Source organism: Benincasa hispida, chromosome 2 (assembly GCF_027475165.1).
Source record: "Benincasa hispida cultivar pf3 chromosome 2, pf3_genome.v1.1, whole genome shotgun sequence".
In the NCBI taxonomy this organism is placed as follows: domain Eukaryota; kingdom Viridiplantae; phylum Streptophyta; class Magnoliopsida; order Cucurbitales; family Cucurbitaceae; genus Benincasa; species Benincasa hispida.
This window is the reverse complement of record NC_143479.1, coordinates 32265076-32337164: the sequence shown is the minus strand read 5'-3', so window position 1 is coordinate 32337164 and position 72089 is coordinate 32265076. Positions and strand designations below refer to the sequence as shown.

Genomic DNA, 72089 nt, shown 5'->3' with positions numbered 1-72089 from the left:
TCATTGGAATAAAAATAAAATGAATAAAATAACAATTAAACCACACCAATCAAGTTTAATCAACCAAGTAAGACCAAATTAGTTTATATATAATTGAAAAAAAAAAGATTTTGATATACACTTGAACCATACCAAGCAAGACTACCAACCAAGTATATATCCTTCAACTTATTTAATTCCAACATTTCAAAATTTCAAGAAGCTTAATCATTAGAATAAAAATAAAATAAATGAAATAACTTTAAATTACTAAATTGAAAATACATATGAAAAGAAAATTGGAACAACGACGTGCGTCGAACCTTGCAAACAGAGTTGAAACGGTAGATCTGGCGAAGGTACAACACCGACGACTGGATCGGAAGACTCACGAGTAAATCAAGAAAATAGACGACTAGATTAGAAAAGCCCACAACTAAATCTATAGATCCAACGACGGCGACCCACCTCCACGAATGGAACAAGTTGGACGGACAGTGAGCTAACCCACTGGAATCTACAGATCCAAGTAGAAGAGAGAACTCCACCACTTACGGAAGCTATGGATGGTGAAATCCACCATGTCAGTGACGACCCACTGGAATCTATGGATGGGGAACTCCACCACTAACTTCCACAGAAAGAACTCAACTAAATCTACAGATCCAAGGAGAAGAGAAAGACCCAAACAATTTGACGATGACCCAAATCTACAGATCCAACGAACAATGACCCAAATCTACAAATCCAACCACCGAAGACCCAATCAACATTGTCGAAGAATGCTGACGATGATGACCAACCACCAAAAAAAATGCCCACGACGATGACCAACCAACGAAAGAACGCCCACGACAACAAAGACCCAAACAACATCGGTGACGACAACGATTGGAACTGAAGGAACTCATTTACTGATGCTTGGTTTTATGAAGTGGAAATGTGGATGCTATGCATTGATGAAATTGCGTTGTACACTCAAGTTTCTCCAGTGAAATTCAAGTGTAAATTCCTCTGAGTTTCCTGGTAAATCCAGGGTCGAACACAGGGACTTGTGAAAACAGATTGCGTTGTTAATTTTTATGAAGACTTTGCAGTAACCGGATAAATAAATAAATAGTTGGGTTTGTTGTTTATGTTGATGAAAAATAAATAAATGCGGAGCAGTTTGAAAAGAGTTGGTAAACGGGAAATGCGATGAATATGCAGTGAACGGGTTGAGAAGGGTTTCGGCTAACATTTCCTAGAATGTATTTCATGCTTTGTGATTATGCAACATGCATACAACAGTAAACCATCTCTCGATGCGAATGCTACGGCTTCTAATATTAGAACGCATGCGATATATGCGATAAGTCTATAGGACCTACACATAAGCCTCTATTCTTATTTATGCGATGACAGGATAGCACTCACACAAATAAGGCAACCACACAATATCATTCCTATCTCTCGGATGCATGCGATGCAAGTTGACAAACAGAGCTTATCTCTAAGTCCCTATCTCTTGTTTATGCAAGTCTAATCTTGCTATTTCGAGTCTAGATTCTAACCTAGCTCTCTCGAGTCATTAGGTTCTTTCTTTAGACTCTCTCTCGAGTAACTCTAAAGGGTATTTTGCACAGCATAAAACAAGACAATCGCAAGCAATGAACTTCCTAGGTCATGTTAGCTTAGTTCTTCTCAACCCATTCAACTAGTTTAGCTACTCATGCATATTAAGAGAGTGAACAAATGTAGAAATAGAACACCCATTGTATAAATATGAAGATGGAGTACAAAATAACAATTCAAGTATAGAATAAAGAGCCAGGTAGCAATCTCTTGCTTCCAGGCATTTACACTGTTTTTCTACTCGTGCTCAAAAGATAATCTCGCTCTCGCGAGAGTCGGCCCACTCTCTTCTTCTACACCTTAAGGTTCTCTCTTGAGGTTCCCTGAGCGATCTTCGGCGCCACCACTCTTCTCTTGCTGTGCCTTAAAATGGAAAGGAAAACTATGGACAGAGACGTGAACTTGTGGAACAAAAGATCGTTAAAACGGTGAACCCCTTTTCTGAAGAATGCCCTTTGTATTTATAAAGCATCCATGGTGAAAGGCGGCTTCTCTCTCATGGTTGTACAGATGGGATGGCTTTAATTCCTGACTGATACACAGAGTAATTGTCACCGAAAAGATGAATGTACGTTGTAACCGTTATCGGCTGTCAACTTAATTTGGATTAGACTGTCATCAGTTTTCTGTCCCATCGCGCTTAATTGACCTTTCATCCAGATGCGCCCACCATGTTGCATTGACCAAGTTGTGGCGATCCTTCTCCGGTGAATGTTTGTGAACACAATCATCGCAAAGCCTTGCGATGAAGTTGTGCTCGACCAATGATTTTCTATGATCGCAATTCTTGCATTGCATCAACGCATATTCTGCACAAAAATACAAAAATCAATTGTTCTAATGCGATAAACGCATGTAACCGCAATATTATGATATTGATGCTTAATGGACACAGATTAACATATTTCATCAATGCAATCCAAAATTGTTTAAGAACTTAGCACTACGATAATGTGCATTTCTGCCTGTTATCACACCCCCAAATTTAAACAATGCTTGTCTTCAAGCATAAGCTAAAGATTCCTTTAGCAAGTCAACCGCAATGTTCTTCTCCTAGATTTCTCAAGAATACTTCATTCAAATCCTATATACCAGAATTTCCTTAAGTCTTATTCAAGTCTCTTCTTAAAATATTTCTAAGACCTAGGGACTGCAAGCTTACCTTTCAAAAGGACTTTACTAAATTCCAGAACATCACATGATTTGATTCAAAAAGAAAATTTTTTCCGGGGTGTCAAATGATTTTATCCTTGCATAAAAATTTTCTTCATTGCTATTTTTTTCTGACCTTGTGTTGATCCAAGTGCCTTGCCTTCATTTTGGCTTGCCCCCACGGGTGTCATGCGGACATCCAACTACGAGCATGTACTTTTTCTCATACTAAACTCATGCCTATTTAGCAGTGGAGTTGCGGTCATTTATTTATGCGTTGATCCTGGTGACTTACTTTCGTTTTGGCTTGCCCCCACATGTGTCATGTGAACATCCAACTACGGGTAAGTGTCTTTCACAACTTAACTCTTATTAACATGGGTTTCCCATTGCGTTGACAATGAAGTTGTTATTCTTAATTTTTGTTTTCAAAATAGCAAGGTCGAAAATAAATACCTCACCCCCAAATTTAAAATACGGCAATGTTCTTATTGCCAAAAGATTAAAATAAGTCATGCGATGTTCTTAGAATGCGTTGTAAAGAGAGTTTGAAAGAGAGCTAGCAAACTCCTAACTTTTAGAAATATTTTACAAGGTGACTATCTTCAGATTAAGTTGCCTCTAGTATATATGAAAGACATAGAAGCATATTTTTCATCATTGAAATCATACTTGGCAAAGAGACATTATGCGGTAACCTACTAAATTTATCTATGTCAAATGATTACGGTGATCAAAGAGGATGCGGTGATAAAACTTTGAAAGCTAAAATGCAATGTGATAGCGCAAAATTTGAAATAAAGGTAAGGAATAATACACCCCCAAATTTTTGCGTTGTCACCCACATTGTGTATTGACGCATCCATCTTTGCGGCGATCTATCTTCTATGGATTGCGGTGATGGAGTAAGATAAGTAGCTTCTTCACGTAACATCTCTGCAATCCAGTGCCTCGATTATTGCAAGAAAAACAAAGAAAGGATCAAATTATTTTAAACAAAACAAAACTCATTATCCCAATCTCCTTTTTTTTTTTGTAGAAATAGAAATCAAGATAGTAATAGTAAAATAAGGATAGATCAAGATTGAAAAGATATAGTGAAAATTCCGATTAGTGGAGAAGAATTGAAGAGTTGATGCTTCCCAAAACTTGCGTCCCCGATAGATTGCAATCATTTGATAACGCAGGGACCACCTACTTCCTTCTTTATTCAAAGTTCTTTAGTTCCACGGAGTCGACTTGGCGATGCCAGCCTTCTCCATGATATGCCTTTACTCGCTGCCTATTGACTTTGAATATATTGGTTCCGTCATCATTTGATAACTCAACCATGCCATGTGGAATACTTGTCCAATTATGAATGGTCCGGACCAACGTGACTTTAGTTTTCCCGGGAAGAGTCACAGACGTGAGTTGAAGAGTAAGACCTTTTGCCCGACTTGGAGGTTCTTACCGCATATGCGTTGGTCGTGCCAGCGCTTGGTGCGCTCTTTATAAATCTTCACATTTTCATATGTGTTATTCTTCCATTCTTTTAGCTCGACCAATTGCGTTTTTCGTGCTTCGCCTGCCTTCTTCAAATCAAAGTTCAGCTTCTTTACTGCCCACAGTGCCTTATATTCCAGCTCCAAAGGCAAATGACACGCCTTACCAAATACCAACGCATATGGGGATATGCCTATTGGTGTTTTAAATACGATCTGGTATGCCCATAACGCATCGTCAAGCTTCGTTGCCCAATCTTTCCGCGAAGGCTTTACTACCTTTTCAAGTTTCAGCTTAATTTCTCGATTGGACACCTCGGCCTGACCATTCATTTGCGGATGGTATGCGGTGGCCAATTTGTGGAGAATGTTGTACTTACGCAATAGCTCCTTGATATTGTGATTGACAAAGTGGGATCCTTCATCACTTATGATGGCACGAGGATTGCCAAAATGAGTAAAAATATTTTTCTTCAAGAACTGGGAGACTACCATCGCATCACTTGCGGCGCATGTTATGGCCTCTACCCACTTGGAGACATAATCTACGGCTAGTAAAATATAATGTTTCCAATTTGAAGGAGGGAATGCTCCCATGAAATCAATCCCCCATACGTCGAATAATTCAAGCTCTAAGATAGTGTTCATTGGTATTGCATTTTTCCATGAAATGTTACCTGTGCGTTGGCACCGATCACATTTCATTACGTAGTTAGCCACATCCTTGAACAATGTAGGCCAGAAGGATCCACTTTATAAAACTTTGGCTGCGGTGCGCTACCCTCCAAAATGCCCACCATATGGTGAGTCGTGGCATTGTGACAATATGCATTGTTGAGTAGCATTTAGTACGCATAATCGAAGAATCTGGTCTGCACCTCTTTTATACAGATTTAACTCATCCCAATAATAGTGGCTGCATTCATTCTTGAGCTTCTGTTGGTGGTAGGTGTAATCTTCAGAAAATTGCTCACAAACCAAATAATTGACTATGTCTGCATACCAAGGCCATTCTTCTATATGGAATAGCTGCTCATCTGGGAATATGACACTCACCTCAGACTCATTACGGTCAACTTCAGGATTTTCCAGTCTAGATAAGTGATCCGTAACTTGATTCTCTATCCTCTTTCGGTCAATTATTTCTATATCAAATCCTTGAAGGAGGAGAACCCATCAGATCAACCTCGGTTTTTTGTCCTTCTTTGTCATTAAGTATTTGATCGTCGAGTAATCAGTGTGGATGAGTACCTTGTTCCCAAAAGATATGCCCGAAATTTTTCGAACGCAAAAATTACAGTCAGGAGTTCTTTCTCTGTGGTGGTATAATTTGTTTAAGCAGGGTTTAATGTTTTACTCGCATATGCGATGAGATGCAAAATTGTTTTTCTCTTTTGCGCTAAAGCTGCTCCTATCGCATACCCGCTTGCGTCGTACATTATTTCAAAAGAAAGTGTCCAATCCGGCGCAATCAATATGGGTGCGGTAATCAGCGCATTCTTCAAAACTTGAAATGCGTTGAGGCAGTTGTTGTCAAACTCAAATTTCCTATCAACCTCTAACAATGCACTCAGTGGTCGTGATATCTTAGAAAAGTCTTTGACAAATCGTCTGTAGAATTCAACGTGCCCCAAGAAGCTTCGCACAGTCTTTACACTGGTTGGAGGTGAAAGTTTTTCAATTGCTTCAATTTTTGCTTTGTCCACCTCCAACCCATCCCAGGAGACCTTATGTCCCAACACTATGCCCTTCTTAACCATGAAATGCCATTTTCCCAGTTGAGCACCAGATTCGTCTCTTCACATCTCTTCAGAATCTTCTCTAAATTGGCTAGGCAGACTTCATAAGTATTCCCATAAACGGAGAAGTCGTCCATAAATATTTCCACGGAGTCCTCGAGATAATCTGAAAAGATGGCCACCATGCACTGTTCGTTGCTATCGTGATTCGAGCTAGGAGTGTATTGTATAAAATAAATTAGAAGAATAAGTTCTAAGTATGAATGATGCGTTGATGCTATGATACGTTTATGTATTTGTAACGTGTTGATGCATTAGAGATGTGCAACAGAACGCACGACACTCCTTCTATTAACGTTCAAGTTTTCCTAAATTAGACCCAAGTATAAATCCAATTTAGGTTCCTAGTAAGTCCAGTATCGAACTCAAGGATTCAGGTTAAGTTAACGCAGACCTTGCGTTGTAGCTGTTGTAGGAGTTTCCTAAAATATATGAAGAAATGTGTTATTTACACTAAGGTGTTGTGCTTGTGCAAGAAGATACAAAAGAGTTAGAGTAGTGACCGATGGATCATGTGAAAACAGATTTTAATGTAAGTGGTATGCGTCGATCTAAGATGAATGTACACGAACCAGAATGTGATGTGGATGAGGTGGCTTGCTTATCTTTGTTTATGCATTAGACTCTTATTTGACACTTCTCAATGTGAATAACATAAAAAACCTATCTCTAGGATGCATGCGTCGAACACAGAATGCAATAAACACCAATAAGTCTATCTCTAGATGTATTAGGCATTTTACTTGATGCTGGCTTATTTACTCTTTCGAATAATCTAAGCTAAGGATGCTTTTACCAATTGATCAAGTTGGCTTAGGCGTTTGAAATGAAGTTTTACATAAAGTATAGATGCATTCAACATAAACAAGAAATAAACAATGGCAAAGTGTGATGGATCAAATATATGGATTTATAAAGAAGGAGATTATCTTTTCAAAAGCAACATTTAATCAGATGAAATGAAAGCGATAAATGAGATGAAAGGAACTGAGTCAAGCCGCAAAGTACAATCTTTTGTATCTCTTTGGCTCAATTCTAGTTGTGTACAATCAGTTGTATAGGAATTGGATGAAGTGTCTTTCTCAAGCTCGGCTTCCTCCGCTCCTTGACCGGTGGTGATGGTGGTTATCTTCCCTTTTGATCTTCTTGGCACCACAACACAACTTCTAAAGATCTAACACTACGACTACACTAATTATGAGATTGAGAACTTGAAATTTCTGTGTATATTTCGAACTCTAGAGGGATTTCATCTATTTATAGTCGTTGGTCATCTCCAGCTTGGTGATGGGCATCATTAAAGTCCATGCCCTGGTCAGCCGCCTGACACTCAGAAGCTTTTCAGACACCGCCAGTTGCAGGTGCCCATGCTTGCAAGTGGTGATTTGACACAAACAGCCTGAATCAATGAATCTTCTTTGCGTTGAATCCCTCCGACGCATGACCCATGCGTTAGAACTTTTGCCTGTGACACTTCTTACACATGTATTAGCTTCTTGTTGAAATCTTGCAATATAATGCGTTAGTGCCACAATATTTAGTAATAAACATTCTTTTGCATGAGTTTGCTAATGTTTGAGTAATTCCATGCGTTTCTTCCAAAAATGAGGAGATTTTATCATTAAAAACTTTAGTTGTTCCAACTTAAGAGCCAAAATAACTTGTATTTCTACAAGTTATCATGCACCTTTAGAACGTGTTTGGCGTGGCATAGGCCAAACGGCATGCTGCGAAAAGCAAATGTCCCATATGGGTAGGTGAATGTGGTCTTATCTTGATCTTCTGGAGCTATCATGATTTGATTGTATCTGGCATAACCATCTAGGAAGTAGTAGAAATCATTCCCTGTTAGTCGGTCTAGCATTTGGTCGATGAATGGCAGAGAGAAATGATCTTTCTTTGTGGCCGCATTCAGCTTGTGGTAGTCCATGCATATACGCCATCCAGTGATGGTCTTTTGTGGTATTAATTCGTTGTTCTCATTTGGGACTACCGTTATTCCACCTTTCTTTGGCACACATTGCCCGGGGCTGACCCACATGCTATCTGCTATAGGATAGATAATGCCCGCATCTAGCCATTTGATAATCTCCTTCTTGACAACCTTCTTCATCGCAGGGTTGAGTCTGCATTGATGTTCAATTATTGCTTTTTGATCATCTTCAAGACAAATGTGGTGCATGCAGTTGCAAGGCTAATACCTCTAATGTCGATGAGCGTCCAGCCAATTGCTCACACATGCTTCCTTAGAATGCTCATCAACGCATTCTCCTGATCTTCGTTGAGCGCAGACGAAAAGATAACTGGCAGCTTCTCATTCTGCCCCAAAAATGCATACTTCAAATGGGTTGGTAGGGTCTTCAATTCAAGTGTTGGTGGCTCCACTAGGGAAGGTTGCATCATTTTTCTTTCTTCTTTTTCTGTTGGCTCTTCTTCTTGCTTTGCGATCATTTCTTCTTCCTTGTTTTTTTTTTTTTTTGTTATGATCACATTGCAGGCAGCAACGGATGCGTTGGCATCCTCTTCTTCATTCTCTTCATCAAACTTTTCTTCTTCAATCGAATTTTGGTCATCATCAAAGTCATGCAGGTCTCCTTCATCCGAAAACTTCATGGCATGAATTATATTAAACTTGAGCTTCGGTCCATTGAGACTCAAAGTGATTTCCCCTTTATGCATATCAATTTAAGCATGACCCATTGATAGAAAAGGTCACCCCAGAACGATGGGTACATCTTTGTCGGCCTCGTAGTCTAAAATGATGAAGTCAGCTAGTAGGATAAATTTATCGATGGTTATCAGCACATCCTTCACCTTTCCCTCTGGATGAACCAGAGATCTGTCGGCCAGTTGGAGAGTCACTGTTATGGGCACAAGTTGCCCCACATTCAATTGTCTAAAGATTGACAGAGGCATCAAATTTATGCTGGCTCCCAAGTCACATAGGACTTGCCCGATGTATAGTCCTTCTATGGAGTATGGAATGGTAAAGCTCCCAGGATCGGTCATCTTCGGTGGAATGATGGATTTTGAACTTTGCGTTAACGCCACCGTGGTAAATTTTTCAGATCCCCTCTTCTTAGTTACCATATCCTTCAGAAACTTGGCATAGGCAGGCATTTCCTCAATCGCTTCACTGAAAAGAATATTAACATGTAATTGCTTTAACATAGATAAGAAGCGTTGGTACTGTACCTCTTCGTTCTTTTTCTTCCTTAGTCTCTGTGGGAAAGGGGGTAACTGAACTTTCACGATTCTCATTTTAGTTGGCTTTAAGGTCGACGCAACCTTTGGTTCTACTACTTCTTTTTCTCTTTCTTCTTCTTGCATCACCGCAATCTCAGGTTCAGCCGCAATGGAAGTTGTTCTACTAAGCTCCTTCTTTTCTCCCTCCACAGTCTTCCTACTGCACAATGTCATAACCTGACATTGCTCTTTACTTGATCCCCCCGGGTTGCATGGAAGTTCAGTTGAACTTGGAAAAGCCCCTTGCGGTCTATTCTGCAACTCACACACAATATGGCCCATATATAATTCGAGATTACGGATGGACGTGGCCTGAATTTGAAGTACGGTCTCGTTTTTTTCTATGTATTGCTTTAATAGGCTCTCCAAAGAAGAGGATTGCAGTGGTTGTGAGCTACTTGCTTGGTTGCTCGTTTGACCGTTGTTGCGTGGGAAGAATCCTGGTGGTCCTTCTTTTTGCGCCACAGGTTGAAATTTTTTTTGTTGATTCTTCCAAGTAAAATTGGGGTGGTTTCTCCACCCGGGGCTATAGGTGTTCGAAAAAAGGTTATTCTTTACAAAATAGATAGATTGTGGATTTTTCAGGCAATCTTCCATCGCATGCCCATCACCGCAAGTCACACACCTTGTGGTGTTTTAACTGATTGCGTTGATTTGCCCAGTTTGTGGTGTTGGACTGCTGATTGCAGTTCCTTGGATTAAATTCATTATTACGGTCATCTGGTTCTTTAATGAAGCAATGGCACCATTATTTGCCACGTGTCTTTGAGTCTCAATCTCTGGTCACTCTCTCTCCAATTTTCATGATTCTTAGAGATGCGATCTAAGATATTCTTCGCCTCGTCATATGTTTTATCAAGTAGACCACCCGCGGCTACCGCATTGGCAGCAGTCTGTAAAGCGGGATTCAAACTATGATAGATCTCCATTTGAAGGAAGTCTGGCAACCCATTATGTGGATAGTCCCAGACCAACCTCTTAAACCTCGTCCAAGCATCGCTGAGTGATTCATCCATGTCTTATTCAAAATTTGTAATCAGTTTCCTTCGTCTGGCATTCTCGGTAGGCGGAAAATTCTTCTTCATAAATTTCTCCACTACTTGTTCCCAAGAAGTGATCTCTCCCAGTTCGAGAGAATACAGCCATTTCCTAGCCTGATCACAGAGAGAAGAAAATGGGAACAACGTTAGTCGAACTTCTTCGACAGAGATGTTCGGGAACACAAAAGTATTGAAGATTTCAATAAAACTTCAGAAGTGGGCATACGGTCCTCACAACGCCTTCCTCCGAATTGACCTGCAATCTGGATCATCTGCAGCATCACCGGTTTCATTTCGAATCTACTTCCGTCGAGGGCAGGCCTCGTGATTCCCAGAGAGAAATCATAGAAGTTTGGCGATGCATAGTCCCTAATGGGCCTATTGTGATCGTTTGCCAACAGAATTGGATTTGCCATGACATTGTTATCATTTGGTGCTCCATTTCCAAGCTGCTCCGCCATCTTTTCTTTGTCTAATTGTGGTTGCTGTTGGCGGTCTCTCAATTTCCTTCTAAACGTTCTCTCAATCTCTGGGTCGTAATTCGTCAGAGATTGAGAGTCTGCAAAGAAATCAAAAAAATTACCATTAGCAAACTATTTTGCCGAAGTCCCTGGCAACGACGCCAAAAACTTGATGCTTGGTTGTATGAAGTAGAAATGTGAATGCTATGCATTGATGAAATTGTGTTGTGCACTCAAGTTTCCCCAGTGGAATTCAAGTGTAAATTCCTCTGAGTTTCCTAGTAAGTCCAGGGTCGAACATAGGGACTTGTGAAAGCAGATTGCGTTGGTAATTTTTATGAAGACTTTGCGGTAACCGAATAAATAAATAAATTGTTGGGTTTATTGTTTGCGTTGATGAAAAATAAATAAATGCAGCGGAATTTGAAAAGAGTTGGTAAACGGGAGATGCGATGAATATGCAGTGAACGGGTTGAGAAGGGTTTCGGCTAACACTTCCTATAATGCGTTCATGCATTGCGATCATGCAATATGTATACAATAGTAAACCATCTCTCGATGCGAAAGCTACGGCTTCTAATACTAGAATGCATGCGATATATGCAATAAGTCTATAGGACCTACACATAAGCCTCTATTCTTATTTATGCGATGACAGGATAGCACTCACACAAATAAGGCGATCACATAATATCATTTCTATCTCTAGGATGCATGCGATTCGTTGACAAACAGAGCTTATCTCTAAGTCCCTATCTCTTGTTTATGCAAGTCTAATCTTGCTCTTTTGAGTCCAGATTCTAACCTAGCTCTCTCGAGTCATTAGGTTCTTTCTTTAGACTCTCTCTCGAGTAACTCAAAAGGGTATTTGCACAACATAAAACAAGACAATCGCAAGCAATGAATTTCCTAGGTCATGTTAGCTTAGTTCTTCTCAACCCATTCGACTAGTTTAGCTACTCATGCATATTAAGAGAGTAAACAGATGTAGGAATAGAACTTCCATTGTATAAATATGAAGATAAAGTACAAAATAAAAATGCAAGTATAGAATAAAGAGCCTGATAACAATCTCTTGCTACCAAGTGTTTACACTATTTTTCTACTCGTGCTAAAAAAATAATCTCGCTCTCGCGAGAATCGGCCTGATCTCTGCATCTACGCCCTAAAGTTCTCTCTCGAGTTGCCCTAAGTGATCTCCGGCGTTACCACTCTTCTCTTGCTTCGCCTTAAAATGGAAAGGAAAACTATGGACAGAGGCGTGAACTTGTGGAACAAAAGATCGTTAAAACGGTGAACCCCTTTTTCTGAAGAATACCCTTGGTATTTATAGAGCATCCATGGTGAAAGGTGGCTTCTCTCTCATGGTTTTACAGATGGGACGACTTTAATTCCTGACTGATGCGCTGGATAATTGTCACTGAGAAGCTGAATGTACTTTGTGACCGTTATCGGCTGTCAACTTAATTTGGATTCGACTGTCATCAACTTTCTGTCCCATCGCACTTAATTGGCCTTGCACCGAGATGTGCCCACCATGTTGCGCTGACCAAGTTGCGGCAATCCTTCTTGGGTGAATGTTTACAAACACAATCATCGCAAGCCTTGTGATGAAGTTGCACTTGACCAATGATTTCCTATGATCGCAATTCTTGCATTGCGTCAATGCATATTCCGTACAAAAATACAAAAATCAACTGTTCTAATGCGATGAACGTATGTGATCGCAATATTATGAAATTTATGCTTAATGGACACAATTAACATATTTCATCAACACAATCCAACATTATTTAAGAACTTAGCACTATGATAACGTACATTTCTGCCCATTATCATTTACAGAGATCCATGAGTGGAAGCGGTTCATCCAAATCCCATTTTGATTTTAAACTTAGTTTACAGTAAACACAAACAGATTATGTATTTTAACAAAATTACAATGTCACACCCTCTCCCAAGCCTACCTCTAAAAACCGAAGGGAGGCGTGAGGACGGCAGATACCACCCTTTTGTGATACTTACTGCCCCTCTAAACCTTTTGCACTCATTAATATTTAAGCCATGGATATAAAAAACTATTTGACTAAACTCATCTTATTACAAAAAATATAAATTTCATACAATTCCCAAATTTAACTACAAAGTTTACATCAACAACTTTAAATCGGAAGTGTGACTGTGGCATGGTAGACCTTGACCTTAGCAGCACCCTGAAACTCCTCATCTTTTGCTACTTGGGAAGAAAAACATGAAAGAAAAGAATGAGCTTCAAGAAGCTTAGTGAGTGGTAAGCAACTTCTAGAGTCTCTTTCAACTCATAAAAATACAAGCATATTACAATTACGAGGTTAACATCCAAACCTCTATCTCGAATGAGTCTGTTCTCAACCCTACCTAAAAACACGGTAGATAGTTAAACTGATACTAAGTATAAATGCATACTCTCCTATGTTCCCTATGTGCACATAGTTCCCTTCTTATACGCTCAGAAGTTAACCCGTCGGCCCTCTAACCATCCTATACGAGGTTCCTCTCATAGGCTAAGGAACTAGACCTCATGGCTCCCTGACCATCCCATGAGATTCTGCTCTGGGCTCAAGAACTAAGTCTGTTGAACCCCTGACCATCCCGGTCACATACTCTCATGCTCGTTCTTGTTACTCATTCACAATATAAACATATATCATATATTCTAAAACATATGCTTAAGATCTTAAAGGAAATACCACTCACCTTTCTCTTTCCAAGTTCCTTGGTTTCCTCGGGCTCCCTTTTGAACCTTTAAAATCTAAACTCAGAACTCCTCATGGTTTGGTTGGAATCTTCAAATCATCAAGACTGGCCTAAGCTTACCCGAGAGATCGACCCTTCTATCTTTCCTTCACTCTCTAGCACGATTCCTTTGAGCTTCTTTTCGATAGCTCTGCCTTGAAAACTAGACTCTCAGAGCTTTCAAGTGGCTTTGGAATCAATCAAAACGCACGAGTAATTTGGGAGAACTTCTCGTTCTAAGTTGATGCTACTTTATGACCTCACTGTCCCATAGCATCTCCACCTTTTGGAACCACTTGATCAATGCATAGTCTTGCTATCAACCCATGCTCTTCATGAATGCTAAGCTTTTTCCAAATCTGCCCTCAAACACTCTTTCTAATGTCATTTGGAGAGAATTTGTGTTATGAATTGAAGAGAAACCTTATGGTGGTATTTATACCTTTTTAACCTGGAACGAGATGTGATTGTAGCAATTGCCAACCCTTTTGTTGGTACTTACTGCCTAACAAACCTATTTCACTTGTTTCGAACCCTGAATACATACATTTATTCAACATACTGAACAGATTACTCGAAACTTTACACACTTACATTACAAGGTTTTAAGCATTAATCATACATACACTTATGTATATTACAACTTAGTGAGCCCAACATACAACACTAGTCCCTATATGATAGACACATGTGTCACACCCCGTCCCAGACTACTCTCTAAGCCTAGGAAAGTATATGACTGCAGCAGTTATCAACCCTTTTGCTGACACTTACTGCCTAATAACTCTTGCGGAAATAACTCTGATACCAATGTGCAAACTCATACACAGCTAATGCCTCTAAGCTAAAAACATTAAGTTTACACACAATATGTTTAGAGAGATTATACTACTAGTTTCACAAGTCTCGATACCCAAAACCTTAGTCCCTATATGAAAAACTGTAACATGTGTACAATATTTACTGTAACCACCTAACAGACAGGTTACAATATCTTTGTCCTTTAGTGGCAGAGCAGATGCAGAGCTACCTCCTGAGGATTTGACCGCTACCTGGAGGAAAGGAAAACATTTGAAAATGGGGTGAGCTTGCTAGCCCAGTGAGTGACTTAAGAAAGAAAACTAATTCTCATGCAAAAGTCTCAATAAACAGATTAAACTAAAATATAAATTTCTACAGTAACCTTGTACTAAAGTATAAACATTTTCCAAGCATAAAGCATATAAAGCTGTTTTTATCAGAAAACATTAAAACTGTTCCTTAGTTGAGAATAACCACTGTTGTGGTTAAATCCCAACGTCAGCTACTAGTCAAAAGAGAACCCTTATGCTCAATCTCTGACTTTAACTACCTATGTGCACGTGGCCATACTAAGTTACCATCATACCTTAGGTACTTTTTCTTAGTTACCTTCTCAAAATATGTTCTTCAGTATCGAGCTGCTCAGATACCTTCTCAAATGTCCTTCGGTATCGAGTTTCAAGTAAAACTAGTCATACAATGGCTTTCTTTAAAAAGCATAGAAAACATGTCTTTATTTGAAAGATCTTTCTTTAGAACATGGTTTCTTAAAACATTGTAAATATTTAGTCACTCACAACTTTTAGAACTATTCCTTAAAGGTCGATATGCTTCTATTACTGGTGTTAATCCTGTGGACACAAAAGCATATATTAGCTACTAGCATAAGTCTCCCTTTTGAGACTAAACCTTAAGTAAGCTTTGTGTTTAACCTTCCTTTTGAAGACTTTCACAACAGAGCACCTTACTGTAGGTTTAGACACTTAGGAATTTCTTTGAGATTTGGCTCATGCAAAGCTTCCAACTGCTCTTCACAAACGCAACACCACTTATGCAATGAACACTTTTCTCTCTAAGTGTTCTTACAACTGTATATGGTTTTCCTCAAGGCTGCTTATGCATCCAAGACTCTACTACATGCTATCCTTGGCCTACACAGCAGGTCCAACACATGGAAAAACTACCCTTAGTCTGTCCAAGTGTTTCCTTCGAGCTGTCAACTTACTCAACTCAAGCAGCTGCCTGCTTGTTCATAAAATTCTAGATTCATCTTACGAAATTAATAACTCGAATTCTAGAGCTCATCTAAAGAAATGTTCTTCTAAAACTTGTTAAGAATCGTCTCAGGAATCTTACCTCAAAATTTCAACTTCATACTTCTCGTATCTGTCCTAGAGACTCAATTCTTTAACAATGGCCTGGATTCACCTGAGAACAGAACCTCTGGTACTTTTTCTCCTTCTCCAACCTTAATCCAATGAGGACTTCATCACCTCCGAAAGTAGACTCTCAGAGCTTTCCAAGGACACCAAGAACTCTAAATTTGCATGAAGGAATTGACCACACTGATCGTTTGAAGTTTCTACCTCCCCTTTTTATACTGCTTTTCACCGCCTCTCATTAAATGCTAGCCCAACACCTTCAACTTTCGTAGAGTCAAATCCGGTGCTGAGGACATCTGGTAATTTTAATCGGTGATTAATTCCGATCAATACAGTCCAATCGTTTAGCTCACCATCGTTTAGCTCATCGTTTATTGACTTCACGCTGATGTTTGTGACCCGAAGATCTTGCCCAACGCATAGCACACTGATGCCCATCGTGTAGTGCTGACACCCATAATCTAGCGCAGCACGACTATCGTCTAACGCAGCACGGCTATCGTCTAGCACACATGCCCATCGTGTAGTGCCATCGCCCAACGTCATCGTCTAGCGCTGATGTTGATGTGTAGTTCCAACGCCTCATCACTTAACGCTATCGTCCAACGCATAGTGCTATCATTTAGCATGACCCTTCGCATAGTCTAACACCGTGCATCTACTACACGATCGCCTACCACTTCGCTTAGCTTCGGGCATTTACTACATGATCACCTATCGCATCGCTTAACTCCGCACATTTACTAAACAATCGTCCAATGCCCGACTATACGATTGCATACCTCCTCGTGTAGCTCCGCTCACTTACTAGACGATCACATACCCCATTGTGTAGCGCCGCTTATTTGCTACACGATCGTCTACCTCATCGTCTAGCGTCACTCACTGCTACACGATCGTCCAGCGCGCGCAACTCCAACGTCCAGCGCCCATTGCCTACGCACACTTGAGGCTGGCGCATGCTTTGCTAACCTCTCAAGACATTAGTTATCGCATGCTTTCCCACGCATAGCTTTTCTCTTGGCCACACTTTGGCTTCCTTCAATGTCCAAATAACCTCTAAAGTGAGCATGGCTAATGCATGGCACATTACTTAGCCAATTTTCTAGCCTCCAATGCATGGGTTATACTTAGCCAATTTTTTCAAGCTTTACCCAAGAGTCAAGCTTTCAAATTCAAACTTTTCTTCTAAATTTTCATCCTTTTCTCTACAATTACACATTAATTCTCACATCCACCTATTCACCATAGTGGTGTCAGTAGGGAACATACTCAAGTAGAGAAATTAGGGCTCAGGATTCACAACATGTGTACTAACAAATATAGAGTCCTCACCTAGGTTTCCTTCAACCTGAGTCTTTGAGTGGCAAAGCAGCAGCAAAGATGGCTTCTGGGAACTGACCGTTACCTGGGGGGAAAAACATTTGAAAACATGAGCTAGAAGCCCAGTGAGTGACTAACTATTAAAACATAACTATCATACATAAATCTGATATTAAAACTAAAAGCTTTATCTAAAAACACAAACTTAGGCAACCATTATTCACGTAATCATTAACATGACAAAGCATAATTTATGCTTTGCTGAAGTATGCCTTAGTTGAGAGTGGCCATCTTGCTCACTATTTACTATACTTAACTGCATTACTACTTAACTGAAAAGGAACCCTATACCCTTAGTTGAGAGAGAACCCTTTTCCTTGATCCCTCAACGACAATCCTTAGTTGGTGTGGAGTAATCTCAACACTACCAACGAAAACTCCACTTACGTGCACGTGGTTCTAGTTAAGTACCGTCATACCTTAGGTACTATCGCTTAGATACCTTCTCTGTGTCCTTTAGTATCGAGCTGCTCAGATACATTCTCTATGTTCTTCAGTATTGAGCTATTCAAATATAAGACTGAGCTTCAGTACCTTCTCATCTAGTCCTTCAGTACTAAGCTATTCATACTGAACTCACACATCTAAGACTAAGCTCGAATACCTTGTTATTTAGTCCTCAGTACTGAGCTATTTGAATGTTCTCAGGCACATTCTTATTCTCTTTATGAATTAGTCCTAAAGCATTCGGTACTAACACATACTCATGATCATTAAAATACATAGCATAAACATAACATTAAAGAGAGATGCGTTACTTGGAAACTATTTGAGAATAGTTTTCATAAATAGCTTTCAGTAAACATGTATTGCTAAAACATTCATAAAGCATTAGCAATTTACTTAAAACATTTAAAGCATTTAAAGTCACTCACTATCTTTGGCAATTCTCTTAATGTACTGCTTCTTTTGATGTCAAATCTGTGGACATCACAATGGATTATATTCATTAGCATTAGCCCCCTTTTTGGGACTAACATTCCATAATTAGCTTACTTTGTCTTAGTGAGCAACCTTACCTTTCAATGCTAAGCCCACTGTGCGTTGAACACTTAGCTAAATTCTTAAGCCTCCTATGCGGCCAAGCTTCCAGCCTATGCCTACTACCCATCGCATGGCTAATCCTTTACGTCATACTGCCTATGCGCCCATCTTATGCCACATCAACGCATGCTTCATGCATTCACCTAATCGCACCCACATGCTCCAGCGCAACCTTGCGCGCTTGCCTGCATGGTCCAACACTTACTCTGCTGCATGGACCAACTGTAACGACCCAAGTCCCTAGGACTCTAGTTAGGCCGTTACTAAACACATGCATGCATGGAACTTAAAACGACACCCTTTTATAGTGAATTAAATGCTAAATAAATAAGGTAATTTCAAAAGACATTCATTAAATTCAAATATTAAAAATAGACGATAGGGTACACATAAATCATAAATGATAATAAATAGGTCTGAAAACAAATCTTAGTAGTAAGTTTCAAACATCAAAACTGAAAGTTAAAAACATGAAAAGGAATCTAAATATCATGAGCGAAAGCATACAACTGGTCCCAGTGGCTCGATCACAGATTCCGCTTGTCAACCATCGGTGCATCTCTACCTTTACCTGAAACAACAACATTAGAAAGGATGAGTATAAAATACTCAGTAAGTAACCCCACTACTGGGGTCAGGGACATAGATGCCTACCTTTGGTGGAACATATAAACTGCTCTAGTCCTCATGGGACACATACATAACATACATGAAAAACTGATTTCTATCCTACTGTAGTTAAGTATGCTCACATCTCTAGTAAGTCTCGTAGGACCCACAACCTCTAGTGAATCCCGAAGGAAACACAACCTCTAGTAAATCCCGAAGGAAATACAACCTCTAGTGGGCATCTAAGTAATAGTGAGGATACTATCACGATTACAGCATCACGAGTATTATAACATGGTTATATAACATACATATATCCCTCATCATCATAGTTATATAACATACATATACATCTCTGAAGGATCTCATATCATAGAGTTTTATGAGCGCGTTCAGATCGTTGCGATCTCACTGTGACCGAAATACAATAATATACATTCAACACATACAGTTATGCAAACAAATCTAATTATCAGCATGCTATGAACAATAAATTAACAAAGGGACAGAGTTCCATACCAGTTGAAGACAATCTTCAATCTTCGGAACTAAAACGCAGCGGAAACTCCAAGCAATCTACCAACGCCCAGCAACAGCACGAACAACCGCACAGGAACGTCGTGGGGACGACACCACCACTAGTGAGCCCTGGGTATTCTCAGAGTGAAAACCCAAAGGGTGGGCTTTGGTGAATTTGGTAGAAGAAGGAGGAAACACAAATCGTGTAGGTGATAAGCAAGTCGAAGGGCAAACAATGCTATCGCATAATAGAAGTGCTTATTGTTTAGAAGGAGCTACACGATCGTGTAGGATTTATTGGTCGATCATTTAGGAAAGAGTACACGATCGTTTAGTAAAACCGGCACACTATACGATCGTTTAGAGAAGCTATCCGATCGTGTAGGCGAGAGTGTGCGATCGTTTAGCATGAGGTGGACGATCTTTTAGGTGGAGAAGAACTATCGTATAGTTTCTCGATTTTCTTAAGCGATCGGTTAGAAGTTTCACCAACACACTCTCACGAAAAAATTTTGGGCGAATGACGAACGATGCAAAAATGAAAACTATTTTCATTTTAACTCATCGGTTACTACAACTGATGCTGCCCACTAACCCATGCCTGAAAGTGAAAATTGGCATAAATATCTTATAATTAACCAACTAATTAATTAATAAATATAATCATATTATATTTTTATCCTATAGTTTGATATCACATATCTATTATAGTATTTTCTCCTTTACTTGAAATAAATCATACTTATATCTTATTTCCTCCAAAATAATGTATCTCATACATTTAGCCAATTATATCATATATAATTAACCAGTCCAATTATATCATATATAATCGAACTTTCTCATGTCAATTTGAACATTTCAAATTAACCCAAATACTGGTTCTCGACTTTATCCAAGCTACCCAGGGGACCTAATGGACCTGTGGCTAGAAGCTTCAATGGTACGTGTATAGTTGACTAAACTCTTTAGCCACAAGATCCACCAACTGTTAACTGTCAGACATTCCACTAAAGACCAACAGCTGAACTCTTCTTACCACAGATATATTTCTATGTCCATCGGATATAACCAATCATGAGTATGATGACCCTTCATAGATGATCGTAAGTATAACTGGAACAAATTACCATTTTTCCCTGTAGTTACATCTCACTTCTTAAGTACTACTGATTCCTCTAATGAACAATACAACATAGTCCAACTATGTGTGAACACCTCTCGAGCCAAGAGAAGGTGTGTGGCGCCACATCGTTCAAACCCTGAAATCGGCCCTTAAGGGAGCTATATATCTACTTACCCCTGCCTCGGGGAAGGAGTGAATTCCATCTTGTGTAGCTGAGTTCCCAGCTTCCAAATCAGACGAATCTCCAAAATGGTAGGTTTGAATCGGCGACTTGGCCACTCGCACCCATACAAATCAAAAGACCGCCCTCAATGGCAAGAGTTCCCAACTCACTCAGGATTGAGGTCATATTACCTATGGTCATCCTAATGAAGTGAAGTATCTGTCATGAACGGTGTTATATAGCGAGACGTTAACACTTCGTGGTCAGGTCTTATACAAACTCTTTGTATAGGATGCCCCCGTTCGCATGTCTCCAACACGAATGATCAGGATCAGACCATTTGTGACAAGTCACAACACTTGTAACCATTCCACAAAGCGGGCCACGTCTATAGCATTACCAGGATAAGGTTTCCCTTCTATACTACAGACCATTTTGATTATCACTTAAGACGTGATCCACTTGTATGTCACCACGTACATGCTTGAGTCACATACAGATAACCAAGGATTTTATGTTTATTGGTTTGTGGTAAAGCAAATAAAACAAGTAAATAAGCAAAATACAAGATGTGAAGTAAATATCATATATTAACAACACAAGCATTCGTACAAACTGTTTACAAACTATAGAACAGGAGACTTTAGGGCATCAACCCCAACAGTCATCATAGTCCCACAACATACATATACATCTCATCATCCTCAGATCAAATAGAATCTCATCGAATAATAATATACTCAACTCATGATAGCATTTGAATATCTCTCATCTATTCTTTTAAATCCTCATATCAGCAGACATACGTAAACATAAAACCCTCATCAAATCATTAGTAAATCTACATTGCCTGACACGTGGGCAGTTCCAGTAGTAAGATAACGTAAGGTTGGACTAGAGGGGTGCAACCATACATACCTTGCTAATCCCTAGCATAAACATAACGTAAGATTGAGCCTAGAGGGGTGCAACCATACATGCCCTGTCAGCCTTGGAAGCATAACCTATACCTAATTAAAACTTGATCTTAACATAATCGTGAACAAACATAATGCATGGGGTCCCTTGATGAGAAACGTGTTTTAAACATGTAATACAACATAAATAAGAACATAATAAAGCAACATATCAAAGGTACACTACCATAAAACACTTAAAGAGAAGGTGAGATAAACTACTTACCTTTACTGCAATCCTAATTGTTCCTTATGGTTTGGTCTTGAAATGCTCTTGATTTTTTTTTTCTTTTCTTTTTTTTTTTTTTTTTTTTTTTGTTGTTAACAAAGTGCGCCAAGGGAAGGTTTTCTGACCTCTCCTTATATATATATTATTTATTTATCTTGTTTTAGATTTATCTTTTTTTTATATATTTATCTTCTTTTATATTTATCTTTTTTTTAATGTTTATCTTATTTTATATTTATCTCCTTTTATATTTATTTATTTATGTTTATCTTCTTTTATATTTATCTCTTCTTTTTATGTCTATCTTCTTTTATTTTTAATGTTTATCTTTTTCTTTCTTTCTTTCTTCTTTCTTTTTTTTTATTTATGTTTATCTTCTTTTATATATATATATATATATATATATGTTTATCTTCTTTTATATTTATCTTCTCTTTTTTTTCTATATATATATGTGTGTGTTGTGTTTTATCTTCTTTATATTTATCTTTTTTTTTTTAATGTTTATCTACTTTTATATTTATCTCTTTCTTTTCTTTTTCTTTTTTTTTTTAAATGTATCATTATTATCTTAAACCTTTTACATATTATTTATTATTATCATTATTATTATTATTGTTATTGTTATTTACTTACTATTATTTATTTCAACCGACATACATGTATATATTGGTATATATATATTTATTTCCTTGAACTTATTTCCTTATTTAATCGACATATGCATATAATAATTTATTTTGCTTTAGAAGCTGACTAGATTTTTCTTCTGAAATATCTTTCTAGGTCATCTTTATTTATTTCTTAGATATTTATTTGTTTAGATATTTGTTTAATTAAGATTTTATTTTTCAATTATTCAAAGATATCTATGGACCAACTTTTAACCTTATGTATTAAATCTAAAATTGGTCTTCTCTAACAAGTCTTACAAAATAATAAAAAAAAAAAAAAATAGCTTTTAATTTATGCACATACTTAGGTTGTTACATTCTTCCCCCCTTAAGAACTTTCGTCCTCGAAAGTTTCTTGGTTCCTAAATAGATAAGGGTATTTGGCTCTCATTTCTTCTTCTCGTTCCTATGTAGCTTCTTCTACTTGTTGATTTCTCTAGAGAACCTTCACTAAACTTATTTCCCAACTACGAAGTGACTTCTTCTCTCTTGCTAGGATGCAGATTGGAGTCTCTTCATACTCCAAGTTTTCACTTATTTGTAGGGGTCATAATTTACTACATGTGATGGGTCAAACACGTATTTTCGAAGCATCGATACATGAAAGACATTATGTATTGTAGAAAGGGTTGATGGTAACATCAATTGATAAGCTACTTGGCCAACATGTTTTAATATTTCAAAAGGTCCAATAAAGTGAGGGCTAAGTTTGCCTTTTCGTCCTAAACGCATAATGCCTTTCATTGGTGCTACCTTTAGAAATACATGATCTCCTACTTTGAATTCTAGCTCTTTTTTACGGTTATCAATATTTTGTCTGCTTTGAGCTATTCGCATTACTTCCCTAATTAACTTAATTACCTCCGTTGTTTGTTGCACCAACTCAGGCCCTAGTAGTGTTCGCTCCCCTACTTCATCCCAGTGTACCGAAGATCTGCACTTCTTTCCATATAGGGCTTCAAAGGGAGCCATACCAATCGTAGCCTAATGACTATTATTATTGGAAAACTCTATAAAGTGCAGTTGCGAATCACACGTTCCAGTAAAATCCAAAGCACATGCCCTCAACATGTCTTCTAGGATCTAATTAACTCATTCTGTTTGGCCATCAGTTTGTGAATGGAAGATTGTACTGAAATTTAGTTGGGTGCCCATTGCTTTACAAACTCTTTCATAACTCGAAAATAAAACGAGGGTCCTAGTCCGAAACAATTGATATTGGGACTCCATGTAACTGGATGATCTCTTTTAAGTACATTTGAGCTAGTGCTTCCGTAGTGTGAGTAGTCTTGCAGGGTAGGGCCAACTTGGTAAGTCAATCCATAATCACGCAGATCATGTTGTGGCCTTTAACAGTTCTCGGGGGTCCTGAGATGAAGTCCATGGAAATATGCTCCCATTTCCGTTTTGGAACATTTAGAGGCTAGAGGAGTCCTTATGTCGTTGCCTTAGAACTTTCACATGTTGACAAACCAAAAATTTATTTACATAGTCAGCTATGTCCCTTTTCATGTTACGCTACCAGTAATGTGCTTTCAAGTCTTGATACATCTTGGTACTCCCAGGATGTATTGAAAAGCATGACACGTGGGCTTCCTTCAATAGTTCTTTCTTGATTTATTCTTCATCTGGTACACATAGACGTCCACGGCAGTGTAAAATCTGGGGCTGTAGAGAATTCACTGGTTTCTCCATTCTCTGATTGCAGTTGGTTGTTTAGGTATGTATCTGTTTGTTGTGAATCAATTATCCTTTGCCTTAAAGTAGGACTTGCAGTTAGTTGTTCTATTCGGGTTGTGATGGTTTCTGGTATTAGTGAGATTTCAGCTCTTTCCAGGTCATTCATTATGTGTTTGAAGTTGGTACTCAGAGTTTCCGTGTGAGCTGACTTTCAGCTAAGAGCATCAGTCACAATGTTAGCTTTTCCCGAATGATAGAGGATCTCATAGTCATAGTCTTTGACCAACTCTAGCCATCTTCTTTGCCTCATATGTAACTTCTTCTAGGTAAAAAAGTACCTAAGGCTTTTATGATCAGTGTAGATTTGGATCTTTTCCCCATATAAATAATGTCTCCATGTCTTTAAAGTGAAGATTACTATTGCTAACTCCAAGTCATGGACAAGGTAGTTTTGTTCATAAGGTTTAAGTTGTCTTAAAGTATATGCTATTACTTCACCGTGCTGCATCAAGACGTAACCAAGCCCCTTTTTCGATGCGTCACTATAGACAGTTAAACCCCCTGATCCAATAGGTATAGTGAGAATAAGGGTTGTGGTTAATCTTTCTTTTAGTTCTTGGAAGCTTTGTTCACATGCTTGGTTCCAAACAAAAGGATTATTCTTCTTGGTGAGATTAGTTAAGGGTAATGCTATACTTGAGAAATTCTTCACAAATCATCTATAATATCCTACTAATCCAAGAAAGCTTTGCACCTCATTGACCATTGTTGGGCAAGCCCACTTGCTAACTGTTTCAATCTTAGCAGGATCCACTGAGATTTCTTCTTGTTTTATAATATGCCCTAGGTAGGCAACTTGTCGCACCCAAAACTCACACTTGGAGAATTTTGGCATACAATTTCTTTGTTCTCAATGTAGAAAGGACATCCCTAAGATGTTTTTCATGTACCAGGATATCATCAATGAACACGATTACGAAGTTATCAAGATGGTCCTTAAAAATTCTATTCATCAAGTCCATGAAGGTTGCTAAGGCATTAGTTAATCCAAAGAGCATCACAACTAATTCATAATGCCCATATCTTATTCGGAAAGCAGTATTGGGAATATCAGATTCCTTGATTTGTAGTTAATGATATCTAAATCGTAAGTCTATTTTGGAGAATACTAAGGCTCCTTGTAATTGGTCAAATAAGTCATCAATGTGTGGGAGTGGGTGTTTATTCTTTATTGTCAACTTATTTAACTTTCGATAATCTATACATAAACGCATTGATTGATCCTTTTTCTTAACAAATAAGACAGGTGCTCTCCATGGAGACACACTAGGACATATAAATCCCCTATCTAACAATTATTGTAATTGTATTTTGAGTTCTTTTAACTTTGCAGGCACCATTCTATATGGTGCTTTAGATATTGGTTCAGCTTCGAGAATTAGGTCTATACAAAATTCTATTTCTCGACTAGTTGGTACACCTGGAAGCTCTTCTAGGAATACATCTTCAAACTCTCTTATTATAGGAATGGCTTTAATTTCATCCTTTTGGTTTCGTAAATCCACCACGCTTTCTAAATATGCCCAAGCCCCATGGTTGATCAAATGCTTAATTTTTAAGGCTAAAATTATTCTTGGGGTTGATTGTATATTAGAACTCTTAAATTTAAATTTTGGCAAACCATGCTTGCATAGTTTGCTACTAACCAGTCCATACCTAGTATTATGTCAAAATCACTTATGTCTAGAATGATAAGAGTCACCCCTAGTTTATGTCCGATGCTGACAACTCGCAGTTTTCCACAACTGAGCTGGCCAACATAGATGGAGTAGCTATAGATAGAATGTAGCCTTGGCTTTGATGTTAGTTGAGCATGTTTTACAAATGTTGTAGATATGAATGAATGACTAGAGCCTGAATCAATTAAAGTGAAGGCATAATACCCGAGGATGGGTAATATACTTGTAACAACTGTATCTTGGTTTTCTGCCTCTTGACGTGTAATAGCAAACACCCATCCTTTCTACTGCTGGATAACCTTATTATTCGTAGGTTGGGTGGTCTGAGCAGTTGATACTTGGGTGACGAGCTTTGGGCAAGCCTTTGCATAGTGACCTGTCTGGCCACAATGGAAACATACTCCTAAGTTTTGAAGAAATTGCCCCTGATGGTATTTTCCATAATTTCCACACTTAAGATATGAGAAAATTTGGCTCTTCTGTTGTGAATATATGCCTGAGTGTCTTGGGTATTTTTAGCTTGTCGTTGTGAACATTGGAAGCTTTGTTGGTAGAATTTCTTCTTTTGATTTGGCATTAATCCTCATTCAGGAATTGACGTTTTGGCATCGAGATTTACTCCCATGAGTAAGGCCGACTCGAGGGCAAGTGCATACTCTTTGTGTCAGAAGGTAGTGACCGTATCTCGAATGCCTTCTCTCAATCCCCTGATAAACCTTTCCACCTTTTTCTCTTCCGTGTCTACTAGCCGGGGAACAAAATGAGACAAGTGATCGAATTTTCGTTCAAACTCCGCCACTGACATGTTCCCTTGACGAAGATTAAGAAATTCCACTTCCTTCGGGTATCTTACTGTCAATGGGAAATACGAGATCAAACCTTTAATTGTTCTTTGTGTAGATTCTGATCAAAACTTTGCATCACCTCTTAACATGAAGGTGCCACAATTTACTTTCTGTTCTTCTGGGATGTTCATGTGGTGGAAAATAATTTCTATTTCTATTTCTATTATCCAATTCTATGCTATAGTTGGATCCACGGATGATTCGTCAAATATTGAAGGATTGAACTTCCTGAATTCTCGAATGATTTTCGAGTCATTTGTATCATTGATTATTGGTGCAGTTGACGAGGTTGTGCTTCTATTACCCATATTCTTGATTGTATTTGTAGTGCTTCTGGTGTAAGTAACACTTAATGCATTTATCCATGTTCTAGATTTTGATCCCTGTGGGTTCATTTCGAGATCTGCCTTGTCGTGTTGGAACTCGTTGTGGTGCCATCTGGTACACACATTATTTCATAACAAGGAAATAATCTAATCCTACATTTTTATTTATTTACTCATACTTATGTTAATTAAATTATATACTAAATTACTTATTTGAAAATCCTACTTACCAGCATATTTAGCATAACTATGGGCATCACTTAACAGGTCGAACCATCAAATGCCACGACTCTTCTAATGCAATAGAGCCTATTTGGCCTAAATACTCTGATACCAAACTGTAATGACCAGATCCTTACATAACAAGATTCGACTGCTACGACATGCATACTTAGATTTTTTATCATAGGATACGTTTTGGTAAAAATTTCAAAAGAACTCATCTAAAATTTTATGAATCAAGTATCAAAATTATACAAAAGTTTATTTTACAAAACACTGGATCCTTAAACATTAGCGTAGTGGAACAAAATGTCTTTATGACCAAAATAGTGAGTTTTATGGTTGGCCACTTGAGCGACGTCCACTCATGCCACCTACGTTGTGTCCTTACCTACAAAAATAGGATGAGTATATAATATACCCAATAAGTAGTTCTCAATTAAGGTAGTGACCAAATGCACAGTCACATGCAACATGTCATGAAAACATATGATTGGAACCCAAAACATAAACTTATAATAACATGAGGTGGTCGGTTATGCTTCCAACGTAAGTTCCTCTGCCCTAGTAGGAAGATGAGGACTTAAGCGAAAACTAACCCATCTGATGATTAGCGAGTCATGCAGTCAGTAGGGCCAGAGTCGCATCCAACATCAACCATTAACATAACGTAAGGTTGGACTAGAGGGGTGCAATCATAAATACCCTGTTAATCCCTAGCATAAACATAACGTAAGATTGGGCCTAGAGGGATGCAACCATGCATGCCTTGTCAGCCCTGGAAGCATAACCTATACCTAATTAAAACTTGATCTTAACATAATCGTGAACAAACATAATGTATGGGGTCCCTTGATGAGAAACGTGTTTTAAACATGTAATGTAACATAAATAAGAACATAAAAAAGTAACATATCAAAGGTACACTACCATAAAACACTTAAAGAGAAGGTAAGATAAACTACTTACATTTACTGCAATCCTAATTGTTCCTATGATCTTGAAATGCTCTTGATTCTTTTTTTATTATTATTATTAACAAAGTGCGCCACTTCTCTACTTATAAGGAAGTTTTTTCGACCTCTTCTTATATATATATATATATATATATATATATATTTATTTATTTATTTATTTATCTTGTTTTAGATTTATCTTCTCTTTTTTTTTTTGTGTTTATCTTCTTTTATATTTATCTTTTTTTTTTTAATGTTTATCTTATTTTATATTTATCTCCTTTTATATTTATTTATTTGTTTGTTTATGTTTATCTTCTTTTATATTTATCTCTTTTTTTATGTTTATCTCTTTTTATTTTTTATGTTTATCTTTTTCTTTCTTTCTTCTTTCTTCTTTTTTTTTTTTTTTTATTTTATGTTTACCTTCTTTTATATTTATCTTTTTCTTTCTTTTTCTTTTAATGTTTATATTTATCTCTTTCTTCTTTTATATTTATCTTTTCTTTTCTTTTCTACTTTTATATTTATCTCTTTCTTTTCTTTTCTTTTCTTTTCTTTTTTTTTTTTAATGTTTATCTTGTTTTATATTTATCTCTTCTTTTTTTTAAAAAAATGTATCATTATTATCTTAAACCTTCTACATATTATTTATTTATTATTATTATTATTGTTGTTATTATTATTTACTTACTATTATTTATTTCAACTGACATACATGTATACATTGGTATATATATATTTTTTATTTCCTTTAATTTATTTCTTTACTTAACCGACATAGTCATATAATAATTTATTTTTCTTTACAAACTTACTAGATTTTTCTTCTGAAATATTGTTCTATGTCATCTTTATTTATTTTTTAGATATTTACTTGTTTAGATATTTGTTTAATTAAGATTTTATTTGTCAATTATTCAAGGATATCTATGGACCAACTTTTAACCTTATATATTAAATCTAAAATTGGTCTTCTCTAACAAGCCTTACAAAATAAAAAATGTTAGCTTGTAATTTATGCACATACTTGGGTTGTTACAGATAACATGCTATCAGCGGTAGCTTCTATCAATGATAACTACTAACCACTTTATTGTCCATTTCCTTATCCTTTACAAACATTCATACGGTCCCTTTTTTTATTTGGAATACCTCTCAACGGCACTTCCGTAAAAACAATGAACAGCCAAACTAAACCCTTCTTCGTTTGATTTTGTAAACAAATATTACGGTACATAAATATACAAATACAAAAAGTATACATATCAAAGAAAAAATATGTAACTAATATACTTTAAATATCGTATATTAGTTGACTGATATACCAAAAAGTATAGGTTTGTTAAAAGGGCAAAATTGGAATACCAAATAAACGAAAATTTAAATTTAAGCATTTTGCTATATCTACAATTTTTCATATGTTGAAGGCACGCCCCTAATCATACATTTTTTATTTGCCACCTATTGCAAATTCCTTTTATATTTAATGTTTTGTTATAATAATCAAACTTGGTGATTGACATGTTGGTGTTAAGTCACTTATGAATTTGGTACTTTCAAGTCTTGGGTACAAAACTCAACATCATAATTTTTATGAAAAAAAAAAAAAAAGAAAGAAAGAAAGAAGAAACAAAAATCAGATAAAAAAAGAAATTAAAAAAAAAAACGGAAAAAGGAAAGAAAAGAAAAGAAAGAGACAAGGAGAATGGAACGACTTGTTGATAGAAAATATGTAGACCAATAATGTGATAGATCTAATTATATCACAAGGAGAATGGAACGACTTGTTGATAGAAAATAATAATGTGATAGATCTAATTATATCACAAGGAGAATGGAACGAGTTGTTGATATTTTATCAATTATACAACTTTAACTATATATGGATGTCTCTCTAATCTATACTTAATATGTGATTAATATTTTTTAAAAAAATTATCAAACAATAATTAATTTTTACGAAATGAGAAAAAAAAAATTATTGTGTGAAACCATTATTGAAATAAATATTATTTCATTTATTGTTATATGATATCTAATAATAATTAATTTTATTTACATTAATAAATAATAATAATGCTAATTCATAAATTCAAAAAAAGTTAGTAATATTTAACGATAAGAAATTATAATCAAAGTTCAAAATAACATATGAAAGAAAAAAAAAACAAGTATGATTTCTTTTAGATTCAATTATTAAAAAAAAATATACTGTGAACTATTCAATTTAGATTGATTACAAAAAATGCCCCTAATCTTTGTAATTTGTGTAAAAAATGCTCGAGAACTTTTAAAAATGTAAAAAATATCTTTAAACTTAAAAATAAAATAAAACATCTTATCATTAGTTTTGGATGTAAACCATTAAAGTTTTGTTTCAAAAATATTTCAAGACTTTCAAAAGTTTCAAAATACGTTTAAACTTAAAAACAAAAGTTTAAAAATACCCCACAAATTGTTAATGCCTTGCTACAAAAATAAGTCTAATTTTTTAAAAATTAAAGTTTAAAAATGCTCTTACAGTTAGATAATCAATTTGTTTGAAGTTTTATTGATTTTGAAAATAATCCATTTTTAAACGAATTATATAAATATAATCATTTTTTTTCATATAAATACTTTAGTTATCTTTCTAATTTTTACACCAATTTTCTAAGCACCAAAATAAAAACTAAAGTTTTAAGTTAAAACATAAAATCTCACAAAATTCCATAATTAAAATTATCTTCCTTTAAAACATACAAAACGCTAAATAGATGATCTTTTCTAATTTCAGTTCATTTACCTTAAATGAAGTGTGCATATTGAATAAAGATGATATTGAAGAAGAGATGGATGAAAAAAGAGAAAAATAGAGATGCAAGACAGTATTAACAGTTTCTGTTGGTATAATAGTAAGAATCTTTTGAACTTTTTTTTTTTTTTACTTTAAGGATATTTTCTAAACTTTTGAAAGTTCAAGTATATTTTTGGCATAAAACACTAACGGTTTCCATCCAAAACTAACGGTAAAGGTATTTTTGAACTCATATAGTAATTTAAAGGTATTTTTGACACTTTTGAAAGTTTAAGAGTATTTTTGACATAAAATATAAAGTTTAGGGACATTTTGTATAATTTAGCCTTCAATTTATTATACTCTTAAATATTTAAAAGTTTAATTTCAACCTTTAAATTTTATAATTTATTTCAAAACAATCCTTAAGATTTTGTTATTAAATTCACATCCAGAAAATTTTTTGTCTACACATGTGTTGTTTATGTAAACAAATCTAAACAAAGACAGGAAGTAGCTATGGGCGGTTAGAAAACAAATCAAAATCAAAATAACAAAAGATTGGGGGTGTGAGAAGTTGAAAAGAGAAAGATAACATATATGGTTGAAGACGCAACATGTCGTTGTTTCCCATATATATATATATAGATTTATTCACATAAGTTGAATATGTAGATATAAACCTTTAAGACTTTGTTTTTGAAACTACCCAAATCACCTCATATCAACTGAGGTAATTATCTTCACTTATATATAATATGAATCTCTCTTTTTTTAACCAACATGAAACTTTTACACTTACTACCTTGGTTAAGGTAATATATAGATTATATAAAAAGGAGTATTTACAGTAAATTGCAAAATTGGACAAAATATTTCAAATGTAGCTAAAATAATAAAGATATTGCATATATAGTAAATTGGTTTTCTTTTATATTTAAACTTCCCGTAATTTCAATTTTAACCTGATAGTAGTGTATCACTAATAGACTTCAACATATGCCTAAAGTCTATCACTAATGGACTGATATTACATGTGAATATATGTCTACCACTGACAGAAATTTATCATCGATATAAGTCTATCCCTTATAGACTATGATATTTTCTTGTCATTTTATGTAGAAATATAATTTTATCAGCGATAAACTTTTATTCGGTTAATAATTGACTTGTCATGTAGATGTATCACTAAAAGAAGTCTATCATTGATGTGTCATGAAAATTTATCAGTGTTAGATTTTTATCTCTACTTCTTAGTTAACTTCTCATATCAGTGAGACTCTAATCTTTCACTAATAAGATGATATTCTATTCAAATATATCATAGATGAATATCATTCTATCCGTTATAGAATACGATATATATGAATAAAGTTTTTCATTGATAGATTGATATCACAAATTAACATCAGTCTATCATTAATTGGCTATACTATGACATTTAATTCTATCAATTATAGTTTGTTATCAGTCTAATTAATTTACATTCTTTTCTTTTATTGGTTTTTTGTAGTAATTAGAAATCTTGATTTAACTTCCTATAGTTATATTCATGGTTGGCAATGGAATTATAATAAATAATTGCTATGGAAAAAACACTATATTGTTGAGCTTTGGCTTTTCTCCGCCCCACCTACTGAATCGTAAAAAACTATAAAGTTTGTGCATGTAGTCTATCAATGCTAAGCTTCTATTACTCATATACTATACACATCTTGATTGAATTCTATCTGTAATAATGACTATTCATGATAGACTTCAATCAAAATACACGTAACATAGTAGTGATAATAGCGTTAGTGATAGACTTCTATTACTAATTAAAGTCAACGGGCAAACATAAGTAGTCAATTAAGTCTATGAATGATAATCTTCCATCACTAAACTATAAGTTGATCTATCAATGATAGAATCCTATCAATAATATACTTCAATCATAATGTTAAACAATGATAGATTCTTAATAGGGACAGTTGCAAATATAGACATTAGACCCAAAGTATTAACAGATATAACATAATGCGAAAAAGAATTACAAATATGACCAAATCACTGGTAAGACCATATCTATCAGTGATAGACCATATCATTGATAGGATTCTATCAATGATAAACCATATCACTGGTAAGAGTCTATCAACGATAGAAGTCTATCGCTGATAGACTTAGCTATATTTGTAATTTTTTTTAAATGATATTATACACTTGGTTATTATTCTTAAATTGCAATTACCCTTCTTAATCGGCAACAAACTCTTATCACTAGTTGAATTCAATTAGTGATAAGAATTTGTTGATCATTTATAGACTTAATTCAAAATCCAAGTCTTAGTGAAAACTTCTATCACTTATTGATGGATATCAGTGATATGAGACAATTAAAGTAGAAATTTAATATTGTAAAAAAAACAAAAATAAAAACAAAAACGGATGTAAACGCACGCTAAAGAAAACTATGAAGACAACTATTAGAATAAATAAGGTTGTGAGCTAACTAGAAACTCAATTGATAAGAAAAATGATAATAAAAAATAGAACTAAATTGAACAAAAAAAAACTAAAAAACTCAGTTTCGAGATGCTTTGAGAAAAAAAAAAAGACTTAGTGGGAAAAGAAACGAATAAAAAACAATTGAACTTATTTAAATGGGCCAAAATAAAATTGCAAAGATAACCAGTAAAGGAAAAAAATTCAAATTCAAATAGTTGGAAAGAAATCGATTTGTGCTAAAGATTGTGTATTAGTGATATTGATGACTTTTCACTAAGATTTTATTATATTTGTAAATAATTTTAAAAAAATCGCTATTTTGACCATTAATTTAGCTCAATTGGTCATATATAAAAAGTGCAAAAGTTGTAATAAGTTGTAGGTTTCACGGATTGTAAGCACCAAACGAATTTTGAAGGAAATAAAACTCTCCACATTTAGCAAATAATCTCAAATTCAAATACGTCTCGCCATTTAATTTTTCTTTTTTTATTATTTGCAATTGAAATATTATTTATTGATAGATGAGATAATTGTGATGATTCTCAAAAATGAAAATTTTATCCCTTGCAAATAAATAAATAAATGAATTACCTATCCCACCCATAAATGAATTATTAAATTTTTCTTTCTTTCTTTTTTTTTTTTTTAAATGACATTTTAGTCTTATAATTTGAAGTTGGTTCAATTTTAATCTCTATACTTTTATTTAGCCAATCCTAGTCCATATATTATCAATAAATCTTAAATCTAGTCCCTACCACTTGTTCATTGATATTTTCAAAAAGAAAATTTGCTATCTATCCGCACTTTTTATTATAAATATATGTAACATAATTCCATATTATAATTTCTTGGATTAAAATTATTGATATTATTATTTAGTCAAGTACAATAAAATTTAATTTTGAGAAACTAAATTTAATATTTATTGAATGTTTATGAACTAAAATTGAACATTTGAAAGTACAAAAACTAAAAATAAATAAACTTTAAAATATATGGATCCAAATAGTATTCTAACGAAAAACCATTTAACACAAATGGAGGTATAGAAATTTGAATTTCTAACCTTAAAGAGAAGAAAGAATATGGGGAAATACTACGAACTTATGTTGACTTCAACCATTAATACCCCGTTTGACAATCATTTGAATTTCTTAAGAATGATTTACATCTTTCTTAAGTATAATTGTTGAATTTTTAGTCTAATTCAAAAAATAAAAACTACTTGTTTTAGTTATCAAAAGTTGGATTTATTTTTTAAATCATAGGTGAAATTTAGATAACAAAAGAAAAAAATTTGAAAATAGAAATAGCAAAAACTTGCTAAATTATTAACTAGAGAAGAAAAATTCAAATTGGTATGTGTGAAGAGTGCAGCAGCCAGGAAAGTTGGAGAGACTTTTTTTCATATTAAAATATAAAGTGACACCCAAATTCTAAGCCCTAAAAGCCTATAAAAAGGGAAAGCTTTCAAACCTTTTTTGGATTCAAATTTATTTCAAAGTATATTATATCCATCTTATTTTCTCCAACTTTCTGGTCTTATTTTCATAAGACCATAAACCATAGGTAAGAATACTTCTATTTTTTTTTTTTTCCTTTTTCTGTTTCGAATATATGGCGATTAAGGTAATTAGTCTTTATTTGTTCGTGTTGGTTTTTTTTATCTCCATTTTTTCATGTGTTTAAATTCAAGAATCTTGTTTTTGTTTTTCGTTCATAGAATTTTACTATTTATTTATTTTGCAAAAGTATTGTAATTAAAGAGTGGATGAAGAAATCGAATCTCAAACTACGAAATTGACAATATAAATACTATGTCAATTGAATTACGCTCTTGTTGGTAATTTCACTATTTATTGTGAAAAGCTTTGAAGTTGAGACCTGACATGAACAAAGTTTATACTAATACTTTTGAATTTTTAATTTTGTGAAGTGGTTGAAGCACTTCCAATTGAATGACCCACTCAAATTTCTTTTGATTGAGATTTATTGCAACTTGCAACTCTGCTCTCTTAGTTATCCATTTCTAAAGTAAGTAGTTTCATTATTTATGTACCCTTTCCTTTTCCCAATTTATATGAACCACATGATCATATCCAATAAAAAATTATTTTAAATGATAAAATTACTAAAAATATTTACAAATAATTATAAAATATCATAATTTATTTGTGATGGATCGTGATAGACCGTGATAAACTACTATTTATGTCTATATGTGTTATGATAGATACAGATTGTAATCTATATCGGTCTATCACTGTCTATCGCAGATAGATTATAGTATTTTACTATTACTTGTAAATATTTTTGTTCATTTTTCTATATTTGAAAATATCTTTCTTTTTCTATTTTTATTTTTTATTTTCTTATTTTTTAGAAGTATACATAAAATTCTTTTTAGTTTGGTTTATGTTTTGAAAACAATAAATACAAGAGAAGGAATACAGTGTATTTGGGATCTTAGTTTTGAGAAAACAAATTTTGTAAGAAGCTCAAATCTAAAAATAACAAAATACACCTTTTTTTTATTAGGTTTTTTTCTTTTTAATTTTGAAAATTTTGTTTTATATGTATATTGTAGATTTCTTTTTAATTTTAAATAACATAAATATAGTAAATTTCACTAATTTTTTAATTAAAAATAGACCATTTAAACAAATATATTGAAATTTGATTGTTTTTAAAAAGAATAATTAGAATTAACTTTTATATAAGTAAATTAAAATTGATGATACTCTTAGAAAATTCTAAAAATAGAAAAATAAAGGAAACTATTTATACAAAATAACAAAATTTAATCTTTTTGATAGATGCTGATAGAAATTGATAGAAGTCTATTAGTGACATCAGTAATAAAAATTGATAAAAATCTATTATTGATACTATGTATCAGTAATTATTTTTTTATTTTTTTTATTTTTTGTGTCTCTTTCATTAAAAAAAAAAGAAAGAAAAAACATATTAACCAGAATTGAGAATATAACAGGCTCTTATTTTTGTTCTAGTTTTTTAAAGTAAAAATGGAAAAGTAATTTCATCTTTTGAACACATAAAATGCATATGAAGAACATTTAAACAATTAAATATAACATATTAATTTGACATTTTTATTTTGCAAGTAAATTTTTATTTTTCAATTTAAATTTTGTGAGAATAAAAAAACAAGAAAATTGGTACTAAACAAATCCCTATTCCTTTTTTTACTTACAAATAAACAATGAATAGCTACCAAACAATTCTTGTTGTTATTTTGTAAAAAGAGAAGAAAAAAAACACACACACATAAATGACTTGATTCTGATTCTTTTTCTTTTCTTAAATTGATAGCTGCGATAATATAATTGATGAAGATGGCAAGTCGCAGAAAGGTGGATCTGCGGTCCGACACGGTGACAAAACCGACCGAGACAATGCGAGCTGCAATGGCAATTGCAGAGGTAGACGATGATGTGTTGGGAAATGACCCAATTGCCCTCGAGTTAGAAGAAGAGATGGCAAAGATGATGGGAAAAGAAGGAGGGTTATTTGTTCCCTCAGGCACAATGGGGAATCTTATAAGTGTTATTGTGCACTGTGACATTAGAGGGAGTGAAGTGATTCTTGGAGACAATTCTCATATCCACATATATGAAAATGGAGGCATTGCAACCATTGGAGGAGTCCATTCAAGAACAGTGAAGAACAAAGATGATGGAACAATGGACATTGATTTGATTGAAGCTGCCATAAGAGATCCAAAAGGGCAACTTTTGTTCCCGACAACAAGGCTCATTTGTCTAGAGAATACTCATGCAATGTAAGTAAGAATTTTACAGGAATCTTTCGATGTTTTTGTTTTGGTTCTTAAACTTTGAATATTTCCGTTTCTATAGTTTCGTGTTTTAATTCATTTTTCGTTTATAGACTTTCAAATATTTTTCCTTTTCCTCTTTGCTTTTTGGTTTCTAAAATATTTTGATTATTTAGTTTCGAATTTGCATAGTTCTACCTAATTTATCTTTTTAAATACTTTTCTACACCATGATTTTTTTTCCCTACAAATTATATTATATAGAAGACAATTTTAATCAATGTCATTGTTCATATTATTACTATAATATTCTAAAATATGAAATAAAAATATAATATAGTTTAAAGAGTGGAGTTATTAATTCTAAGAAATTGTGGAGTCTTGGAGAGTTGTGGACTACCAAGGCTCAAGAGTTAATAATTCATAAAATTATTTTTTTAGTTGTGGGGCCCACAAAGTCCTTGGATGAAATAACAGAGTGGAGATTTATGTAATGAATAAACTAATTCAACTATAGATAAGATATGACTTATAGAACAATTTGAGATTTTTTAAATGATTTATGGAAAAAATGATAAGGGACATTTCCATGCAAAATTTAGAGATTGAAAGAAGAGATTATTAGTTTTAAGTCAAAGAAGATGCTTTGATTAGTCGAGCTATGTTTAGAATAGGGTGGCATAGATTCGCGACTGGCATTTTTTTTATATATGCATATCAGACATTTATTTTATTTTTAAAATTTGAAAAATGAATGAAAATTTTGTGGCTAGGTATGGAATATATAATGTTCTTTTTGAGAAAAGGTATGAAATATATTGTTCATATGAGGTTTTTTTTTTTATCCAAATATGTTGTTGAGTTTATGAGTTTTTCTGGTAAATATTTCATCTAATAAGTTATTTTTATTTTAACCTTTTTTCAGTTTTTTTATTTTTTTTATTTTGAATTTTTTTAATAGTTCTGGTGGAAGATGCCTCTCTGTAGAATATATCGACAAAGTTGGAGAGTTAGCTAAGAAACATGATTTGAAACTTCACATTGACGGAGCTCGTATTTTCAATGCCTCTGTGGTGAGCTTATCATCATACTCTCTTAAACTTGTTTTCAAAAGAAAATCTCATAATTATTGCAAAATTTAAATATTATGCACATGACTTTTTAAGATTTTTTTTTTTTATAACCATTATTGAAGTAAAATTTCATTTGAATGTGGGACGAAAATTAGTATCTAAAAAAGTGTGACACCGGCCTGAAATGGTGTAGTAAAGTCCCATTTTTTGTTCAATGCACAAGAGATTGCTACTCTCAAATGACAGTTTTGAAACGTTTGTGTAAGATCTATGGTAATATTTTAACTTTTGAAAAAATATAAATATTTTTTAAACAGAGGGCCATAGGAATAACTTTTATAACTAAAAGTCTATCACTCATGGACTGATTACATGCGACTATTGGGGATAAATTAGTTTGTTGATATGCGTTAATGGTCATGCGTTGATCATACGATGGTTTGAAGAGTATGTGTTAAGTGTGTATGCGATGATCATGCGCTCCTGTCACAAGTTTTCTTGCTCTCTCGCCAAGTATAACAAGATCGCAAGTTTCTTGGGATGATACGGGGTCGAACACGAAGACTTGCAACTAAAAGATGAATGTAAGTGATGTGTTTGAGGTGGGAAATAAAAATAAAAAGAAAGAAGCTGATTAACTATGCGTTACTCCTACTCCTAGCTAAACAGACAGTGAGAAATTGAAGTCTAACTATAAGAATCGTTAGAGACGGGACAGCTGTTAACGTGTAATAAGATGCATGGGAAGTCGAGTTGGAGAGGAGACATCACCAAGTCCCTAAGTTTGGTCACAAGGATAATCCCAGCTCGCCACACTCGCGCATCGCGCAGCTCTCAGTGGTCAGCTACATATGTCATATCTCTATGATGCATGATTGATGTTGCATTGAGTATAAGGTTATTTCTATCTCTAGGAATAGTTCCACAACTACTTACCCTCTTGTGTAGTTGGTTATAGATACTTGTTTCTATGAGCGATCATAGACAAGCATTGTGATAACCTCACACTAAGCAAATAGGATTGGCACTCTACACTCACGCGTCACACATCTTTGGGTGGTCTGCTACATGTGTCATATCTTTATGACGCATGATTAAATATGCGATGAATCTTGTGATATGTACTTAGCTCATGGTGGTGAAGAAAAATATGATAAAAGAGACGAAGATGATGAAAATGATATTGAAGGAATTAGAGAGATGCACTAATTACAAAGTGTATTAAATTCTTAAGCCAAAATGTAATACAATACAGAGGTGAGAAAGAGAGGTGGAAGGCTAGATGTAGGCAGTCTCTTGCTTCCATCAGTTGTATGTCAAAGCTGCCGGTGGTGCAATGGATGATCGGGGGAATAGGCCCTCTTGAGCTCTATCTCCAGCGAAGCTCCAATCGTCAATCGAAGGTGGTTATGGAAGTGAAGAACTCTCAGAGAAATTTTTGTTCATGCTCTCATTTGTGATCACAAGAATCTACCCAAGGCAAGTCCCCAGATGCTTGAGTATTGGTTTCAAGGCTCTATTTATAGAGCCAAATGTTGATAACTTTGATAATACCGCTCTGAATCACCATGATTACTGACGCGGTAGGTGAGAATGTCATCATGATCTGATTGCTTTTTAGAAGATCTACTGTGTAGCTCAGATATCCCAAGGTATTCGTTCATATTCGTTTCTTCTGAAGAATCAACGCATTCCATCCACTCTTTGCGAGCATACTTCATGGTTATCATTGTAGTTGCGGCAGTGCATGCGACCAACTTTTCTTCATTGAGATCAGCGCATGTGATTGACTTCTGCGATAACTACAAAATAGACACTTTAACGCATGATAATCCATGATATGGAGTTAGCGGGAATTTTTAGTGTAAATCAACACAAGTTCATTATTTCACATGAATTCTTAGTAATATCAATGCATGTTCTGCTCATCATCCCTCACCATTCTAAGTAAAAGGCTACGATAGCTTGAATTTCTACAAGCTATCAACGACTATCACTCAAACACTTGATATATTACGATAAGAGTAAGATTGAAATTATGAAAATTTTAAATAATGAAGAAAACCAATTTGTTATACCTTAAATATTTTTATAATATTTGCTATAGTTGCCAGTATACTTCATATATATATATATATATATATGAAGTATATACTCTAATTTAGTAGTTTAAACGTTTGATTTTACATTTTTCGTTTCTAGGCCATTTTTCTTTTACATAAAAAGTAATCGTCATATAATGGGGAGTTTCATACATTAACAAAAATTTTCATTTTAGGCAATGGGTGTTCCAGTTGATCGATTAGTACAAGCTGCTGACTCAATATCGGTAGGTCTATCATATATTGTGCTTTATTTTCTTTACTTAAGTGCTAAAATAAAGTGGTTTAAAAAATATTGGTAAGAAACGAGAAAGCTGAAAAACTATTTACAAAAATAGGATGTTTTTGTTATCTTTTATTCAATTGTATCTTCAATAAAGACATAACTCCATTGATGTGAAGAGCGCAACCCCAAGCTGGACAAAAACTATGCCTAGCGTTTGTCAACAACAATGCATTTTTTAGTCAGCGACGGGTCGTGTCTCTTGAGCAACATGACTGACTACTTGCCCTTCTTTTTACACTATTACCTTCAGAGTAAAAAAGAAGTGTTTCATCTTGATCTTGCTCTCACTCTCGCACCACTCACTAACTATATTGTTTTAGCTCTCATGCTCTTACTCTCGCTAAATGCTTGTTCTTGTTCTCACTCTAACTGAATATCTTGTTTTTGTTCTTGTTCTCACTGACTACCTTACTTTTGTTATTGCTTTCGCCTATCTTACTCTCGCTCTCATTCTCGAACTCTTTCTCTTCACCTAGTCTTCTGCCTATCCCTTCCTCTCACTGCAGTCTCCAGCTAAAAAACTTAATGCATTAGTATAATATGTCTTTAATGTTTCACTCAGGTATGCTTATCAAAAGGTCTAGGTGCACCTGTTGGATCAGTTATTATTGGTTCTAAAAGCTTTATTTCTAAGGTAAACATTTTTACTTTTCCACATTGACATTAATTTTTCTCTTATAACCTTTTGTAAGAATTGTACCCTTATGTTAATACCATTATTGGAAATTTTAATGGAATTATGTCAACAATTGGGTTTTTAAAGAAAAAAATTGGCATGGAAATTGAAATTTTTAAATAGTTTTTAATTTATGGTAAAACACCTCAAGAGGAAATTGAGAATAAAGTTCAACTTAGATTATATATTAGAGACATTTCATTTAGGTTTTAGTTGGTTTCAAATTTTCCCTTTGATTTAAGTATATGGTTTCAATTTTCCCCAACTTCTATATATTCTAATATCAAAATGTTGGCTTCATTGAACATATTTAATGAATTTTGTTGACAAAATCTTTTTTTTCTTTTTTTGACAAATTAAACAACAAGGAAATGAGATTAAAATAGAATCAAATGGAACCATCAACATGAGTGAAGTACATTCTAAGGTGGAAAGGAAGACTTTTCATCCTCTTTTTCACTAACTCTCTTGGAATAATAGTTAAGCAACTCATCAAATATCTCTAGAACTTCATTCAACATTATGAATTCGATTTCAAGAATTCAAAATTTTGATCCAGTGTTTTAAGATTTGTTTCATTTTAGTAGCCTATGTACTTTTAAGATGTCCAAATTTTAGATCTCTCGACTCTCAATATAAATCTTTTAGAAAAACAATCTCCACTAAAAGAAATGAGTCTCAAAATATAAGGATTAAAATGGTAATTTAACCTGATCATTAAAAATAATACTTTATTTACACATGCTATTCCTATTGAGATCAGGCTAGAAGGGTTAGGAAAACATTGGGTGGTGGAATGAGGCAAATTGGCATCCTTTGTGCAGCTGGACTTGTTGCTTTAAAAGAGAATGTTCATAAACTTGAAGCTGATCATGACAAAGCCAAACAACTAGCTAGTAATTAAGCATCACACTCTACTCTTAATTCTTATCAACATTTTCAATTATTATTCACCTTTTTTTCTTTTTCAATATAGGCGGATTACACCAAATCAAAGGATTAAAGGTAGATCCAAAATCAGTTGAGACAAACATTGTGAGTATCTTAAAACATAATTAGAATTCTTAGTGATTTATTATGTTTGTGTTTGAGTATATTAGTCTGCTTTTAGTTTTAATTATACATTAGAGTATTTTCAAATATAAAAAAATGAACCAAAATAGTAGTCTATCGTAGTTTATTACGGCTATTATAGATAGACTGTGATATTTGCAGTTTTATCATTTAACATAAATTTTCTTGAAATTATGCTCAGAGATCTTAAAAATAGTTTTTAAAAGTTTATGTGTATACTTAGCTTTTGTTTTGCTATATTAATTGTATTTTGTAAGAGTCAATCAGGTAGATTAAAATTGTAATACCCCTAAATTTTAACTCCAAATGAGGGAACATTACAAAATTAGGCTTTAGCTATCTCCAATAACGATGATATTTTAGAAAAAAACTTTTGGTAGTATAACAATATGAACATAAACACTACAATTTCAAAACACTTGAAAACAAAACTAAGGGCCTATTTGATAGCCAATTCAAATTTTGTTTGATGTTTTCAGATTTACTAATTTTATCGAATATGTATTTGGTTGGTAATCTGAATTCTATTTTGTAAAACAGTTTGTGGATTATGCGATCCAATGCAAATTCTTAAAATAACATTTTTATGTTAACTACATATCTAGATTTTGAATTCAAATTAAAATGTAGAAATATATGAAAAAATATAAAATAAAAAATAAAAAGAATATAGCATATCATGTTATAAGTTCAATTATTTTTGTAAAATTAAAATATGTATTATATAATATATATTATATCCAATTATAAATTAATTACTATACAATTTTTTTAACGTAAAGCAAGTTCATAAATTAATTAGTGATAATTTATATTTAACCTAATATTAAGTGAATAATTATAATTAGTTTTATGGTTTATAAATATATTATCAAATACATTTTGAAAATTTTGTTTAAATTGATTTTTAATTTCTGAATCGATTACCAATGACATATCTTAAAATAAAATATACAATTTTGTTTTCTTTGAATTTCTTGTTTTCAAAATTATGTTTTTAAACCCTAATATTCTCAAACCCTTTCCAAACAAATCCGACATAACTTTTCCGAAACGAAACAAAGTCATTACTCAAACAAACAAGAAAAGAACAACTAAAGCCTATTACAAACCCTAACTTAATCTTTGTCAATCTCCCTCTTCAGGATCACTAAAGTCTTAATACTCATTAACATCTACAAAAACTAGTGAGGGGTCAGTACACAAGTTGTGTACTAGTTACTAGCCCACACCTAAAGAGCAACCAAACAACATATAAGCAACCATTTCAAAACATACAATCGAAGTAAATATCAATTACATCATGTTAAACTCATGAGTTAACTTAAAACCTCTCAAGTTTGCTAAACACTCAAGTTTAATACTCACAAACTAGTTAAGCGAATCCCTTGAGACAAGTTGACCTCAACTAATTGTGTCCAATGCCACTGACAGTTCACGTTGACCCCAAATGACTTTATCCAGAGCCATCAATGTTCTCCGTTGATTCTATTGACTTCATCTAGGACCACCAATAGTTTATATCGGCCTTAACAAATTTCTCTAGGGTTACCAACCTCTCTGTCAACCCTAACTGATTTTATCCAAGGTCATTAACTTCTCCGTCTGCCCCAATTGGCTTCACCAAGAACCATCGGCGTTCTCAAGAATTTTAATACTTTTCATTCAAAACTCAGTATTTACCCTAACTAAATTAATCATGGTCATCGATGCTGCTCTAAAACATGTTTTATGCTAAAACTACATAAAAATACATTAAACATACATATCTTCAACACCTCAACAAACATACTTACGTTCATAGAGCCACATAATAGAATCTCAATATGTTATTCATTACAAAATCAATACAACAAGCATCGAGGCGTGCTCAACCATAGTAAAACATAACATATTTTCAAGATAACATAAGTCCACTTGATTGGAATTGGAATTGGAATGAGGCATTATCATAGTTTTGTTAACGTGAGCTATTGGAAACTTCAAGTTGTTTCCTATACTCCTATTTTCTATTAGTATTACTAGCTTCTTTTACTTTAGAATGCTTTGGGGTTTCTTCATATCGTTTTGATCATACTTTCTTTTGATATTTTAGATTATCTTTTCTTAAGCCAATAAAAAGCGATCTACATTATTTGTCTTTAATGTGACCTCCAACATTTGCTTAATCAATGGTTCTTGCTTAGAAAACATATTTTCTATGTCAATAAGAGAAGGTTGAACTACTACCCAACCTTGAATAATAGCAATAAGACTTTTATATTTAGTTTTTAAGTCCATGAATAATAATTCTCCTTATTCTCAATTTTGAAATAGTAGTAGTAGGATCTAGTTATGAGATTTCATGACACAAATTTTTTACCTCATGGAGTATTGATTGATAGTCTTCTCTCTTTGAGACACTGATAATAGCTCATTTTTTAGAAACTACAACCTCTAATTACTTTTCTTTGAGAAAACTGGGAAAAACGTGTTCCATGTGCTACCTTTGGTATCTCCATTGTATGGATGTGATCCAACATTTTTTTTTATCAATTGTAATTTTAATTGCAAACATGGCCTAAATTACCCCGATATTCTATTTCCTAAAAGCAGTAGCATCTTTAGGTAGCTTGGCTTTAGTGCCTCCCACAATATCCCGTGAGTCTTGGTCTTAGAGATATGATTTCTTGTATTTGGATCATGTTTTGTAGTTTTGAGTATTGAGTTTCTTGATTCCTCAACAACTTAAAGGTCTTCCATCATCTTGAGTGATGGATGCACTTCGTAAGTAGTTGTATCCTAAATAACGAGCTTTAGAGTCCCAGACTACATACGATCTTTAAAAGCATCACCATAGCAAGTTATGCTAGTTTGACTATCAAATTAACATCAAAGGAGGAGAGACAATCACTTAAAAGAAATAAACTTTTGTTAAGGAGATGTAATTATGTACAATTTTGAGAGAAGACTTTTTCGTTTTCTCAACAATTACTCGCTTGCCTTTCCACACTCCTATGTTTGTCCAACTTTTCTTAGCTTTGCTCTTTTTCTTTCTTTCTTTCTTTGCTCGGTTTATAAATGAAGACGTAACTCCCTCTTATAGGCATGAGATCTTTCTAATCCAAGCAAAAGGATCTTTCTAAGTTCTTTTTAAATTCTACAAATATTCTAGATCTATGAATTATCCTTATCTTTAGAAATTCTCTATAATTCTTTGGATCATAAAAAGATGTTAGCATGTTTCTAAAACATTTCTTTTGAGATACTTTTTATAATCTTCTAGAATAAATCTACTAATATCTACATATAAGTAATTTATTTAGATATTTTAAGAAATTTCTAAAAAGTTAGTGATATCTACCACTTTAAAATTTACTAAGAATTAAATTTAAAACTTTTTAAACCATCATTTTCATTATTGAATATTTATGTATTGCATACTTTTCATTTCTTGTGGGTTTTATTTTGATCTAAAACTTGAATGTATTTATGGATTTATTTGTTTTATGATCAGATATTCTTTGAAATAGAAGACGATTACGGAATCTCAATGGAAACATTATGTAAAAGCTTGGAAGAACGTGGCATTTTTATGATGCTAGAAAGCCAAATAAGGTATATCTTAAAATTAAAATATATATATATTACATTATATTTTCCATTATATTCGTATAGTCAATTTGTGATTACTTTATTAGCTTTTAGGAAAAAAAAATATTTTTAAATTTTTTTCCGAAGCATTTTCCATCCAATATATTTATTGAAAGCTTTTAGGAAAAATGTTTTGATTCGAAAATATTTAAAATAACTTTTGAAAGCATAAAAGTTATAACAAAATGTCAAAGTTATTTACTATCCACACTTTTCGCTAAATTGTATCTAATCAATATTTTTATATGCTAAATTGTCATTTTTTTTAAAGAAAAAAAAAGATTTTATGCTTTGGAAATTTTGGAAGAATATTTTATTTTATTTTATTTCTCATACATAACTTAGAAATTTCTTATATTTTCTATAAAAAAAATAAAGTAATTTTTTTTTGTTATTTTAAAATTTGAGAGAACAACAAAAAAAATTGCCAAAATAACACAATTTTTTTCTGTCTTTTTGAAACCAAGTGTACATGAAAAGTTGAAATTTTTAGTTAAGAAAAGTCATATGCTTATCTAAAATTAAAAAAAAAAATTAAAAAATAATTCTATTGGGCATCAACAATGAGTAAGTTCGAATAACTTTTGAAATAATGAAATGTTTTAATTAATTAAAAAATAAATTTTGGAAGTGCTTTTAAAAATGGGTCCTAACCTATCACATTTGTTGTTGAATATTATATGTCTATAAAGATGGTAGGTTTGAATCTAATCCATATATTTATGAAGTAATATTATATAAAATGAAATGGATTTATTTATTTATTTATTTATTAAACAAGTTTAATTGCAGGGCTAGAATTGTTCTTCATCATCAGATTTCAACAAGTGATGTGCAATACACTTTATCTTGCTTTCAGGTGATCTTCTCATTACTGATTTTTGATAAAATGAAAAAGAGTTTTAATACATCTCTACACTTCAAAAATGTCGAAGGCGTCCATAAATTTTCAATTATATGTCTAATACATCTATACTATATTCAACACTTTTAATTAACAAATCTAATCGACATATATGCTTGCATTTCGTGTCTAAATAATATGACATTAAACTTTCAATTTTTTGAACGAGCTGTCTTTGAATTCAAAACATGCTTAATAGATCGATAATCTATTAGGAACAAAATTAAATTAGACATAAAATCGGAAGTTTATAAATTTATTAGACAACTTTTTAATTAATTTAGGAACATATTCGATATTGAGTTGAAAGTTGGAAATTTATCAATTTTTTGAAGTTCATATAAAAACTATGGCAAATTGCAAAAATCACCTATAAAATATAATGGTAGTTACAATCATACTCTTAAACTTTCAATTTTAAAATTTGAAACCACAAATTGATATAAATGTTATGGTAAGCTTGAGGGTATGAAATGTAATATTTGTATAAGTTTAAGAGTTCAATATTTATCATTTGTGGGTCCAATTTCTACAATTATTATAAGTTTGGGATCCAATTTAACATTTGTGGAAGTTTAGGAATCTAATTTCTATAATTAGAAGTTTGAGGGTATAATTATAACTACAAGCATATTTCAGCCGTTTTTTTTACAATTTACCCTAAAAAGTAACCATAAGTTTTCACACACTCCTCCAATTCTTCTTTAAACTCACAACTGACAGAAACCCTTTCACTTTGGCTTTTGCAGCAAACTCTCAATGGAATTAAAGTTGAAAATGGCAACTAATCAACAACTAACTTTATGTGTCTCTGTCTCTAATAAACAGAGTGGAATTTACCAACTTTGGCTTATGCTAAATATGCCCTTTTCTTTTCTTGTTGTATTAACACATTTCTAATCCCTATGTTGGGTTGTAATAATATTATGTTTCTCTCTTTCACCTTTTTTTTTTGTTAATATTTATGTAGTCCCAACTTTTTTTTGGCGTTGGTAATTTCGTAACTTAATGGTAAGTTAACGGAGTTATTATTTGTCGTCTATTGCGGATCTAAAGCATTGTATCGTAGAAACCACTGCCTTAAATGCAATTTCGGCACGACCTCGATGCGAATCGATCATACCAGTTGCTTTCCAAAGTTAACACAACACCCACCTCAAATGTGTACTTGTCGGAAGGAGAGATAGAATCGATGAGAGAAAAATATTCGCTCAAAATCAAAGAATCAGAGAAAGAAGATGAATATTCAAACACTGCGTTTTGGAGGAAAAATCATTTCATTTTTTTTTTTTTAGAATAGGTGATATTATTATACAACAACAAGAGGGGTCCCTTAGCTCGGGATCAAGGCATCATAGCAACAAAGCACAAGCAAAAGTAGGACTCGACCAAAACAAAACCAAAACAAATGCAAACAACACCATCCACCTGGGAGAAAAACAGAGAAAAGGAAACAAAACCCCACAACCTGGGGCCAATAGCAAAACAAAGAACATCGATAAGTACAAAAAGTGGAAAAACATCCATGAACGCACTAGATAAGACCAAGAAGATCAACCTGCCAGGAAGCAGTACGAGCACGAACCGTAGAGATCATAAGGTGAAACAGGGCAGACATCGTCCTCGGTCTACCCCATGAAGCCGGCGATTACGCTCCTGTCAAATGATGTAGATGGAAGCACACCAGAAGACACGGAACAGCTTACTACACACCCTTACCTGACCCCACTCGGCACAACCAACTCAACTCGATATCCCAACCCACTACCCGATGAGTCAAACCCAACTAACGCGACACACCTGACCACGCCTCTCTCCCAAATCCACACTCAAAAAATAGATGATCCCACAACTCCACACCTCCCCCACACAAAAGACACTCCCCCCCCCCCTTTGACAACACACCTCAGCTCCTCAACCAATCCCACATACCCAACCTGTCCCTCACAACTAACCATGCACAAAAGTAGTGACGCGAAATACCACCCCCATACCACAAAAGACCTACTCAAGACACCCTAGGACACCGAGGGTGCAAACTCTCCCACGCACTAGCGATAGAAAACCGACCATTAGCACCCAGCACCCAAACCCAATAATCTTGCCCTATCACCATAGGCCCTACTGCCTGAATAAGACCCTAGATCTCAAGCAACTCCCATGACACTGTAGGCCACCTCCAACCTCCCTCACCATCCATAAACTCCAACAATCGCTCCTCAAGGATCCCACCAAACAAAACATGACCTTTCATCGCCCACCATCAAACGAACCAGATGTTTGAATCTATCCCTACAACGCAAGATAGCCCTCAAGCACCAAAACCTCCCACCTCACATTGAACAGCCCACAAAGATCGCCCACGCAAAACATACACTTCCACTATGCCACCCATAATGAGCTCGATTTAATTAAAAGAAGCCAGAGCAGCTTCATAATAGCAGCCTTATTCCATGAAGCCACATGTTTCACACCCAACCCCTCTCACCCTGACTCTCTGCAATGCCTATCCATAAATAACTACACAACAGACGATCAACCTCATGAGTTAACGCGCAGGCAACATGAAGATGCTACACCAAAACACTTGAAAGGACTGTAAGATGGACCTGATAAGCTACAACCTCCTAGTAAAAGAGAGGGACCGAGCTGCGTAGCTTCTAATACGAGTTGTAATCCTCTATATCAAAGGCGCACAACCCATAGCCCACAACCGACCAGGCAATAAAGGTAACCCTAGAAACCTAATAGGTAGCGAACTAAGAGAGAATCCCATAAAAGTAACAAGCTCCCTCGCCTCACTGGACTCCACACCTGCAACAAACATGGAACTCTTTCCAATATTCGCAACTTAGATAGCTCTGCAAACTCTGCAAGTACCTACCTCACAAACTCTAAAGAACCCCTCTCAGCTGCACAGAAAATCATCAAATCATCTACAAAAGCCAAATGAGTCTAGCTCACATGCTCACACCGATCATGGAACCTAAAGCACACAGGAGGCTTATTTAACAACCTAGACAGGACCTCCATCACCATCACAAACAAAAATGGAGACAATGGATCCTCCTGCCTCAACCCTTTCCTAGCAGGGAAAAACCCCTCAAGGGAACCATTAATCATCATAGAGAACGTAGGCGAAGTAACACAAGCCCTCACCCAACTAACAAACTGAAGAGATATACCTATAGCAAGCAACACACCAAACAGAAAATCCCAATTGACCGAATCATACGCCTTCTGAAGATCAACCTTTAGCACACAACGTGACTTACCTTTGCCCATCATATAACACCCCACAAGCTCTTGACACAGTAAAATGTTATAAAAAAAACCGACCTACTAGGAACAAACGCAGACTGGTTACCACTAATGAAAGAAGGCAACCACAACTACAATCTTTCAACTAGGACCCTCGAGATACACTTATACACAAAATTACAACAAGAAATAGGACGAAAGTCTTCTATACGATCAGCTTCCTGCCTCTTTGGGATAAGAGTAATAGCAGTAGAGTTAACTCCACCAAGTAGATAACAGGACTCAAAAAAATTCAGAACAGCATCACAAAAATCATCCCTAACCACACTCCAAGCAGCTCTATAAAAATCCACCAAAAACCCATCAGGCCTAGGAGCCTTCCCAGACTTCATCGAGAATAAAGCCTTCTGAATCTCATCCCGACTCACTGGGCGACCAAGCGCCTCTACCCCCTTCGTGGACTAGCTGAACTACACAATATCCTCAATCCGAACAGTAAAATCCATATACCTCACACGCTAAAACCCCAAACTACCACGAAAGAAATCCACTGCCACCCCTCAACACTCTGTCATGCATTGTCTGGCGAGTCCCACTAGCATCCACAACTGAGAATAAACCACTACAATTATGGCGAGAGCGAACACAATGATGAAAAAATGTCGTGTTCATATCACTTAACTCTAGCCACCTCACCTTAGCCTTCTGCCGGAGCGACCTCCTCCAATCTAGCCAATGACCAGAACACCACAGTGGCCCAAGCTACCTCCGCACACACCGACTCTAAGAAAGGATCCCTCTCCAACTCGGCTTGAGCAACCTCTATAACATGTCTAGCAACATGCACCTCATCAGATAACAGAGAGATACGCCTACCAAACGAGGCACCTAGAACCCGCTTCACTACCTTCAAATTACCAACAAAGCTAACCATAGGGGACACATACCCAGCCTTCTCCACGCTGACCTGATAGTATCAATAAAACCATCTGCCTCTACACAATACATAAAATAGTGAAACGTAGGAAGCGGCCTACTCCTCGTCTCCCCTATAGAAATCAAAAGAAGGCTATGATCAGAAATCCTCCACTGCCCAACCCTAACCTTAAATACGAAAAAGTCACCTTCCACGCCTCATTAGTCAAGTAGCGATCCAACCGACGTAAGATACCATTCCCCTAAACTTTACTAGTCCAAGTAAACCAGTTACCTATCACACGCATCTTAACCAGACCCGCCTCCAACAACGCCCCATCAAACTTCTCCATCTCCCTCAAGCTAGGGTAACCACCAAGATCCTCCGAACTACTACAAATAGCATTAAAATCACTCATAACAACTCTAGGAAGCTGCCACGAGGCACACACATCAATCAACTAGGTCCACAAGTTCCACCTATCACTCACGTGATTAGAGGCATACACAACACCAATATGTACCCTAGCACTAGATACAATATCCACGAAGGTTCTAGAAATGAACTGATCCCCACTGACATCTAGAATAAAATCATAGACACTCTACCGCCGCATCACCCAGATCCTCCCAACACCCCTCACACCATAGCTACTCACACAACTCCAAGCATCACCAAACCTACCCACCACCATACCAAAGTTCTCACGATGAACCCTTGTCTCAAACAAACAGCAGAAAGTAACAGAGGAGGAAGACAGAAAATCTGCCACCACCCAACACTTGACAGGGTCATTCAACCCCTTAATATTCCAAGAACACCAGATCATGAAACTTGCAAGAAACCACACCTACCATCTCCCACTGGGCTTTTTCCTGAACTCCCAAACATTCCATCCAAAACAGACCACGGATCAGGATCAAACTGCACTAATGCCAATGCCAACAAGTCTCCCTCCCCCTCCCCCCTCCCATAATCCCAGGGGAGCCATAAACAATCACTCAGTACGTCAAACTGATTACGATCATCAACATGCTTAACAAACCCCGTAATCCCAAGGGAGCCATAAACTAATTTACTCCTCAAGGGCACTGATCCCGGTGACCCACTACCACCCCTATGTTCTACACCTCCTCTATCACGCAGACGTTGGCTAACCATAGTAAACTTGTCATCACACCCTACACTCCTATTCCGAACCACCAGGCTAACTCTATTCCCACCAATACTCAACTCTTGACCCTTTCTTACACTCTCAAGGCCACCCTTCTCCCCCAAACACCCCTTATTAACCGCCACAATACTCAAATCTTGACCCTTTTCCACACCTTGTTTCTCACACATAGCTCCAATATGCTCAAAGAGCTACAACAAGCACACTTACGAGGCTTCACTCATACACTACTGGAATAATAAACTCCTGACCCCGTATCTTAATAGTGACTGAAGGGGGCACTGGATTTTGAATTACGAGGCTTAAAATTACGAGGCTTCACTCATACACTACTAGAATAATATCTCTAGAACTTCATTCAACATTATGAATTCGATTTTGTTTACTTACTCTATTTCATATTATAAAGTTTCAAGTGTTAATTTTGTTTACTTAAATATAAAGTTTCAAGTGTTAATTTTGTTTACTTACTCTATTTCATATTAAACATTTTAAATTGTATCTTAAAACTTTATGTCATAAAAAATTTTAGTCAAGTGTATCGCACATGTACTCCACTTAGTCCAAAGATAACTTTTAACTTTCATCTTTTCCTTTTTAACTTTTTCAGTAAAGATCATTTTACCTTCATACTCATACTCTTCCATGTTTCGTACCTATTCATCTATCTTTTTTTTTTTTTCTTTTTTTTTTTTCGTTTAATTTTTCACCCCATTTTGTCATTAAATTTTTCAATAAATTCTTATTTTGTTCTATATTTTCCTACTTTTTTTTACCTCTGTTCTATTTTTACCTTTTTTTCTTCTTTCATTTAAATTTTACATACCTCTCTGTAATTTGCAAGATGAATTGGGAATTTATTTTGTTGGATAAAGAGATTGGTCAGATTTTATGAATGTGCAATTTTATTATTATTATTATTATTATTATTATTATTTTTTTTTTATAGAAATGAGATATAACTATTTATCAATAACTTATTAAAATAATCATGTAAATACAACCTAATAAACTATTTGAAGTTTTTTCTCCAAAATTAGAGATCAGTAGATAGTTTATTATAGATTTATTTTCTCGTATAACAATAACAACTTCAAATGTGCAAAATGTTGGATTTTATGGATGTTTTTAAAAAATTCAATAGGAACAAAATTCTGCATAAAAATAATTATATTTTGTCTTATCTTAAAAATAAATAATTGTTTACTGCTATCTTCTTCTTCTTCTTCTTAAAAACAAATAATTGTTCTCAATATTATGAATTCGATTTCAAGAATTCAAAATTTTGATCCAGTGTTTTAAGATTATGAATTCGATTTCAAGAATTCAAAATTTTGATCCAGTGTTTTAAGATTTGTTTCATTTTAGTAGCCTATGTACTTTTAAGATGTCCAAATTTTAGATCTCTCGACTCTCAATATAAATCTTTTAGAAAAACAATCTCCACTAAAAGAAATGAGTCTCAAAATATAAGGATTAAAATGGTAATTTAACCTGATCATTAAAAATAATACTTTATTTACACATGCTATTCCTATTGAGATCAGGCTAGAAGGGTTAGGAAAACATTGGGTGGTGGAATGAGGCAAATTGGCATCCTTTGTGCAGCTGGACTTGTTGCTTTAAAAGAGAATGTTCATAAACTTGAAGCTGATCATGACAAAGCCAAACAACTAGCTAGTAATTAAGCATCACTCCTTCACTATAATTTTTATATATTACATATTCAATAATTTTTCTTTTTCTTTTTTGTTTTCTTGTTTCTTTATGGGTATAATTTAGGTGGATTGAGCCAAATCAAAGGATTAAAAGTGGATCCAAAATCAGTTGAGACAAATATTGTGAGTGTCTTTATCCAAATTATATTGTAGAATTGATTAGATTGACTCTTTGAAATTTGTTCTTTTTTAATTTCATAAAATATCTTTCTGGTTATGAGATTTTAGATCTAGTTTTTATTTGGTCCCTAGGCTTCAAGATATTACACATTTAGTTTTAAGTTTTGTTTCAATTTAGTCCATAAGTTTTAAAATGTTACGATTTTAATTTATTCTGGAGATTTGAGTTTTGTTTCAATTTAGTTTTTAAGATTATTTACACTTTTTACCTCGCTTTTTCATTCGTTACTCACTTTCAGTCATTAATATTAATATCTATTAATTAATTTAAAATAATTATGTAGTGAATTTTTAATTTTAATTTTAATAGTGATGAAAAATAGTGAAACTTGATTAATTATAGTTATTATAATTATTTGAAATTAATTAACAGACATTAACGTTAAAGACGAAAATTGAGCATCTAGTAAAAAGTCGAAGTTAAAAGCGTAAATCTTAAAAACTAATGATCAAATTGAAACAAAACTCAAATTTTAAAGGTTAAATTGTAACATTTTGAAACATAGAGACTAAATTGAAATCAAAATCAAACTTAAGGGCTAAATGTGTAATATTTTGATACTTAGAGACCAAATAGAAAACTAGATCCAAAATCTAGGGATCAAAAAGATATTTTTCTCTTTTCTTTTTTTATTTCATATCTTAAAAGATTTTTTTTTCTATATTAAAAAACCTTGTTTTTAATGATATAATCCTTGTCAAAAAAGTATCGAGTAAAAATATTTAGAATTCTGAAAAGTTGGTAAGAACTCAACTCAGATTCAAATATGATATAAACCAACCATAAAACTCAAATTTAATGCTATATTTGAAAAAACAAAAAACAAAAGAATGTAACAATTTTAAATTTTATATTGAATTTATGTTACCTAGTGATTTTTAGTGATTTTATTTTTATTCTATGCCTAGATATTTTTTGAGATTGAAGAGGACTCCCACATCTCACCAAAGTTATTGTGTAAAAGCTTGGAGGAACATGGAATTCTTTTGATGCAAGAAAGCTCATCAAGGTCTACTCTAAAATCTAAATAACCTAATTTTTTTTCCTCTAATATTTATAGCCAATCTTGAGATGACCTGTCTCATTGGAGGCACTAGCATACTTTAAAACTTCGGTCAAAATCTCGAAATTTTGAGATTTCGATAGCCTTGAAATTTCAGTAGGAAGAATTTCAATTTTCTTCCAATTTCTTAAAATTTCTATGGATATTTTGAAATTTCGATTTTTTTAGCAATTAGCTATTCTAACTCAAAGGAAGTTGAAGAAAAAAAGAGAAGTTTTTAGTCTTTTATCATAAAAAATCTATAGTTTCAAGAAACCACATATTTTCATTGAAATATTTTTTTATTGAATTTTACATTATTTCACCTCAAATTTGAATTCATGTGAGTTCTCTAATATTCCTTTAATTTTCTCTTGAACTCTATCTATTTGTTCAGTTTTCTTTTTTCATCTTTCTTTTCCATTATGTTGTTTTATGTTTAATGTTATATTTTTTCATTTTTGTATTCATTTCATTCCATTATAAACAATTTACCATTATTTTATATGCAACTATTTCAGGCCCTTTACGTAACGACTCGAACCTCCGAGTACTCTGACATGGGTCGTTACATCTAAATACTCATTTTCATTCAAAACATGTTGATCGTTATAACGTAAATTTAGTGAAAACATGAATGACCAATTTAAACTGAAATGTTAATTTAATAATAAAATCCAATAATCAACACGTTTAGTTGAGATAAAAAAAAACGTTTACAAAAAAAAAATATTCCAAAAACCAAAACAATAAAATATATTATCTATCAACAAACTCAAATAAAATAAAAGTAAGACATCTAAATAAGTAAATAAAAACAAACATGAATTGTGCGGAAGTGTTTTCTAATGTCCCCATATGGCTCTATCACAGATCATTTATGTTCCTCACCATTCCATTCCTGTCTTTACTTGAAAGAAAAATATAAAAGAGGAAAGGGTGAGTATAACAATACCCAGTAAGTATCCCGCTATCAGGGCCTCTAGATTACCTGTTAGCTAGTTTATCTAGGCACTGATGTACACCCATTTTATTTCAATCGTAGTGATCCCAAATGGGTTACCTGTCAATCATAAACATGATTCGAAAGGAACAACATCAGTCATAATGTGTAACCCGATGGTACACAAATAAGTCGTAAATATGAACCCGAAGGTACAAATATTAATTGTAAACGTGAACCGGAAGGAACATACCTCAATCATAGTGTGTAACCCGAAGGTACATGATTCTATAAATATGCACATATAGAGTCATATGTGTACACCTGCCTAGATAAGAAAAACTAACAAGAACCCTATAACTTAGCATGCATCAATTTTCATATAACTCTTTTATTATATTTTACAATCGATTATCTTAGGGGTAAAATTTTCAGTATATCTTTAGTCAACAATACATTCAGCATGATTAAATCGTCAAATCCAATTAGTCAATGCCATTAAATCAATGCAGTTCAATCAATCATAAATTATCAGTTTAAACAGTCTAGAATAATCAGTCAAGTCAGTCTTAATAGTCTTAAGAAACAATCCTAAGAAACAGTCCAAGTAATCTTTAAGTAAACAATCTAAGTGGTAGAGACAATTGGTTCGAATGTGAACCACTAGAAAGTCACTTACCTCGGATTGAAATTCCAAAAATAATCCAATAAATTAATCTCCAAGAAAACTTGAATTAATGTTCCGAATGCTTTGTTTGCTCCAAATTTATTCCAAACTTCACTTAAAGATTCAAATCTACACATAAACCATAACTTATGATTTAAAATCCAATTCCCAACATTTAACTAATCCAAAAAGTTCCATAGTCTTAATAACTCATCAAATAAAAATGGAGTGGGCAATTGTGACCGGCGGATGCACAACAACGAACTACTAGAAAAATGAAAGTAACAAGGATTTTTCTCTCTAATTGTCATTCCTTTGGAATGAAGTGGATGATTGTATTTATAGAGGAAAAATAATCCTAATCCTAAATTATTTGGGATTCCATAACTTGAAGTAGTAGATAGATTAGATTTCCTTTTTAAATAACGCATTTTCTCTCTTTAGGAAATTCATATTTTAGTTAATTAGAAAATCCATAATCTAATTAATTTGGTACATATTCTAATTGAATTAGAAATTTCACAATTTAACTAAATTAAAAATTCTATAATCTAAAAAATTTAAATTAAATCTAAAATAATCTAAAAATTCTAAATCTCTTATCAAATCTTTTCCAAATATATTTTTTTTAATTTTTAAATATTTATCCAAAATAATCCAAAAATTTCAAATCTCTTTTCAAATTAATCTCAAACCAATTAACTTCTACAATTAACTTAACTTTGGCTTCAAACCAAAATTGGAAGGAACATACAATCTAATAGTTGAGATAAATTACATTCTTTTAAATATTTAATAAATTTAAAATCACACCTTCCTCTAAGTAAATTAATCTAATTTTTCTTAAATTGAATTAAAATTCTAATCTTTTACAAATATCTTTTAAATTAATTATATTACCTCTCAAATTAAACTTTTAGCCTCAATTTATCAAAATAATGCCCAAATATTTTAAAATAATTTAATGAAAATTACTTTAAAATTCAGTTTGTTACACTTTAATTTTTAATTAATTTTCAATATTTGATATTGTTTTTTCATTTTTTTTTTTCATTTTCTATTCTCGCATCAATATGTACATAGACATGTTACAATATATATCTAAATGGATTAAAAATGGTCAATTATTGTTTAATTCAACCACAATCAATGTTTCATTAACTAATGGTAACAATTTCCTTCGATTTTTATTAATTTCCATAAAGTTTCTCGAAGTTTTCATTGATATCGATATTTCAATAATATTTTCATACAATCGAGACCTCGATATTTCCATCAATATCGATATTTCAAACCTTGAGTACTAGACATTATCAATATTTTCTTTGAAAAAATCCAATTACTCCTAAAGGTTTTTCCAAATGCACTCTTAATTAGGGAGAATTTTAATTTATTATATTTCATTTTAACCATGTACATATTCACATGATGTATGTACATGATTATTTAAATATGGGTGAATTGGACTCGTTTAAAGGATTTTTTTTTCTTTTTAAAAGTTTAGCCATTTTGACAACAATTTTGATTTTGTTTTTTCTGGCTAGAAAACCAGAAAAATGAAAACAACAAACATCTATGTTTTCTCATTTTAATTTTTTACTTTCTAAAAGCAAATTTGTTTTCTTTGGCCCAAAAAAATAAATACGACTCAAATTTCAAGAAAAATAGATTTTCATGACACAAGAGGCAAGTCCTAAGGAAAGAGAGAAATAGTGTCATAAAAGCTAAGAAGACACATTTTTTTTTTTTTTTTTGTTGAAAAAATAGAGATTTTCGTATTTTAAAAAATTTATGGTAATTTTTTAATGTCAACAATCATTAATAATCACTGCATAAAAGTAATTATTTCACAAATATTTATATTTAAGAAAATAAATACTAGATGTGACTTTAGGGGAAAATGCATAAATTTTTGTAATTTAAAAAAAATGTGTTATAAAAAGTAAGAAGACGTGTTTTTGGCTTTAAAACACCGATTTGAAAGTAAACTAAAATACAAAGAAAAATACTAATAATTAAATATATATATATTTTTTATTTTTTCAAAGAAATAGAGACACCAAACATAACCAAAGATAAAGAATATATCTCAACCATCATAAAATTTTATATTATTTTCGTAAAGTAAAATATTCAAATCCTGCAACAATATTGATAAAAAAAGAAAAAAAACTAAAAATGCGCGAAAACAAATTCAACTTGTCTAGGTATTTATTTATGTATTAACTTTTTTTAACAAAAAGAATTTTTTTTTACAGGATTAGAATTGTTCTTCATCATCAAATATCAACAAGTGATGTGCAGTACACTTTAAACTGCATCAAGGTGATGATCAATAATATTAAGTTAAATGATGCTTTCCTTTAAACTTATTTATTATACTCACAAATTCCCTCTCCATTTTGGTCTTTTTGCAGCAACTTCTCTGTGGAATTCCACTTCAAAATGGCAGCTAATCACAACTCTCTCTCTCTCTAAAGTAGTCTCATATTTACCTTCATTTTGTGCGACAATGTTGCCTTTTTAATCTAATTCATACCTAAATCATATCTTATTGTAATAAACTTAGACATATTTCCAAATCTATCTATATATATATATTATGAACTTAAGGAGTTGGAGTGAACAAAGACTTCAAACTATTAAATGTAATTTCATTTACTCTTAGATGGTTGCAAATTCTTGAAATGCTAATGGACAACACAAATTAATATTTATGGTGTCTAACAAAAAAGTTGTACAATTTCAACGATTACAAGAATAAAGGAGCGTATATCCCTCTCCCCTTAGTGTTTTCAGTGTTAAGATCTTTTGTATCGATGATCATAAAAATGAAATGTTACAACTCTTGAAATACCTTATAGAATGTCTATGGTTATGTAATTTGTCTTTATAGAGAAGACTGGAAATATGTAGTAAAAATAATCATTTAGCTTTCTTTTATCATAGAGCTAAGTTTTTTGCAATTCTATGAAGTTTTGGTTGCATGTTTATAGTCATTGAAGCTTGACTTAATCCATTGTGCTTGTGAAGTGACTCTTAAAGATGAAGGGTTGATGGAAGTCACAATCTTTGTCTGATCTCTAGTTTTATTAGGTTATCTAAGTAATCTGTAATCTACTCTTTTTTAGGGTTTGAGATCATCTTGATTTAGAAAGGTTTTTTTTATATATATATTTTATTATTATTATTAGATCTAGAGGTCTTGTTCCATAACAAGTTTGTTAGATTCTATTACTGGAAGTTTCTTATCATTTGGTATTAAAGCTTATTGTCATGGGTCAGTGATTGAGACGACCAACCGCGCAGCACTTGGCCAGCCTTGCTATCAAAGGGCACCAAGTAAGCCTTTAAAGATAAGCTAGTGTCTATTCAAGACACTTAGGAACACGCCTTAGAGGTTCAGAGAGTGTTGGACAAGTGAGTGAGTTTGGAAGAATGTTAGTGTCACACCCCGTCTCAGACTATCCTCTGAGTCCGAGAAAGAGCGTGACTGCAGCAGTTATCAATCCTTTTGTTGACACTTACGGCCTAATAACCCTTGCGGAAATAACTCTGATACCAATGAACAAATTCTACAACCAACTGATTAAGTCAAGGAGGCAAACAATAACGGATTAAGTAGGCCCATTTTATTACAACAATGTATCATTTATACAACTTCAAGACTTAACTATAAAGTTTATAACAACAACTGTAAAATCCTCCAGAAGTGTAACTGTGGCATGTGGCAGACCTTGACTTTAGCAGCACCCTGGAACTCCTCACCTTTCGTTACCTGGGGGGAGGGAAAAAGAAAAACATTTGGAAAGCATGAGCTATAAAGCCCAGTGAGTGGTGCCTTTAGATAAAAAAAATAACTTTGACTACAGAAATATACTTTTGGAAATCAATGCATAGTTAACACGAACATTACTACAAGTTCACAATTATTTCTCCAGCCAGACTGCTAGATTACCCCAGCTCAATCGTGGTTAAAATAATCAACCCCAGCTTAACCGCTGGTTATTACATAATATGCACATCCCCAGCTTTACCGCTTGTTATCCCTGGCATGATCATACATTTTTCCCCAGCACTTTAACACGAATTCCAGTGGAAAATTTCCCTATACCCTATTATCCTACCAATGTGCACATCGAGTATTTTCTAACTATGCTTAGGTAACTTGACTATATTTCCCGCCGGTCGTCACCGGCTATCATTTCCTATCGAAGCCGACTATATTTTTTCGCCAGCCGAAGTCGACTATATTTTTCTGCCAAGTACCTTTTCAAGCATGCTAACTATATATCTCGGGTACAATTCTAGTTTCCAACACAAACATATAAGCAATATCTTAACAAGCATAGTAACAAGATAAACTTATATCCCTGATCATGCCAATTTAACATTATCCTCTATATATATTTACTTATATATAGAAATTACATCAACAATACAACAACACAATAACCACTCACCTTGGTTGGTTAGGAACTTTCTTTTCCGAAGTTCCTTAGGTTTCCTTGGTTCCCTTTTGAACCCTAAATTCCATATTCAATTATCGGCTTAGATTACTCATAGTTTCAGAACTTATTTTAAGATACTTTCTTCTGAAAAAAGGAGACTGCATGAACTGACTAACTACACTAACTGCATATGCAATATTTGGTCTGATGTGGGAGAGATAGATTAACTTCCCATAAGTCACTTATATCTCTCCTTGTCAACCGGAGCACTGTTACTCAAATTACTGAGTCTAGCATTAGCTTCCATAGGAGTGTCTACTAGTTTATAGCCCGTCATACCAGTCTCCTTAAGTAAATCCATGAGTGTATTTTCACTGAGACACCGAAATACCTTCTTTCGATCTAGCCTCTTCCATTCCAAGAAAGTATCTCAACCTCCCGAGATCTTTGATTTCAAATTCCTCAGCCATTTTCATTTTCAATTTATCAATTTCTGGAGCATCATCACCTAAAATAATAATGTCATCTACATACACAATCAAAACTATAATTTTCCCGGATACTGATTTCTTTGTAAAGAGCGTGTGATCTGAGTGTCCTTAACTATACCCCTGTGACTTTACAAAAGTAGTAAACCTGCCAAACCAGGCTCTTAGAGACTGTTTCAACCCATACAAGGACTTCCGCAGTTTACATACCTGGTGATTGAACTATTTCTCGAACCCTGGAGGTGGACTCATGTACACTTTTTCTTCTAAATGTAGTTTCTGTGTATCTTGTGTGTATCTGTGTATCATGTACACTATAATAAGAAAACTTTGTATCGTGGTTTTTTCTGGGTATTAGGGTTTTCTATGTATACCTGTGTGTGCTTTTCTTCTTCCTTCTCCTTTTACTTTCCATCAATACCCTTAGTCATTTGCTAACACAAGAATCACAAAATCTCCAAGACTGGCCCAAGCTTACCCGATAGCCTGACCCTTCTGTCTTCTTCTCAATTTCCAGCCCGAGCCATTGGAGCTTCTTCTTCGGCAGCACTACCCTGAAAACTAGACTTTCAGAGCTTTCAGATGGTTTTGAAATCACTCCAAACGCACGAGTATAGTGGGAGAACTTCTCGTCTCAAGTTGATGTTGTTTTCCAGACTTCACTGTCTACTGCGTCCCCCTTGAAGCTTTATGATCAATGCATGGATTTGCTATCAATGCAATGTTTTCTCAGCTTTCCCACTCTTCTCAATGTCTTGAATTTTGTGATCTAAAAAGAAGTCCTTGGCCCTATTTATAGGCGTCCAAAAACTCTCCAAGGTCAACACCTCCTACTTGGCTACATGTCCAAGTGTTTCTTCCTCACACTATCAACGCAACTTTTGATCAACGCAACTCTAGGTGTCCTTCTCCTACATAGCCAACATATGGGGCATAATTTTGCATGTCCTCTTGTGCAACAACCTTTTTTACTTAAGGCTTAAGAATTCCTCCTAACAAGCCACATATTCGGATGACGTCCTTGATATGAGCTCATCCTTCATATGCTTCCACAAACCCTTGGATGTTCAACGCATAGTATGCCATCAGCGCATAGTTGGCCATCAACGCATAGTGTAATCTTTAATGCATAGTAGGTCATCAACGTATAGTATGCCATCAAGTATCGTGTATCACCAACACATGGTTTATCATCAACGTATAGCAACCCTTGGCTCCACTTGGTTTTCAACTCAACACCATCGAATCTTCTACAACACAACAACTCACTTACTTTGTCATCGCAAGCCTTAACAATCGCAAGAGCAAACCACCATGTATCCAACCTAGCCCATCGCATGGCCTATGTCCAACGTATCCATTGTGCATGCCATCGTCAACTTCCAACGCATGGCATGGTCGCACGGCCTCGACGTATAGGACGGTTTCTTAGTATCAACGCATAGCTCGCTCGTCATCGACGCATAGGTCACTCGGCAGCATCGATGCATAGGATGCTCGGTCGCATCGATGCATAGGACACTCGGCCGCATTGACGCATAAGACGCTCGGCTGGTCCAAGACGTCCATTGGGGCCAACGCGACCCTCGCATCCGCACATATCCCCGTGCCCTCGCATGCCCTCGCGCCATACCAACGCATCACCCTTGGCTGTCTTCCTTCAACCGTATGGATGCATTCCACCGTGTCCAACGTATGCAACACATCCATCAAGCCTACACGTTGGTCTAACCTCTAAGAGCAGTGCATGTGTCACTCTTATTTCAACTTCTCCCTTTTCCCAAGTAATCTCTCCAAGTTCTTATGGACAATGCATAGCAATGCCTAGTCCAACATTTAGTCAATTTTTTCCTTGGCTTCCAACACATGACAACTCTTGGCAATGCTTCTTCCCAATATTTTGGCCAATCATGCGTCCAACCTTACAAACGCATGGTTGCCTTTTCAACTTATGCGTCAATGTCTCCTAATACTTCACGCATGGGTCTTTTTTGACCTTACACTTCGTCAAATTTCACCAATTAAAGCTTAACTCAAAACTACTCAAGGAAAATATATTCAACACTTAGAAATTTCCTTCTCTTTAACATAGGATTTAACTTTCACTTAGTTAATTTTCTTAACCACTTGCTTAAGTAGAGAAAATGGAAATCCGAGTTTCACATTTACTTTCCCCTTAAGAAAATTTCGTCCTCGAAATTTACTCGAACTAACTCTTGTTTTAAGGTTTCACAAAACCCTCTATTACAAACTCTTATAACCTTGTCTATTGTCATGATTCCACTGCGCTACTCTGATATCAACTCCTTAGTTTGTCCATCAATACCTCACCTAGCCATCTCTAAGCTAGATGTTTAACCAAACTATCTACAACATAATCATTTCTATCTCAAATACTAAATTAGAATAACTTAAATTCATACTTACCTTCCTCGGTAGATCATCAGGTAGCGTTGTGAGTTCCAGCTCTGGTTGCCTGCTAGGTCATGCCACTTCTGCCATTCCTCTTAGTCTACCTTGACTAATTCTTAGGTTGCTCTTTAAACCTTTACTCTACCACACTTCCCTCTGGTTTTACTAAACTCAACCCTCAAGTTTTCTAGAACATATACTTTGATACCAAACTAGTATCAACTCACCCTTCAACTTTCCCAGAAACTTATGCTTTGATACTAAGCTAGTATAAACCAATTCCTCAATTGTCCCAGAAACTTATGCTCTGATATCAAGTTGTCACACCCGATCCCAGACTACCCTCTGAGTCCGAGAAAGGGTGTGACTCAGCAGTTACCAACACTTTTGTTGACACTTACTGCCTAATAACCCCTGCAGAAATAACTCTGATACCAATGAACAAATTCTACAACCAACTGATTAAGTCAAGAAGGAAAACAATAACGGATTAAGTAGGCCCATTTTATTACAACAATGTATCATTTATACAACTTCAAGACTTAACTATAAAGTTTACAACAACAATTGTAAAACCCTCCGGAAGTGTAACTGTGGCATGTGGTAGACCTTGACTTTAGCAGCACCCTGGAACTCCTCACCTTTCGCTACCTGAGGGGAGGGAAAAAGAAAAATATTTGGAAAGCATGAGCTATAAAGCCTAGTGAGTGGTGCCTTTAGATAAACAAATAACTTTGACTACAGAAATATACTTTTGGAAATCAATGCATAGTTAACACGAACATTACTACAAGTTCACAATTATTTCTCCAGCCAGACTGCTAGATTACCCCAGCTCAATCGTGGTTAAAATAATCAACCCCAGCTTAACCGCTGGTTATTACATAATATGCACATCCCCAGCTTTACTGCTGATTATCCCTAGCATAATCATACATTTTTCCTCAGCACTTTAACACGTATATTAACACAACAATAATTCCTGTGGAAACTTTCCCTGTACCCTATTATCCCGCCAATGTGCACATCGACTATTTTCTAACTATGCTTAGGTAACTTGACTATATTTCCCGCCGATCGAAGCTAACTATATTTTCTCGCCAGCCGAAGCCGACTATATTTTCTTGCCAATTACCTTTTCAAGCATGCTAACTATATATCCTGGGTACAATTCTAGTTTCCAACACAAACATATAAGCAATATCTTAACAAGCATAGTAACAAGATAAACTTATATCCCTGATCATGCCAATTTAATATTATCTCCTATATATATTTACCTATATATAGAAATTACATCAACAATACAACAACACAATAACCACTCACCTTGGTTGGTTAGGAACTTTCCTTTCCGAAGTTCCTTAGGTTTCTTTGGTTCCCTTTTGAACCCTAAATTCCAGATTCAATTATCAGCTTAGATTACTCATAATTCCAGAACTTATTTTAAGATACTTCCTTCTGAAAACATGTTCTAAAATGTCTCAGAAAGCTTACTCTAAAATCTGAGCTTAGAACTCCTCGTGGTTTCACCGGAATCATAAAATCTCTAAGACTGACCCAAGCTTACCCGACAACCTGACCCTTCTATCTTATTCTCAATTTCCAGCCCGAGCCCTTGGAGCTTCTTCTTCGAAAGCCCTACCCTGAACACTAGACTTTCATATCTTTCAGATGGCTTTAAAATCACTCCAAACACATGAGTATACTGGGAGAACTTCTCGTCTCAATTTGATGTTGTTTTCCAGACTTCACTGTCTACTGCGTCCCCTTGAAGCTTTATGATCAACGCAATGTTTTCTCAGTTTTCCCACTCTTCTCAATGTCTTGAATTTTGTGATCTAAAAAGAAGTCCTTGGCCTTATTTATAGGCGTCTAAAAACTCTCCAAGGTTGACACCTCCTACTTGGCTGCATGTCCATGTGTTTCTTCCTCACACTATCAACGCAACTTTTGATCAATGCAACTCTAGGTGTCCTTCTCCTACATAGCCAATTCATGGGGCTTAATTTTGCATGTCCTCTTGTGCAACCACCTCTTTTACTTAAGGCTTAAGAATTCCTCCTAACAAGCCACATGTTCGGATGATGTCCTTGATATGAGCTCATCCTTTATATGCGTCCACAAACCCTTGGATGTTCAATGCATAGTATGCCATTAGTTGGCCATCAACGTATAGTCTATAATCAATGCATAGTGTAATCTTCAACGCATAGTGGGTCATCAACGCATAGTATGCCATCAACGCATAGTGTATCACCAACACATGGTTTATCATCAACGTATAGCAACCCTTGGCTCCACTTGGTTTTCAACTCAACACCATCGCATCTTCTACAATGCAACCCAACTCACTTACTTTGTCACCGCAAGCCTTAACAATCGCAAGAGCAAACCACCATGTGTCCAACCTAGCCCATTGCATGGCCTATGTCCAATGTATCCATCGTGCATGCCATCGTCAACTTCTAAAGCATAGCATGGTTGCACGGCCTCGACGTATAGGACGGTTGCTTAGCATCAACGCATAGCTCGCTCATCATCGACGCATAGGTCGCTCGCCAGCATTGACGAATAGGATGCTCGGCCGCATCGACGCATAGGACACTCGGCAGCATTGACGCATAAGACGCTCGGCTGGTCCAATACGTCCATCGGGGCCAACTCGACCCTCGCATCCGCGCACATCCTTGTGCCCTCGCATGCCCTCGCGCCATACCAACGCATCACCCTCGGCTGTCTTCCTTCAGCCGTATGGATGCATTCCACTGCGTCTAACGTATGCAACACATCCATCAAGCCTACGCGTTGGTCTAACTTCTAAGAGCAGCGCATGCATCACTCCTACTTCAACTTCTCCCTTTGCATTCCACTGCGTCTAACGTATGCAACACATCCATCAAGCCTACGCGTTGGTCTAACTTCTAAGACCAGCGCATGCATCACTCCTACTTCAATTTCTCCCTTTGCCCAAGTAATCTTTCCAAGATCTTATGGCCAATGCATAGCAATGCCTAGTCCAACACTTAGTCAATTTTCTCTTTGGCTTCCAAAGCATGACAACTCTTGGCAATGCTTCTTGCCAATATTTTGGCCAATCATGCGTCCAACCTTACAAATGCATGGTTTCCTTTTCAACTTATGCGTTAATGTCTCCTAATACTTCACGCATGGGTTCTTTTTGACCTTACACTTAGTCAAGTTTCACCAATTAAAGCTTAACTCAAAACTACTCAAGGAAAATCTATTTAACACTTAGAAATTTCCTTCTCTTTAACATAGGATTTAACTTTCACTTAGTTAATTTTCTTAACCACCTGGTTAAGTAGAGAAAATGGAAATCTGGGTTTCACAGTTAGAGGCTTTATTGATGAATGATGTTGCATCTTATGTTGCTTATGTACAAATGAGATGCCCCCTTGGCTATTTATACTTGTCCTCACCGACCTAGACCCCCTTAAGGTCGGCCATGGAGGTTTCTAGACACTTCAAGGTGTCTTAGACATGTCACAAGGCCATTCTAGACCCTTCCACACCTTTCCAAGTACGTACAAGAACATTCTAGACTCTCCTAGACTATTCTATACCATTATGGAGTAATCTAGAGCATATACAAGTGTGTTGATGTTGGAACGTTCTAGATGTTCTCTGAGCCTTCCAAAGTCATCTGATATGTTCTGGCACCTTCTAGACCCTTATAGAGCCTTCCAGGACTGTGTGGGGCTGTCTGGCCCATGCTGGCACGTACTATGTAAACCCTGAGCCCTAATTTCTCTACTTGTGTATGTTATTGAAACCAGTATGGTGAGTAGATTAATGTGAAAATTAATGTTAAATTGTAGGGAAAAGGGTAAAGAGTTAGAAGAAAGTTTAAGTTTGAAAGCTTGACTCTTGGGTGAAGCTAGAAAATTTGCTAAGTGTTTGCCCATGTATTGGCCTTGTGCTAGGCATTGGAGTTGAGTCAAGGGCGTTGGCCTTACTCATTTGAGAGGTTAGTTGGGCATTTCAGGAAGCTGTTGGGTTTTATGTCCTAAAACTCGTGGTATGTAAACAATAGAGCTTATTCTGAAAATTCAATAAAGGTGTTATTGAATAGATCTATTACTTGAATAGAAATCTAATAAACCTAAAAGTCCCTTGACTATTGGATGAGTACTTGAACTTTATGTGGAGACATAAAGGTGGATCAGGTTCGAGTAAATAGTCAAAATGATCTATAGTACATGGATAAGGTTGGGTACCTTATTCTGGTAATACTATTAGATACGGCCGTCTCTGTAGTTGTTACAAGGTGTTGTAAAGTGCTACAAACGAAGTGATCCTAATTCGTTCATATTGGACATGAGGAGTAGGGGTGTCCTTGTGCAAAAGAGTTTGTACAAGATAGAACCATGAAATATGTCACTCTTACGTTATAAGGTTATTTTCTGTTTAAGACTGACTATTTCAAAGCGATGACTAAGTAACTTGACCTTAATCCTAAGCTAACTATGAACTTCTGTTTATCTGAGATTGCCCTTAGATTTGCATAAGTGAGGGTTGGCTCAACAGCGCCGGCTCAATATGACTGCCATTTCAGGGGTGAGACTGGATAGATAGTTGGGGACATAGGGTGCAAGAGGGAATTCACTCATACCTGCTTTAGGGATAGTAGAGAGGTTGTTCCTTTAAGTGCTGATTCTAGGGCTTAAACAAAGGATCTCACCCTCTCATTTGGCTTGAGAGGGACTCGGTTTTGTGATTGGATCACAAAAAAATTGTTCATTAGGGGATCAGTGGGGACTTAAGGAACAAGAGGTAATTTCGGAGGTAAAACAAAGATTTGACCCAGCCGTTATTACAAACAACCTGTAAAGGGTTAACTTACTAATCATTGTTATATCGAGTGGACATGATATATCTACAGTGAGAGGAGTTCAACTATGGGCTTTAGTGGAGTGACCCATTAGTTAACGAATGGGGGTTAGATCGATCTAATGAGTTTAGCCGATTAATCTCGAATCGTTGGAGCCCATGATTTGTAGGTCCATAAGGTCCCCCTACTAGCTCGGAAATGGATTAGCTCTAGAGTAGTGTGATAAGTTAATTTGAAACGTTCAAATTAGAATCAAATGGAAATTTGAGAAAATACATTTAAATATTTGAAGATGAATTTGTGTAAAAAAATTAATTTAATATTAGATATTAAATTAATTAGAATTATTTAAATTGTTTAAATAATTCTTTATTAATTTTATTAGAAAATTAATTTATGAAATTAATTTGTAAAATTAATAAATTTTGATTTTAGAAATAAAATATTATTTTAAAATCAAAATGGATTTTGGAAATTGAAAATTATACAAAACTTGAAAATGGGTTTTTCAAAGTTCATCTTCAAGTAGCTTACAAGGAACCCAAGTGATCATAGTTGGATGTCCGCATGGCACCCGTGAGAGTAAGCCAAAACAAAGGTGGGAATCGTGATCAAAGCAGAAACCAAGTGATCGCAACTCCACTGCCAAATAAAGAGATGGGCATGAGTTTTGATTGAAAAAGAGCGCCTCACTCGTAGTTGGATGTCCGCATGACACCCGTGGGGGCAAGCCAAAATGAAGGTTGGGCACTCAGATCAGCGCAAGATCACAAAACGAATATCTGAATCGTACGAGGGTCAATTAAGATTTTTTTTTATAAAGTTTGAAATAAATCATGCGATGTCCTGGAAACAAGTGAAGATTTTTTGAAGATTAAGCTCGCGGTCTCTAAAGATTAGAAATATTTTAGGAATAGATTAGGATATAAATTAAGAAGGCATTGGTTCAGTAATTTGAATAAGGCACCTTCAGAAGCCTGAGTAGGGTGAAGGCGATTGAAATTTTAAAGAAAATCTTTAGTTTATGCTTGAGAACATGCATTGTTTTAAATTTGGGGGTGTGTAACTGGTAGAAATACAAGTTATTACAGCTCAAATTAGTAAAACAATGAGAGAAAGCGGTGATAAAATAGGCAATATTATGTTTGAAAGCGCCAAACTAAAAGGAATTACGATCGCTAATACCCATCGCATAAAAGCAGTTAATTTGCCTATTTTGTGCAGGTACAATGTGATGGCGCATATGAAATTGCGATCCAAGGGCACAATACGACAGTGTGCTTGAATTTGCGATCGTAAGTCATGCGATCATGAGAAGTTTCTCAAAAAGTGATCGCATAAAGACATCGCATCAAGGTGACAACATAATAAATCATGATGAGACGTAAAGCTGATAATGGTCAATTTCGAAGTTCAGTTGACAAGTCGTCAAAAACCATATTGTTGCAAGTACATTGAACTTTTGGTGAATTTCAGATGGCGCAATAGAATACGGAAATTAATGTTGCCCATCTTTGCAATCATTAGTAAGGAGAGCTGCTTCACCTTGAAATCTATAAATACCCAATGCTACCAGAGGACATATACATATAGAGGACGGAGAAAGAGTAAGGAGACGAGGCAAAGCAGAGAGAAATAGCTTTTTGGACAGATCGAGAGACTGCCGGAAAACAATACAAATGAGAGAAGTAGAAACCTTTGTGAGAGCAAGAGTCCGTAAACTGGAACAGAGTTGAAGTGATAAAGAGTAGTGTAAAAGGTCACAGAAAGCAAGACATTGCTTAGCTGGCTTATTGTTTCTCAATCTATTTGTTCTTTTGTACTCAACACTTTATTTGCAAAAATGGAAACTTCATTTCGATTTATGTTCAGTCTCTCCACACCGTGCATGAGTAACTAAATTTGTTAATGGGTTGAGAAGTACTTAGCTAACATGACTTAAGCTATGTATTTTATGCGATCATCTTGTCTTATGTATGCATCATTCATCATTTAGAAGTACATAAGAAAGTAGTCTAAAGATAGAATCTAGACTTGAGAGAATCAGATTAGATCACATAAGCAAGAGTAGAAACTTAGAAATAAGTTCTATCTACTGTCTTCCATACACATCGCATGCGTTCTAGAAATAGGAAATGTGACATTATGCATTGAGATATGAAGTATTAATATTTGTGTATAGCATGATCACATGACTTGTACACAATCTTAAGAAATGTTAGCTAAACCTCTTCTCAATCCCTTCATCGCATACTTATTATAACTCTACGCTTTCATCACACCGCGTTTAACTCCATCGCATAGGAAAGTCTAAGTCAAAACACCATCTACTTCTTTATCACCACCGCAATAGAATCAGAGAGTCCATCGCATATCTATTTAGTAGTCCTTGTGTTCGACCCTGGACTTACCAGGAACCTAAGAAGGCTTATACTTGGGCTTTGTTAAAACTTGTATGATCATCGCATCCACACATCATCACATGATAAATCAATGCATCATAAATCTATCTATAAGGGATCTTTTGTCTAAGGTGGGTTCTGGCTAGGCTGGGGTTCTTAAGTTGATGGAAACATAACACCCCTACTTAGGAACCTACTTGGAAAGGTAAATTAGATAGATTTTTAACAAGCATGTGACAATTTGGTTAAAGACTCCATTAAAGAGTTTAATGGATGATGATCAAAAGTTGTTTAATTATCCAAGGTAAATGTTACTCTTGGGCAAACCTAAAAGTCACTAGTTAAAATTCTTAGTCATGTTTTTTCTAAGTAAGCTAAACCCTAGGTTATAAAATACTCGGTGGAAGGAAGAGATGTATTTGATATGTCTATGATTCCACTCATGTTTCTCCATGTATGTTCACACCGTGAGATTCATGCTTGGCCTCGTGATGCCTTGGGAGCATCCCCCTTCGGATGATATTTGCATAAGTCAATATCAAGGTAGACGGAG

The 72089-nt window shown here is 34.6% G+C and overlaps 3 protein-coding genes and 1 long non-coding RNA gene across 6 annotated transcripts; 2 read left to right on the top strand and 2 right to left on the bottom strand.

The window, feature by feature from the left end:
- Nucleotides 1-14120: 14120 nt before the first annotated feature.
- LOC150037826 (uncharacterized) lies at nucleotides 14121-28305 on the bottom strand. Its single transcript, XR_016527575.1, has 5 exons — nucleotides 28218-28305; nucleotides 18136-18731; nucleotides 17992-18037; nucleotides 17069-17141; nucleotides 14121-14602 (listed from the first exon to the last, which is right to left on the bottom strand). It is a non-coding gene; the product is annotated as an uncharacterized LOC150037826 (long non-coding RNA).
- A 6625-nt stretch (nucleotides 28306-34930) lies between these two features.
- LOC120069413 (low-specificity L-threonine aldolase 1-like) lies at nucleotides 34931-47968 on the top strand. 3 transcript variants are annotated; one of them, XM_039021152.2, is made up of 11 exons: nucleotides 34943-35051; nucleotides 35419-35516; nucleotides 36816-37284; nucleotides 38240-38351; nucleotides 40630-40680; nucleotides 41302-41373; nucleotides 42179-42311; nucleotides 42392-42450; nucleotides 45986-46086; nucleotides 46915-46981; nucleotides 47776-47968. In XM_039021152.2, the coding sequence occupies exons 3-11, from the start codon at nucleotides 36833-36835 to the stop codon at nucleotides 47812-47814; spliced, it is 1086 nt and encodes a 361-aa protein (XP_038877080.2). In that variant the 5' UTR covers nucleotides 34943-35051; nucleotides 35419-35516; nucleotides 36816-36832; the 3' UTR covers nucleotides 47815-47968. The 3 variants fall into 3 exon arrangements, with proteins under 3 accessions (XP_038877079.2, XP_038877081.2, XP_038877080.2); XM_039021151.2 differs by lacking the exon at nucleotides 35419-35516 and having other exon boundaries at nucleotides 34931-35051; XM_039021153.2 differs by lacking the exons at nucleotides 35419-35516; nucleotides 40630-40680 and having other exon boundaries at nucleotides 34931-35051.
- Nucleotides 47969-49706: 1738 nt separating this feature from the next.
- On the bottom strand, nucleotides 49707-50679 carry LOC150037825 (uncharacterized). The gene is made up of 3 exons (XM_090311039.1): nucleotides 50469-50679; nucleotides 49999-50211; nucleotides 49707-49840 (listed from the first exon to the last, which is right to left on the bottom strand). Exons 1-3 carry the CDS (start codon nucleotides 50677-50679, stop codon nucleotides 49707-49709), a joined length of 558 nt encoding a protein of 185 aa, XP_090167165.1.
- A 3220-nt stretch (nucleotides 50680-53899) lies between these two features.
- LOC150037824 (low-specificity L-threonine aldolase 1-like) lies at nucleotides 53900-59540 on the top strand. The gene is made up of 5 exons (XM_090310538.1): nucleotides 53900-54057; nucleotides 54160-54218; nucleotides 55185-55285; nucleotides 59187-59253; nucleotides 59346-59540. Exons 1-5 carry the CDS (start codon nucleotides 53958-53960, stop codon nucleotides 59382-59384), a joined length of 366 nt encoding a protein of 121 aa, XP_090166664.1. The 5' UTR covers nucleotides 53900-53957; the 3' UTR covers nucleotides 59385-59540.
- Nucleotides 59541-72089: the final 12549 nt, after the last annotated feature.

Bases quoted from the DNA above. Each gene is read 5' to 3' on its own strand.
- LOC120069413 (XM_039021151.2), top strand. From the start codon at position 36,833: ATGAAGATGGCAAGTCGCAGAAAGGTGGATCTGCGGTCCGACACGGTG. The intron at 40,681-41,301 runs GTAGGTCTATCA...TGTTTCACTCAG, and splicing joins AAGCTGCTGACTCAATATCG to GTATGCTTATCAAAAGGTCT. The intron at 42,451-45,985 runs GTGAGTATCTTA...TTTTATGATCAG, and splicing joins AATCAGTTGAGACAAACATT to ATATTCTTTGAAATAGAAGA.
- LOC150037825 (XM_090311039.1), bottom strand. From the start codon at position 50,679: ATGAAGTCTGGGAAGGCTCCTAGGCCTGATGGGTTTTTGGTGGATTTT. The intron at 50,212-50,468 runs GTAATTTTGTGT...TGCTTGCTATAG, and splicing joins CTTTCGTCCTATTTCTTGTT to GTATATCTCTTCAGTTTGTT. The intron at 49,841-49,998 runs GTGAGCATGTGA...TGTTTGTTGCAG, and splicing joins CTTTAGGTTCCATGATCGGT to GTGTGGAGTCCAGTGAGGCG.
- LOC150037824 (XM_090310538.1), top strand. From the start codon at position 53,958: ATGAGGCAAATTGGCATCCTTTGTGCAGCTGGACTTGTTGCTTTAAAA. The intron at 55,286-59,186 runs GTCTACTCTAAA...TTTTTTTTACAG, and splicing joins ATGCAAGAAAGCTCATCAAG to GATTAGAATTGTTCTTCATC. The intron at 59,254-59,345 runs GTGATGATCAAT...GTCTTTTTGCAG, and splicing joins ACACTTTAAACTGCATCAAG to CAACTTCTCTGTGGAATTCC.